Below are 72089 nucleotides of genomic sequence, written 5' to 3'. Positions count from 1 at the left end.
ATGCAAGTTGTATCCACACTTCATTCCCTGATATGATTCAATTTTCAGGCACCAACGTAACAGTTGGGATGGACGAGCCTGCGTCCAAGGCAGAGACAATTTCATGGGATCTCAACTGGTTGTGGCTGCTGCTGCTACTCCTGGGTCTGCTAGTCGTGGTCATCGCTATAGCTATGATCAGGAAGAAGAAAAAATGTATGTATGAGACCGAGTACACTTGGTAATATGGCATATATCAGCTGCGTTATATATGAATATTAAATATTGTCGAAATCCTAATGGTCATTGATATAGCTATGATCCGGAAGAAGAATAAACGTATGTATGAGACCGAGTACACTTGGGATTATGGCATATATCAGCTGCGTTATATTCAATATTAAATGTTGTCGAGATCATAATGGACATATTTATGACCAGCTGCGTTATATTTAAATAATAAAATTTGTCGAGATCATAATGAACATATTTATTTCCAGTGAAAGCCACCGTACAGCCGGCAACTGGCATAAACCGTCAATCGAGCGTCAACTCTTTATACGGATGTCATCCTGAAATAACAAGAGGACCAGCCAGCGCTCGAAACAACCAAAAGTTCCAAAACAACAGCTCTAACCGTACTAGTTTAAACAGCCTTTATCAACCCAAAAAGTTCCAAGACAATAGCTCTAGCCGTACTAGTATAAACAGCCTTTATCAACCAGCCGGAGGCAACAGTGTCGCCGCTTCTGTGAACAACGCTGGCAGTGAAAAGCACGTTCCTGGAGCTTGGATCAGCACAGCAAATGGCTCAGCATATTATAATGCGGATTTAGAGTTACAAGATTCCATTTACGAAAATTAGACTCATATTCACAGTAAATTTTCGAGAATCAGAATCATCATTCATAATCGAATTTAATCATCCTTACGGAGAAGTTTTGTCCTGTCTCGAGCTGTCTTCAATTGTCAAATCTTAAATGTTTAATTAAGTAAACGAAAGTATTGACTCCTAAAAATATGAGTAAAACTTAAAATTTTTGTTAAGCGTTAGTGTTAATTTTAAAGATAAACTCAAAATTAAGTCATATACATTTTTTTGTACCTCTTAATAAAAATTACTTATGCGAGATGAATTAAAACTCACCTCGTCTCGTAGAAAATTTATTGAAAATTTAGTCAAGAGATATATCTTTGCCATTATATACGTATATCTTTATACCTTTGCTGGTACTTCATTGTTCGCTCATGACGTCACTCGGTCCCAATTCCGTTCGCACACCACATGCGAACGGTTGATGAAGAAGGAATTATCAAAGAAAAATAACATGTGAGCAAAATTCACTTGGCAACCGCTCTTCAATCGCAAATGATGTATATATAATATATAATCTTTCTGCTGGTCGTCTGTTACACACACCTTTGCATTTAGTTGCTTGCCACTCCCACGCAGCAAGTCGCCTGCTACTAACTTATCACATAAACGAGTCGTCTGTCATACCTGCAGCCAGTCGCCTGTCATACCTGCAGCCAGTCGCCTGCCACACCTGCTGCCAGTCGCCTGCAAAATCTGCAGCCAGTCGCCTGTCACACCTGCAGCAAGTCGCCTGTCGCACCTGCAGCAAGTCGCCTGTCGCACCTGCAGCAAGTCGCCTGTCGCACCTGCAGCAAGTCGCCTGTCACACCTGCAGCCAGTCGCCTGTCACACCTGCAGCCAGTCGCCTGTCACACCTGCAGCCAGTCGCCTGTCACACCTGCAGCCAGTCGCCTGTCACATGTGTAGCCAGTCGCCTTTCACACCTGCAGCCAGTCGCCCGTTAAACCTGCAGTCAGTCGCCTGCTAAACCTGCTGCCAGTCGCCTGTTAAACCTGCAGCCAGTCGCCTGTCACAACTCACACCTGCAGCCAGTCGCCTGTCACACCTGCAGCCAGTCGCCTGTCACACCTGCAGCCAGTCGCCTGTCATGCCTGCAGTCAGTCGCCTGTTAAACCTGCAGTCATTCGCCTGCCGTACCTGTATCTACTCACACCACGGCAGTGGGAGCGCAGCCCTGCACCACAAATTTAGCTCGTAAACAAGCCCTGGCGCCAACGCCTACCCTATAATGCAATAACTTAACTCAGCTCACACCCAAGAAGCTGTACGTAACTGAGTCATCTCCCCACACCAACTTTAAGCAACACCTACCTCACTCCACAGCCTGCTGAATCAAATAGTCAATTGTCAACAGGTCCTACTCCACACGGCAGTCATAGCCCCGACATGACTGCCGGCCGCTAAATTCTATTAAGCCTGCAACGCAACTGTTGTGAACGCAACATATGTCTTAGGATACTAGCTTAATTCTGTGGTCTTGCGAATCCTTTTCGTTCATTCGTCATCTGTCGGCTGCAAAGTAAAGACCGAACTAAGATCAGGAACTAATTTTGGTGAGCCTAGTTTTCATGTTTGAACATTTATGTGCTGTTTATAGAAAGCCTTTATAATTACTTTGAATATTTTCGAATATTGGTTAAAAATTCAGTAACCTTTTTAACTCACTATTACTATTAATACAAAATTACTATTTTGCATTTGTACCGGTTTCTTTCCAAACACCGTGACTTCTGGGAACATAAAGCAAAAATTAACCCTGGATGCACGCGTATTGAATTAATCCTGCCATAGACAAAAGTTGCTCTGTAAAGCACTAAATAGCCCACAACACCAACTATTACTCACACGGGAATATTTAGATTATAAGGATTGGGATTAAAATACCAGCATTATCGTTTATATTAATCTCTAACAAGGGACACTGCATTCAATTCAATAGTTTGTGAGTAAGATTACCTTTAACGCTGCACTAACATCGTAAAATTGTACTTATACTCTGAAGGAAGGATATCTTTCAGATTATGCCACGTGAAGCTACAGTTATCGATGCTACGGTGATATCTGTAAACGCTATAATCGTCTGATGCAAGGAAGTCAAGGAATTCGTCGAGTTGGAAGGGTAAATCATGTATATCATTAAGAGGAAGCTAAGAAAAATTGTCCTTCACGAAGACTTTAGTGCATAAAACGATAGTTTTTTTTCTGCTACTCAGGGATTTGGAGCCTTTGGCCAAACACCAGATGTGATGAATGACTGTGATTCATCCTCAATTATTATCCAGACTCCAGCGCTGTGGGCAGTAATGAAATTAGTCGTTGTTCTAAACGAGTGGTTAAAAATACGCACCCCACTATAGACATGGCAAGTGAGGCGTGACTAAGAAATTCACAGATTTTATGTCCAAGTGCAAGTTTTCTTAATAGATCTTTATAGCTAGGGTACCTGGAAATGATAATTGGAAGCAGATCACAGCTGTGTCAGGAAAGCAGAACACAGCTGTGGGAAGTTAGACCGTAGATTTATTAGTCTCGCTGCATTCACGAAGTAAGGAGAGCGATGTTTGTGTTCATAGCTCCAATACGATGATTTTCATTCGTTCAAGTAGATACATGTGAATTACTGTCAAGTGTTAATACAATGTGAATTGTGGGGCTTGCCGTCATCACGACGGTGAAGCTAGGCCGAATAATTTGAAGTTGAGAGCGAGTTAGCAGACATGCTTCGAATTTGTATGCTGGGCGGGACTGCTCAACTTTTCACGTCTTGAGTTTAGACTTTAGCTCAAGGAAAGTTTCTACCTTCACTCTCACCCTGTCTTCCATCATCAGGATAATTATTTTCGATGTGATCTCGAAAATCATTAGCATCAAATGATACTGAGGAGAAGTGAATTGTTCTGTGTATCAATCGCGTTGCCATCAAGGCCAGCCAGGTTCACTCAATACTGCCAGGCACTTGCCAGGCACTATCCAACATTCTTCAATGCATTTCTTTCGAAGCATTCACACCAGCCATGCAAGGCCCCTACCATGTCCACGGTGTGAATGCTTCAATGGAAATGCATTAAATAATATTGGACTGAACCGTGACTTGCACGTGTCCGGTGGTAGTATGGTGAGAACCCGGCCTAAAGTTTCTGCGCGTTGTTGCTGGATACGTGCTGGTTTGTGGACTTGTGATTGATCATTTTCTCTGCAATGACTTTTCTGTCGCGTCTAAGAGGAACGCTGGCATCGAGGGAACACGAGATTTGACCACAATCTCTTCCTCGCGCCACATGGACATCGATTTCGACAAGAGGCTGGTTTAGACTACGCGCAAGATACCGTCAGCTGGCACGTCCAAGTCAGGATAAGATTCCAGGTTGAAAACAGTCCGCAGATTGGTAGAGGGTATAATGAACAGCTTGCTGCACGCTGGGCAGCGGAATAATGAACAGCTTGCAGTTTACTTGCCAGCGGCCCACGGACAGCACCACAATGCAGCAGAGCCGCTAGTACACACCATCGTAATTTAAGACTGATTTGCCATTCCATCAGACTGAACTTGGTGGTCTCGCTCACCTATTAAACCTATATATAAATATAGTTTTACCTATACATATAAAGTTCTCGCTCAATGAAAATTCATCAGTCAAAAGTTATGTATCAACCACAAGGGGCGGAAAGACTATGACCAGAGCGCTGAGAATTGCGACACGAAGAATGAACAGCTACTAGAAGGAAGACACTCGTACGTGAGGCCGCTCACACTGCCACCTCTCACAGGGTAGCCAAGAGCAAAGAATACTACCAACGTAACGACTGACGCCCGCATCTGAGACCTGCAGTTATTTTCCCGTAGCCAAAAAGAACTTATAATTTCAGGAGCTCCGTAAAACTTGGAAGCTCTAAAGGACATTCAGCACATATTGACTACCAAATCAGTCTTCATAATCAAGGCGATCTACGAAACGAGTTTGCATCGGAAAATAAAACACAATTGTGAAATACTTAAATATTTTGATACAGCGAATTCCAGCAAAATTTCGTCTCCACTTTACACAAAATTGTTGCTGAATTAGAAAACTAGACTTCTTCAATGTCAAGTTTAATATTATTTCCATCTTATCATAAAAAGAATTACGATTGCTGAAGCTATAAAATATTAGCAGTGACATGCATCTCGTCAAACTCGTCATGCTCCACGATACCTTCCTCCAAGTCTGACTGATCATCAGCCATGAGCTCTTCGACCACCTCGTACTCCTCCTCCTCTGCCTCCTGAAGCTTCCTCTTCCTTGCGCCGCTACCTATTGACTGTATCGCCACCATTCTATATGTTTCATTGAAATTCCTCAGCTGTTCTATTATCTTTGAATGATAATCACGCATTTCTTCGCGCATTTCGCGTTGTATTTGCAAGCTTTCCTCGAGCATGGCGGTGGTGCGGCGCATGAAGCTCTGCATGGACGAGCCCAGGGACGACGGTCCAGCGGTGCCGCTGTGTCGAGGTGACGAATGCTCCCCGTTCTCGTCTGGTGACGCGCCCTGAGAACATGGTCGTCAATAGGGTACTTAGATTATCGCTTATAATATGGTTGTCATTAGGGTACTTAGATTATCGCTTAGAACACGGTTGTCAATTGGGTACCTAGATTATCGCTTAGAACATGGTTGTCAATAGGCCTGAATAGGGTACTTAGATTATCACTTAGAACATGCTTGTCAATAGGGTACTTAGATTATCGCTTAGAACACGGTTGTCAATTGGGTACCTAGATTATCGCTTAGAACATGGTTGTCAATAGGCCTGAATAGGGTACTTAGATTATCACTTAGAACATGCTTGTCAATAGGGTACTTAGATTATCGCTTAGAACATGGTTGTCAATACGGTACTTAGATTATCGCTTAATTGCATTCTTCCTACTGAATATTTAGACAATTCACGAGAATAACTTACAACAAATTCAACGAATTTAAACAGAATCATCCAGAATGAAAGCAAGCACGATGTCAAGGCAACTTAGTACGTATATTTAAATTAAAATGTTTTGACAGGTAATGTAAAATCATCTCAGAAATCATTGTATCTTAGAATATTGCTTGTAAAACTTTGTCCACGCAAATGTACGTTGATGGCGCAGTTGAGAACGTACTTAATATATCTACATGCGTTAGTAATACAGGATGATTCGCGAAAACTTCCTGTTTTGAATGTTCAATAAAAAAGAGCTAGTAGATATATCATAACAATGTACATTATTGGAAAAATACATTACCTCAATTTTTGTATCACTCACTTTTAAAGATTACATAGGATAAATGACGGCCCCCACTGTCAATGCATTCATTTAATCCATATTTGAAGTTCCGATCTGAATGTGTTGATAATATATCTGAATATGCTCAATATATCTGAATGTGTAGATAATATATTTATATGGATCGATGGTAAATTTGAAATGCAATGATGATAAATACGAATGCGTTGATAATTTATATGAATACGTTGATAATGAATGTGAATGTATTGACAATATATTTGAAATGGTTGTTATGATAACTAATTGCATTGATAATATATCTAAATGTGTTGATAATATGTACGTATATCGAAATGCGTTGACAATATATCTAAATGAATTGACAATATATCTAAACGCGTTTTGCTAGAATATTCAAATGCGTTTCAAGGATGCCTACATAAATGTGTTCCTAGAATATTCAAATGCGTTTCAAGGATGCCTACATAAATGTGTTCCTAGATTATTCAAATGATGTTGATATGATACGTAGATGTGCGCAAGAATCTCTATCACATAACGGCTCAATTCTCCCCAGATTAATCAGCTGATCCAGCATCGATGATGGAATTAGAATTTAATGGAAGTAAGACAATCAAGGTTTTCATATTATCAGTCTGCTTATATCGCAAGTTCACAAGGAATTTAAAAGCAAAGAAAACACCAAGCAAATTCACCGTAGCGATATTGAAAAAGCTTTCAATATCGATATGGTGAATTTGCTTGGTGTTTTCTTTGCTTTTAAATTCCTTGTAATGACGGTTTTGAGGTATTATTGCTTTGAAGTTACTGAATTATTAGTAACACAATATCGGCTTAATGGCAGTCAGGATATGTTCACCACAATATACGAGTATTTGATAAATAAATTCATAATTTTCCACATAAAGATGTTCTGTGTTGCAGAGAACTGCATTGCACTCACGTGGTATTGCCGGATCTCTCGCCAGAAGACCGTCCTGATGAAGTCGTAGTAGAAAGGCTTGTCAACAAAAAGCTGTCCACGCGCAGCCTGCCGCTCGTACTTCCGCACTGCAGCGATCATCCTCTTCACCTTCACCTTCACTTGGTACATCGTCAACGGATTTGACTCGCACTGCAATTAGATTGGACTTTTACTCACTGGCTCCATCAGGGATCAAAGAAGAATTACTTACAACCTTAATGATGAACCTGCGTTAATAAGCCTCAAGATACTCGTATGCCTCTATTTAGAAAATGTATCAACACCTTCGAATGCTTTCGTTAAGAAAATGTACTCAGAAAGATTAAGAAAACAGAACGTCAAGAAAATATACTCAGACTTTCAAAAGCTTCCATTAAGAAAATTGGAGGGTAGGTATGTGTTAAGATAACCTTACAACTACAGAATTGGAACAAAAATATGAGAAAGAAAAATATATAATTACAAGTCCATATTAATAAAAATCATTTGCCATGTTTTAAGCAACGATAAGCGCGAATTCTAGTTGACGTCGGGGAAAATCTAAATAAAGATAACATTCCAACTCCAGAATTGGAACAAAAATATGAAAAAGAAAAATATATAATTTCAAGTCCATATTAAATGAAGTTCATTCGCTATATTTGAATCAGCAATAAACGCAAATTCTAGTTGACGTCATGGAAAATCTAAATCAATTGTTGAAAATTTATCCAACAAGATCGTGTATTAGGTCTCTTAAACCTAAAGCACGTTAAGAAACTAATTTAAAAAGGCACATTAAGAAACTAATTAAAAAAAGCACGTTAAGAAACTAATTAAAAAAAACACGTTAAGAAACTAATTAAAAAAGCACGTTAAGAAACTTAAAAGCACGTCAAGAAACTAATACATTATTAATAAAGAGTGACGAGTTTGTTGGCTCTATTAGTCACTTAAAAGCACGTCAAGAAACTAATACATTATTAATAAAGAGTGACAAGTTTCTTGGCTCTATTAGTCACTTAAAAGCACGTCAAGAAACTAATACATTATTAATAAAGAGTGACGAGTTAGTTGGCTCTATTAGTCACTTAAAAGCACGTTAGGAAACTAATACATTATAAATAAAGAGTGACGAGTTTCTTGGCTGAGCACAATCCCAGATCGACCTCCCCTGCAATACTACCAGCGGCGAGAAGCAAGCAACAGCATCGTGCATCAGGTGGCCCAAATGAGGGCGGATGAACGATAATCAGAGGCGGCGATCCATCGTGGCCTGGGACTGCTATGTCCCAAACAAATACTAAGGATACTAAGGATTAGGCTCTATTATTGACTGACGTGTTGACTGACGTGTATGTTGACGGCGCTTGTGATAAGCTTCCAAGCCTTGACTTTCTCAGCGCGGCTCCTGAGCATGTCGAGACACTCCTCCATGGCGTGCATGAGCGTCCTCGTCAGTGCCGGCGTCCATACGTCGTCCCTGCTCGCCACTGCACAAACAAGCTCATTAATTACTTACGTACAGGTTCAAATTAAAATAGTTTGTCAGGCATATTACAGAATACAGAGCAACAAAACAAGTCCATTAACTACTTACGTACAGGTTCAAATTAAACTAGCTTGTCAGGCATATTACAGAGCAACAAAACAAGCTCATTAATTACTTGTGTACAGGTTCAAATTAGGTTGTCAGGCATATTACAGAGCAACATTCTGAATTTAGTGAAATCAGTGCATTCGTAACGGAATAACGGGGACTTAACTTCCGTTCTTTCCTTCAAACATATGACTTCTTCTGAATTGTTACACTAGTACCTATGTTAGACAATGAGAAAATAATAATTTTGACGATCCTGAAAATAAAATTTCAAGATGATAGAAAACATAAAAATCAGTCAACATTATTCCTATTTGAGTTGCCGACTTGCATAGAAGCAAAAACTCTAGTTGGTTAACTCTCGTACCAAAATGCGACTATAATTGAACTACCTCATAACTCCAGCCAAACCTGCGCCTGACAATGGTTTCCAACAGGATCAGCCGGAAACGCCTGCCAAAACTGCGCCTGACAATAGTTGTGACTTTAATTGTACTAATTCATAACTCCAACCAAACCTGCGAGGCTGCGCCTAACAATAGTTTCCAACAGCATCAGCTAGAAACGCCTGCCAAGACTGTATCTGACAATAATTTCCAACAGCATCAGCTAGAAACGCCTGCCAAGGCACTGTACAAATCAAGAAGGGTTACCATGCTCATTTGTCGTGATGGTGGAGGGGCCGGCGCCAGAAGACGTGGTCATTGTGTAGTGGCGGTTCTCCAGAGTTGTGGCATCAAAGAATTCAGGCAACTCAACCGTGATGTGATTGGGTGAACCTCCGTCCAAGTCATCATTTTGCTGTGTAACCTTGTAACTCTGAAACAAATCCAAAGAAATAACACATCAACTTCAGTTTTTTCCAATCGGTACAAGAGACTTTTCTAATTTGAGCACAGAACTTTAGAGGTATACATGTATTTCAAACGTATGTTGCTCACTTGTCCAATGCATACTGGCAATTATTTCATTACGTTATTTTTTCTTATTACATTATTCGATAACTCCAAGTCTGGCTGATGATCAGTCAGACTTGGAGGAAGGTATTGTGGAGCATGAACTAGATTAGCAAAATTGAATTAAACCAATTCTGTTTGTCATGCCACCAATTCTGTTTGCCAAGTGAATTTAATATAGTGCTAGGTATATTTGGCTAAAATTATCGCGCAATACATCTCAGAATAAATGAAAATATTTCAACACAATAGTAAATGCTCACACTGATGTACTCCTCGCCTCGTATGGCGCCTGCAGCATTGTTCTCGGTGCCAAAAACCTTGCAGAGCATATCGTAGTAGCGTGGCTTCTTCTTGTAATCTCCTACAGACACGCTCTCCCAGTATCGCCTCAGGGTGTTCTGCAAGTTGATCATGCGTCCATACACTTGCATTGGCAGTAAATTCAGTCCTGGGATCTGTAAAACGAATCACAAAAAGTGTAAGAAAGTCAGTCTTCATGCAAATATTTTCATGAGGATGATCAAGTATGGTTGGAAAATAAACTTTTCCAAGTTTTCCATCAGTTTCTTTCATAGAATACAATTTTGACACCTGTAATATTGTTTATTATTGACAACTATCCAACTGCAAATTGCCAACTATCAACCCATACAAATTGCCAATATCAACCCATTTCATAAATATCAACCCAGTTATGAAATAAAATGATTAAATACACCATAATATAGATTAATGATGGCAGAGGTGAATGAAAGAATCCTACAATACTAGAGGATGTAATTCAGAGGAAAAAAGTGATTCTGAAAGCAAGGTATATATTCTCAGATCAAATCAACAGCAATGTTAAACAAACAAAATTATAGTAAAGAGAGCTCATTACAAATCTGATGCAATAATAAGGGTAACAAATGCTAAGTTATTAATCAAATGAATAAGAAGGTGACAAATTATCTGTAGAAAATGAATGTTAAGAGAAAATTTAAGAATAGTTTCCAAGGAAAGAATAATTTATGATTAGACATCAGAATTCTATTATTACAAACAGCTTCATTGAAGCCCACATTGCAGAAGCATTGAACAACTGCTGATGATCTTTTCAAGAAATGTTTTGCTCTGGTCACCTTAGCATTGATGGTGTCAGCAATTTCTGACACTACATTAAACAACTGCTGATGATCTCTTCAAGAAATGGTTTGCTCTGGTCACCTTAGCATTGATGGTGTCAGCAATTTCTGACACTACAGTCTGGGGCTTCTCAATGTGGTCTCTGATCTTGTAGTAATGCAGGCCCAGCTGCTCCAGCAGCACCTGCATTACAGGCTCTGTAAAAATGCGCTCACGGTGGCCACCATGACGAGCGCGAGAAACTTCTGCAATGAAGAGAAGTTAAACTCAGTAATAAAGAGTAAATAAAATGACTAAAATTAATTCACCATGGTCAGTCAAAAGATAGTGAAGTGTAGGTTTGTCAAGTGTGTGTTTGATATACACAGCATCAATGTGATGTGGTGGTCAAGACATGCAAGCAGTTTAATGGATAAACAACACTTAGGCAGCTTGTCATCACTTTTTATTCATTTTATTACTTAATAGCAAGCGTATCAAGGACCAGATTTCTAGACTTGGCTGGAAAGCTTCACAAGCTGAGGATCTTGGTACCATCTAGCATGCAGATGAGGCCAGCAATGAATGCTATGCATATAAATATTTTACAAAACTTACGTATTACAGGTTTTGTATCTTCCATTATGATCTCTATGACCATCCGTTGAAAGATGGACTCTTATTCTCAAGTTCACCAAAGCTTCCTGAAATGGAAAGAAGTGTAATGTCACAAAAAGCTACAACTTTTGAGGCTTTTTTAAAGAATATTCACATTATTTAAATACCCGAGTCTCACCTTGAACAATTGAAGACTACTAAGAAAGGCTATCATATAACCTGTATGTATATGAGAGAAAATTTTACTAATTTGCAAGCAGAGAAGAGAGAAGAGAAAATTTTACTAATTTCCTAAACAAGCACTACTTAGAACTGATTTTCTGATGGGAATGTCAGAATAGTAGGTATACAGTATACTTGAACCTTGAATATTGACCACAATTCCACAAGCAAACTACGTACCTATCTTGTTTTGGTTATTACCCAACATTTTTTGGAGCAATAAATCAGGTATATTTAAATATATATATATATATAGATGAAAGGCTAAAAAATTAGGTAACAACTTAAAATTTTTTAAATGACATAATCTAGGACTAACAGCTCAAAAATTTCAATCACAGCCCACAGGTAGGAAATTTCTTTACAGAAACAGAAATCAATGGTGCTAATCCTGGATATTAGGCAGAAGTTTAAAAAAAAATTACAGAAAATAAGATTTTTTACAGGTGATTTTGGCAAATCCAATGCGAAATGTATAATTTTTCCTGTTTTTTTTTATAAATGAGATCAACAGTGTCTTAAAAAGAGAGGAAATTGGATGCTTTCATGTTCATCTCATTCACAATCACAGATGGCCTCTGCCCATTTTTAGCGCATTTTTTCATTTATGGAAAAAATGCACTATTGTGCTCACCATGTCCGTCTGTCTGTCTGTCAATCCGTCTGTCCGTGGCCTCAAGTTTTCGTTGACGAGAAAATGCGCGCTCTGTCACTCACTGCAGTGAGTACTGAGTTATATTTTTCTCATTTGTCTTCATCAATAGAGGCTAGAGCATTAGCATGGTGGAAGGTGGAATGGTGGATGTATGTGATTATTATTGCAATAGAAATAGGATAGGAGTTCATGAACATGAATAATTTATGAATAAATACAAATTTAAAGGTATGAGGGCATGATTTGAAGGAGATTAAATTGGTGACACCAAGTTTTTTATCAACTCCTATGATCTTTGTTTCCAGTAATTCCTCCCATACTGCCATAGTAGCTATATTACAATTAAACTAAATTTGAAGTTTTGAACTAGATTAGCAAATTTTAAATGAACCAATAAAAAAAATTCCTCGTTTGCCATTGCCACTAGCACTAAGCCAATGCCGTGGTAGAAAATTGAACAGAAGCCACTCATGAATTGGAAAAATTCTTATGAATCTTGCCAATTTCATTTTTTTCCAATGACCTTCAAATTTCTTCAGTACCGTAAAATGGGGTTACTTTGACTCCTGGGGTAACTTTGACCACTTTTCATTTTTTAACAAAAACCCCCAAAACTCAAAAACTATTTGACATAGAAAAGTTTAGTCAATGGCCATTAAAGGCCTAATACTGAGGCTATGTAACACAATAGAAAGATTTAAAAAGTTTACATATCTAATAGGTTAAAAAATTTAAAATGTGACCCACAAAAAACGAGCTATTATTTAAAGCCTGTTGGAGTACCCCCTCCAATTTTTTTATTTGTTGGTAAAATAACTCCAGGTTTTGATGCATTGCAGTAAAACTCTTCTAGTTACATATGCAAATGACAAATTTTAGGAAAGTGTCATAGTTTGCAAATGGGGAGCACCACCCCCCAATGGGGGAACTTTGACCACCTAATGGCAGCTGTGATGGGGTAACATTGACCAGCTTGGAAATTAAGTTAGAATTAAGATAGGTACCTATATAACATATTTTATGTTTGATACACCTATTAATGTTTTTTCTTCCAGTTTCGGACTCTACAGAGTCTTATTACTCTTATATATGATAATTTTAACTTAATTTCCAAACCGGTCAATGATACCCCGTCACGGCTGCCATTAGGTGGTCACATTTCGCCCATTGGGGGGCAGTGCCCCCAATTTGCAAACTATGACACTTTCCTAAAATTTGTCATTTGCATATGTAACTAGAAGAGTTCTACTACAATGCACCAAAACCTGGAGTTATTTGAATTTGCAAACTATGACACTTCCCACAAATTTGTCATTTGCATATGTAACTAGAAGAGTTCTACTACAATGCACCAAAACCTGGAGTTATTTGGAGTTATTTTAACAAAAAATAAAATTGATTTTACCACCCAGTCAAAGAAACCCCAAGAGCTTGGGTAACAAAGACCATCACTTTATTTAAAATTACATCAAAACTAGCTATGAGAGGCAGGAGCCAGCAATTTATGGTGAGTGAAGCTAGAGTATAGACCCACTGTACAGTGAGTGGATGAATATTGCAAGATCTTTGGCGATGCTTCAGTAGCAAAATTTACGCCTTCAGAAGATCTTGCCGACACATTTAGATTGAAATTCTTGCATTTAATATATTTGTCAGTCTTTGGCCAACTATTTAAAAAAAATTAAGGTTTCCGATATGTTGGATGGATCAGGATGCAGTGAAGCTTGTCCGGAAATCAGTTGCGATGAGTTCCCGCCAAAAAATGTAAGCATCAAGCTTACAATTACGTAATTGCGGTCACATTACAGCGGTCAGACTGCATTATCACATCATCACATGTTCAGTTGACACTTGCTGATGCTGTACAATTGGACTGTTTTTAGGGTGAAATTAGTTATTTGGGGTAACACGTACAGTGGGGGGAAATAAATATTCGTACACTTGAAAAATTGTATTTTAATGTATGTAAGTACACAAACTTAACAGGAAAAGTGATTTAAATTATGTATAGAGACGCATAGTATTAAAAAATACTATCAAAAGAAATTAAATCTCAATTAATTTAAATCACTTTTCCTGTTAAGTTTGTGTACTTACATACATTAAAATACGATTTTTCAAGTGTACAAATATTTATTTCCCCCCACTGTACATGCAACCTTGTAAGTTTGTGGCTAGTAAATAGTTTTTCATTACTCAGCGTAAATGGCTTTTCATTAAAAATTACCCGGCAACGCATCTTGAAATTACCCAGCGACGCTTAGGGCTTAAAACCCCATATATTGGCTGCTGGCAACGCTGCATCCACCCTCTGCGCCCTGGGAATAGAACTGTATTTTACATGTTTCAATTTAAGTTCAACTTATCTAGTAAAAAATGGCATCACGTTGAAAAAAAAGTGGTCAAAGTTACCCCATTTTACGGTACCTAAATAAATAAAAAACAGCCTTTTTTATCTCAAATTTTTTAGAATCGCCTGTAAACAATGGTTTTTATCCGCAATCTCACAAAAGTTCTGCAACTTGAGCCAACTTCTAGGGTAAACGCGGTATATTCCGACACTTTAAGGACGCATGGAGAAATGAAAAACTATAAAAAAACCGTATGCGTTACGTAAGTTCTGTTGCCTTCACATGACTCTCAAAACACTTCACTACGCGTCAGTAACTGTCAAATTTGACACATTTTTCGATGATCTCACCACGTGGCATGCATTGTCTCTCTTTGGATCTCAATATTTTCCCGCTAGATGGCCAAAACCTAGTGTTTTTGCAGTATTTCCACACGCAAATGTATGACGTCACCATTTCAACCATCAATGAACACATGGAACTAAAACAAAGCTTAATATAAAGGAAAAACTAGAGAAGTGACGGAATTACCTTCGATGTCGGAATATACCGCGTTTACCCTATTCAATATTTTAGGCATAGCAAATCATAATCCACCTACCTATTGCTATCACTAATTACTATCAAGGAATTTAAAAGCAAAGAAAACGCCAAGAAAATTCACCATATTGATATTGAAAACGTTTCGGAGTCCAGCTTGGCGTTTTCTTTGCTTTTAAATTCCTTGTGAACTTGCGATATAAGCAGACTAATGATATAAGTACTTAATTACTATCAGTACCTAGGTACTATAGAATAAAATAGAAGTGTTGGCACTGAAGAAATAGGCCCATGGCGGCCATGGGCCTATGGGCAGGGGCGCAGGGCCAACAGCCATGGCATGGCCTGTTGCCGAACTATGTTATGGGGCAATTATGGGCAAAAGATGACCTTGATATTTTAGTTGCTATTATGAAATAAGGTAGGCCTAATTTAGGTAGGCACAAGGCAGACTAGCCTCAGTCTGGCCTTTGCCCCTTTAGGCTTTCCAGGCCTTGAGGCCAGGCAGTTGACATTTCATTTTCATTAACCAATTAGCTAAAGAAGAACATCAAAATGCAGGTAAAAAATAAAAAAAATGGGTTTTTGAACCAAATGGGTTATTCAGTCATTTATGTGGGGTATAAAACATAATAAACCTAATAAAAATAATTTTTATTTCTGGTTCTTACCTCTGGCATTTTAAATAGTTCACGTGAATTATATAGGGCCTAACTGCCTGTCTGGGAACTGGGGTGCAACCATAAACAATGAATTACATTTTGAGATGATAAAAATGTCTCCATGTTCAACCTAAAGCATGTGTTGCTTCATATCAAGACGTAGAAATCTTACATCAAATACAACCGGATGATTCAAGCAATGTGAAACTTGAGTGAGTAAAATTAGGTTTTGTCTTACCTTAATATTCCAATAAAGGAGATTAAGGCTTCACGGCTGACGAAAAGCTAGATTCCGTAAGGAATTCCAACTTTTTGTGGTTGACATTACGAGCGACTAAACAATTGTTTTCCGAGGTAGACTGATAGAAATTTGATGGCAGAAAGCCAGACACGAGTAATTACAATCATAAAAATCCTTGAACATTCTTATTTAAAAAAAATAAATATTTATTCGTTAGGAATATCTTTAAAAATATTATCAAATAAATAATTTGAAGGTTCGCTAGATTTTTACTTCCATCTCCTGGTGTTTATGAATGAATGCAGTCTCTCTCCCGAGGAAATAATTTTCTGTAAAAAGAAGGATTACATGATTTTAAAGTTCGTACTCATTTTTTGATAGTTATTGAGACTAACATATAAAAATTTCGTCAGTTGTCCCGTCTAAAAATTCAATCCAGAAGCTCTACGGTGGACAGCATGGAGTTTGTTCAAATATAAATGGCTGTTCAATACTTATGGTAACTAAAAAAAAATACCACGAAGATAAGGCTCCGGTGCTGATAAAACGATATCAAACAAGCGCTGAAGCTAGTGTTTGAAGCATGGCATGAGGAGCAATGCTAGTGCAATATATTGTGTCAACGATATTTCTCCATTTTCGCTTCATAAATGACTTTAAATCGAGCTAAATGTGATTATATTGTGTTTATTTTACTTCTAATGAATTTCAATCGAGCGGTTTGTTGTAGAGGTTACATGAAAAAAAAGTGAAGCCATGCTTTTACTGTGATGCTGTAGATTCTATATAAAGCATTCTATCAAAGTGACCCATTGTAAAAAGTGAAATTTTTAGAAAATTCATAATGGAGTATGATTCTATACCAATTCCCCGATCTACGCCCGAGACCACAACTCCAGGTGAGAAAAAAGTACATGAATAAAAGCATTAATTAAAAAAAAACACATCATCAGACAAGAGTTTTCTCAAACCTTCTAATCGTGCATATATAAGATATCGAATGAGCTATATCATATTTTATTACGTACAGTATGTGTGTTTTAAGCATAGTTTGGTATCACTCGAACCAACATCGTACCTAGAAGCCCTGTCTAGAAGCCAATATTGTCTCATCACGTTCAGAATTATGGCTTTGGCGTTGTAGAAAAGATTGATGGAACATTTTTGATTCTTTTCGTAAAACTTCTAATGTTTCGTATACATTCACATGCGTCTCCAACGTTTTTCATTCAGTTTCATATATGTTTCATTCAACATTCAAATTGTAAAGATTTTCAAGCATTTTTTGAGCATATATCAGCACTCAAGACTTTTAATCACATTTTGATTCTGGTTTTGCAAATTTCCTCGAATTTAAGATACATTTGTAAACCAAGTCCAATTATTTTCATTTTAGATTCCTTTTATTTGTTTTACTTTACATTTTTGTATACAACTCTATAACCTCAAGTTATTCCATTCGTTTCCCTCCTCCACGAGTGGTTGCATGGCCGGGGTTAAAATTGATATCAACACTCCAGCTGGACCACTCAGACAGACGCGCCAGTAGATAATGCAAGTGATATGAGAACTCCGCCCTAAAAAATCCCTGTACCTCAAATCCCTCTATCCAATAGCTCTGTACCGCGAATCCTGTCATTCAAAAGCCAAGTATCTCAATCTCGACATTCAAAAGCTCTGCTCTTTGAATCCCGACATCCAAATACCCTGTGCCTTATATCCAGCCATCCAAAAGCGCTGCACCCCAAATCATGTCATACAAAAGCACTGTACCTCGGATATTGCCATCCAAAAGCCCTGTAACTCAAATTATGTCATATAAAAGCCTTGTACCTCGTATCTTGCCACCTCAGAGCCCCTGTAAATTGAGTCCTGTCATCCGAAAGCCCTATGACATAAATCCGGTCAGTCAAAAACCCTGTATATTGAATCCCACTCTCCATAAACTCTGTACCTGGTGGGATCCTGCTACTAAAAAAACCAGTACTTCGACCTCTTAGAGAACTTCTAACTTGCGTCTGTGCCCGTCAGAAGTTCTATGGGATTTCGCGTCCCTAGGGGCATTGTTCCTGAGAGCGTCACCACTGAACTCGCATGGGAGTTCCATTAACTTCTAACTACATTTTTATGTAGGGAGGATTTCTTGCATGTCTCTTCTCTGTCTCTCTCGAGCGGGTGGCCGAGTTCTCGTGTAAGCGACCTCTTGCACGAATGTATTCATTTCTGTTGATTTTCACCTGTCCCTCCTTGTCACTTCGTCACTTTGAAATGCTAACGATGCTTCTTTCGAGCCAGCTTCAGAGGACTGGACACTCGAGACCTTCTGCCTCATGTGGGTAATGAATGATTGGAGAAAATTTCAATAATTGAGACCTTTAATTTGCTTGGCCGACAATGTTAATTATTGACATCCGATGCGAACCAGCTTGATAGCTGGAGCGCTAGCCAACCATCCTACTACATATATACTACTACCACTACCTGTACCTCGAATCCCGCCATTCAAAAGTACTCTAACTCAAGTCATGTCATCCGAAAGCCCTGTATTTTAAATCCTGCCATTCATAATCCCTGTACCTCGAATCCCGTCATCCAAATTTACTGTACCTCGAATTCCGCCATCCAAATGCCCTGCACATTAAATCACGCCAACTAAATGCCCTGGTACATCATACATGGTACCTTAAATCATGTCATTCAACGTCTCTCACTCTATCTAAAATCTCATTATGTCTCGAGCAACTCCGAAACAACCTGCTTTTATATATAAACGAGTTCACTTAGATGAGAACGAAGCAATGCTCTATGTTTGAAACGGTATTTTATAGTGACACAGCACGTAGCAGTGGTTGAGCATGTTTATCGTACAGTGTTCTACTTTAATGTATCGAAATTATATTAATCACACTAAACATGACCTGCCTTTAGTATACCATCAATAATAAGCGTAGGATTAAGGGAAATCTCGTTGCAGTGCAACGAATGCCATGTAGCTTCACATGAAGATTTCGATGGCCATTTGGACGCTCCGAGCATACGTTATCAGCAACTAAAACAAAAAACTAAATGAAGTCCATTGGAAAATATTTTCTCTCTTTTTTTCCCCACGGAGAATTACTGTATTTCTGGAATCAACCATCAACTATTGGAGATTTCACCACATGAACCCTCTACGAGGAGTAACGAAAAATATTTAGCAACAGGATGGCTTTACGTACATTCCAAAGCATGGAAAAGAACTAAAAGGAGCGACCATTTTTGAAAATTGTCTTACAGCGATAACTGATTATAACTGATTAACGCTGTGGCAACAAGTACCTTCAGCGTCGCTTGTTCGTTACGGGTTCAGAACGCGTTAAAGATAACACTACAAGGATGGAAAGATATGATTTATCTCTGCGGTGCTTGAATCATTGAAGTCCACTAGTTATTTGAAGTCATACATTGTACAACGCGCAATTTGGTAGCACAGAAGCCATTGCTCCGTAAAACGATTTTTTTACAATCGAATTCACACTGTGGGACCTGAGGCATAAGAAATTGATCGTAAGTTAGTCTTAGTGACCGCGAATTACAGTTACTATAAGTACACGGGACTGTACTAATGTACAGTACAGTTTACAAGAAATTAACCGTAAGTTACTTTACTAACGAAAAAGAGGTTCATTTAATTTCGATTTTTATTGTTTTGCTGAAGTCAGGAATATCCCGTGGCGCATTTACTAACGTAAATGAGCGTAGATTATGTTTTTGGTATATTTTGATGCATCGACTTGGCGATGATTGTCTCCCTCATCAGTTCCTAAACTGAGGAGCGCGCCCATAGTTGGTGCTGACACTTGGTTGAAGATTTCAGGAAAGTATATACAAGGATTGGAAAATATTGTGCGTTGAATCTGATGAGTGACGAACGAGGTCACAAAGATCGTTTATTTGTCGGATAATAAATATCGGATTTTCTAGCATGGATCATCGATACTTCCCGAATTTAAATTTTAATGGTAACACCCTGAAACATTGAAAGTGAGGTCAAAGTTTGATTTGGAATGAAAAGGTAATTTTTTGGAGTCCATTCAAACTAGCAATTCTGTAATGTTGTATGTAGGCTGCAAATTCACTACTTGTATTCAGACCATAGAGATTAAGTATACCGGCGCTGATGTAGGCAGAGGCTGGTAATGGTAGCTGTGTCAATTCCGGCTTGCGTGTTGGTGCCTCGCTTACAGGGGATTACCTGACCATCGCCTAGGTGAGCTGTATTTTGTGTTACTGTTGAATACCGTTACTGTGTTATGCGTTACCGTGTTTCGTGTTAATGTTACTGTGCCTTTGTGTGTGTTCACTTATAGGTGGCTTATATTGTAAATAATTAATCTGGCGTCATATAGGCCGTTGGTAGGGTAGTCATTAGGCGTATTAATTAACAGTGTACTTATTATGCTTATTTCTCTTCTAGGATCAAGAGCTTTGTCCCTCAGTTAGCTCGCTCTCTCTCTCCTCCGCGTCTTAGCTCCGTAGTAGGCTATTTGTTAAACTTCTTAGTTAATAAACCTTGAACTTGCATCTGTTATAACTTATAAATCCCGTCACGCCTTAAGCATTGCTTCGTAGCCAATTGGGTAGCTGTTAACCTCATCAGCTTCCGGTAATTGGTGGGTGAGACAACTATGGTCAATACGAACCGTTAAGTGAGGTTACCGGCGATTGGTGGTCGGAGGCCAGTTCATCACAAATTCAAAACAATAATCAAACTGTCGGTACACAATTATAACAAAACTATCGGTTCAGAACTATAACCAAACTATCGGGACAGAATTCTAATGTTGTTATGCTTGTCCTAGCCGAGTGTCGTGCATACCATCATCACCAAACATTTGATATGCGTTGTTATGCTTGTCCTAGCCGAGTGTCGTGCATACCATCATCACCAAACATTTGATATGCGTTGTTATGCTTGTCCTAGCCGAGTGTCGTGCATACCATCATCACCAAACATTTGATATGCGTTGTTATGCTTGTCTCAGCCAAGTGTCATGCATACCATCATCACCAAACATTTGATATGCGTTGTTATGCTTGTCTCAGCCAAGTGTCATGCATACCATCAATATCATCACCAAACATTTGATATGCGTTTTTATGCTTGTCCTAGCCGAGTGTTAGGCATACCATCATCGCCAAACACACAATGATGAGAAACACTCAATAATGATAAACATTCAATAACGATAAACGCTCAATAACGATAAACACTCAATAGTTTTGAAGTATCCCAAGTTAAAGCAATGTAGAGTTATCTCTCACCGCCGCTCGTGTCGTGCAGACGACTACAGCATGGACCACGCCAGTGCCCCCGTGGTGACGGTGGCAGTAGGTTGTGATGTTGTGCTCGTCACTACGTCGTCTGTGGTGACGGCCTCGTCTCGTCCCGAGGTAAGATGCTGCTCTTCAGGTAGAATTTTTTTCGTAATTATATCCGTTAGTGACTTAGCGTCTTAAACAAGAACTGAGCATTATAAGTCTGATATTACGCTGGAATTTTTTTTAATTATATCCGTGTGCCCTAAAAAAGAACGGAGCAATATATTGTAAGTCCCTTCATGATTGTAGATGAATAGGAGTATTCAAACTAGCGCGTTAGAAACGATCTATTTAAATAAAAACTATCGAAATTAGCTTCGACAAATTTTCCCATTTATACGGGACACTTAAAGGCACTGAACGGAGACTTAATTCTAAATTTCGGATTAAATTGTTTAGATTTTTACATCTTTCACGTATTTGGCCTAATTTTCTTCGCAGTTTTGACTGCCAAATTGGTAATTTTGTAGCATGAATGTTACTATAGCCTTTTCTTTCCCACTTTATAGAGATGATACATTTTCAAATCTTTATCAAATTACTAAACTATTTCGATAAATTTGTGAGCAGAGAATAAGAAACTTGTTTCCCACGTGATTTTTGGAATAATTCTAGTCTCTAAGCATAGCACCATCATGAACGGATCTTAAAGATCATTGTAGAGGAGCTCAGAAAATAGAAATTCTGCAAGACATTCGTGCTCTCCTTCTAGTATTATAGAAATTTTCATTTAGGGACTGGATATGAAAATTAGGTAAACAGAACTTGAAAACAGAAATTCTGTTGAACTTCGCTTACCAATTATCAGAAAAAATTGGTCGTCCTTATTTCCAAAAAATGTAACTCAGTACTCACTGCAGTGAGTGACAGAGAGCGCATTTTCTCGTCAACGAAAACGTAAAGTACGGACGGACGGACAGACAGACGGATGGACAGACGGACATGGCGAACACAATAGTGCATTTTTTCATAAATGAGAAAATGCGCTAAAAATACCTACGGCAGTTTCACTGTGCCAGGTTCATTTGCTTGCTTATAAAATCCAACATTAGCACCACCTTAGCAACTTCTTTGTCGGCATCACACTAGAGATTATGTCTATTGTGCCAGCACTAATCATTCTACTGCAGCCATTTAGTTGTATCAAGCACTATATTAACTAGTCCCAATTCTTCGCCCTGGCAGGTTATCAACTCGATTCAACCCTCCAGCGTCAGCAGATCTCCCAGCCCTGACAACCCTCACGCCGGTCCAGCATTTCCCTCGCAACCGACCTCACCAGCTGGAGATGTCAGACCGAGGGTATCTTGTGCGCAATCCTTCAATATAGGACCTGTGAGGTACCCTCTCAAGCACCACTCCCCGCCGTACCTGCGACACGCTCCGTTACCATCTAATGAGACCAGAACCATCATCTGTGAACCTCCCTTCAGCAGACACGCTCCGTTACCGTCTAATGAGACCAGAACCATCACTTGTGAACCTCCCTTCAGCAGACACGCTCCGTTACCGTCTAATGAGACCAGAACCATCACTTGTGAACCTCCCTTCAGCAGACACGCTCCGTTACCGTCTAATGAGACCAGAACCATCACTTGTGAACCTCCCTTCAGCAGACACGCTCCGTTACCGTCTAATGAGACCAGAACCATCACTTGTGAACCTCCCTTCAGCNTCGACTGACTGGCGTCATGCATACCGCCATCATCGACTGACTGGCGTCATGCATACCGCCATCATCGACTGACTGACACTACGCATACCGCCATTACTGACTGTCTGCAACAAATAACTCTACTAACTAAAAGAACTGGGATCTATGATCGTTTACTGTCTGTGACCACGGCAATCTGCAATCAAAATACTGGGACAGCTTCAGTGAGTAACCGTCAAGTCTCTGTTACCGTGGCAATAGAATAGAATAGAAATGTCGGCGCTGAAGAAATAGGCCCATGCAATGAAAAATCGTTGATTGGTATCAGGGTATTCAGTAATCGTCGACTGACTGAGATCACGGCTAGATTATTCGTCGATTGACTGGTGCCACGAAAATGAGTAATTGTCGACTGACTTCTAATATGGCTTAACGCCGCTGTGGCGTTGTAGATTAAATAAATAGCCCAAATAAAGTTAAGCACGTAGAGGTTGCCGACTCGGCTCAATAACACGTTGGTTCGACAGGTGAGGTCTCCAAACAGGCGTTAATTGGGTAGGTTAGCCTCTAATACTCATCGGTATGGCGGTTAGGGATCGTATTATCTGCAGAAAAATAATAAATACATCACCTCGACGCAAATTAACAGGCGCGTTCAAATAATTACCGCTAAGTTTAATTAAACAGAACAACCAGCAGCGTTTATCCATCCGAACTCCCGTACTGGTTGCACATTACCTCCAACATCACCAGTGCTCAACTCCAGCCTTAATCGCTCATGTTTAAACCGGCACCGAAGACGGAAATGAATTGATATTGACGTCCCAGACAGCACCGATGACGTTAATATATTTATAACGACGCGTCAGACAGCACCGATGACGTTAATATATTTATAACGACGCGTCAGACAGCACCGATGACGTAAATATATTGATGACGACGCGTCAGACAGCACCGATGACGTAAATATATTGATGACGACGCGTCAGACAGCACCGAGGACGTAAATATATTGATGACGACGCGTCAGACAGCACCGCTGACGTAAATATATTGATAGCAACGAGTCAGACAGCACCGATGACGTAAGTATACTGTCACAATGGAATCAGCTACCTCGTGTAACGACGGGAACTAAAAATCTTTCAACAATGTTCTGCTCCACAACCTCACCCCCGACTCAAACTCCCAGACCAAGTGCCAGATGCAGTCAAGATTGAGGCTACGTCTTTCCATCGTAAATTGCTTTTAATTGTAATTGACGCAGCTGTACGTTTTAAATTATTCAGTCTCCCCTATAATAATGTTTGTTATTTTAATCCGTGGGTTTTAACTCTACCTGTACAAATAGAACGGGATCTCGAGGTTAACCGAGTAATCATAGTTTAAATTACGTTTCTGGAGAAGCATGACCAAAGTGTAGACCACGCTACCCTGAATATACCACACATATTGGTCAACAACCATTTTTCTGTAACGCTAACTGTAATTCGTCACTTATTAAATTGTGCCACGACCTTAATTATTCATCGACTGACTGTACCATGACTGTAATTATTCATCGACTGACTGTACCACGACTGTGATTATTCATCGACTGACTGTGCCACGACCTTAATTATTCATCGACTGACTGTACCATGACTGTAATTATTCATCGACTGACTGTACCACGACTGTAATTATTCATCGAATGACTGTACCACGACTGTGATTATTCATCGACTGACTGTACCACGACTGTAATTATTCATCGACTGACTGTACCACGACTGTAATTATTCATCGACTGACTGTACCACGACTGTAATTATTCATCGACCTGCTGTACCACGACTGTTACTAATCATTTAATGATTAATAACAGATTACACAGATTTGATTTGATTAATAGTAGACAGACTGGTGCCACTGAAATCAGTAATCTTCAACTAACTGGTGCCACTGCAATCAGTGGTCGTCGAATGACTGGTGCCACTGCAATCAGTGGTCGTCGAATGACTGGTGCCACTGCAATCAGTGGTCGTCGACTGACTGGTCCCACTGCAATCAGTGGTCGTCGACTGACTGGTCCCACTGCAATCAGTGGTCGCCGACTGACTGGTACCACAGCGATCTCTACGCCTCAGTTTACTATGAGTCAACTGAATGTAAAGTGATTCATCTCACGACATTTAAGTTCCCGTAGACAAGGCGAGTCGTGCCGCTACCTCAATACTGTCATCATTTTACCCAATGTACTCGTATATAAAGCATTGAAGAGCGAAGGTTTGGTTCATTTACATAGTTTGGTTCGAATTCCACTCATCTAAGCAATCTTTTAAATTTAATTGATTAGAGGTTGAGATAATATTTTCTGCGGATGTATGTAAGTTGATAAATAATATGTGTTGATTATATATTTTACTCCGATACTAATATAATTGTTAAATTGGAAATATTAGGCAAATTGCAAATAAATTTATGCGTTCCAAATTTTTAACAGGACTTTAATTGGACCACTCACGAGTTTGAGTTTTCATTAAACAATCATTTACCACACCAAAATAAATCTCTGCTTGTACTATTGAAAATTCGATCAAATAAAACTACGCAATGAATGTGAGCTTCCCCAGTCCAACTGGTATAATTGGTCGTTACGTTATCATCTCCAGCTAAATATCAACCGAAATAACTCTTATTTTCTGTCCTGACCATGAATACTTCTCAGACGCAGAGAAGCCTACTCACGGGAGAAGACTTCACGCACAGAAAAGTGGTTTCTACAATTTCAATTACAGAAAAATTTACTGTTGCCTGCCCCCAGTTTATATTGAGTCTCCTAGAGACCATCGTGTTGAGGCCGCATACGCGAGACGTCGGCCACCACACGGTTGAATTAATAATATTACAATTATGATCATGGGCCACCATGCGGGACTTCTAATAAGCAAATGTGAGCCTCAGACGAGACTCGTAATGATTGAACTGGTATAAGGTTGACCTACGAGAAGCTCATTTTCGCGGATGGAGCATTTTACCCCTGTGACGTCACTGATCTCAGTGACGTCACGGGCATTAACTAATCACCGAAATGCAATCAAACCAGTCAACCAATCCATCATGGGAATTACGTGTTTGTTTACGTTTCTCGATCTACGTGACGTAACAAGAAAGCTGAACTGAAAGGGGGAACTTAGGTGGGTCAACCTTATATAGTTCAACCAAGAGACTCGTGGCAGGGAACACTCCAACAAGAAGATTGTGTATTGACGCAAGGTCAATAAGAAAAAAGACAGCATTTTGAATGCAACATTCATTATGGGACACAAAAATATAGTCATAATATTAACAACATTATATCACTTCAAGATGAACGGACATCAAATACAGTTTTCATGAATCTTCCTATAGTATATTTAAGCCACGTATGATTTGTGAGGTCTACAAGCTTGAAATTTCCCTGCAATGTGGACAAGGCATAGGAAATATGGCGTCTTGATTAAAAACATTGATTTGAACTTCTCCAGAGAGATAATTTTTTAATTTCAGTGTTGACACTGGATAATATCATTCACAAGGCCGGATTATATATTTTAAATGGCATGAACATTTTGAATATATTTAAAAATTTAACCGAGTCTGGCCAAACATCAATCGCCACCCGAAAACATTCGAAATATTTTAAAATTATTTGAGAGAAACTGCTATTTTCTATGAGTGTTGGCCCTTATAAAGTATAAAGATCACTTACTGATGACGGATAAATGGGAGTAAAAAATCGCATACTTAATAAGCGAGCATTAATATTACCAAGAGTACTGTTAATTGCCTTCTTCCATAGCTCATAGTTTAATTTTATTCCATATGAAATGCTGCTTCAGTAGTCAGTCAGGAATCGTTGCAGTAAATGAATCGGGCTCGCCAAGCTCCCGCGCGTATCCACGTTAGCCGCGTTGCTACGCCGCCATCTTTGTATCACACTATTCCGGCTCAGATAATAAATATTCCAGTTTCGATATAAACACGTACATTAAAACATCTAGAAATGTTGGTATCTTGAAAGCGTTTCAATACACTCACTTATTTAACCTTAATAGCGCCAGTTAAATCCTCTGGGATTAATACATATTCTCGGAGAACCTGTCACGCCTGTATATTATTTCATTTGTCACGTGAACATTTGTCATATTAGTAAGTTTTAATGGCATACAAATCAATTCTTCTAACGATGATAAATTTTCGAGACTTGGCTATAACTGGATAGGTACCACTTAATTATTTGTTGAAATAACGTTACGCAAATATGTTAGAGGTAAGATACAAATCGAAACTAACGTCGAATGCCATCACAACATAAAATACATTTAAAATTTAAACAAAACCCTCTAAAATCGCCACTCTGGCTTCCTCAAAGCAGAGGAATGAATTGATTAATGCTCTTGCATGTCAAGCTGGCCACAACATGTAGTAAGACAACGATTGAAACAAGGTATAAGCTCCTTATAGAATACCGTACGAACCAAGTCTGCTCCCACTACAGGACCCTATATCACGGTAGGAACTTTAACCAAGTAGTGATATAATCGGTAGCAAGCAATAGGTTATCCCTGCTTTGCATCTAACGAATCAGCCGTCCTCTGCTTCAGCTACCCATAATAAATCCCAGGTATTGTGCAACTTAGGACAAACGGGGCAGACATCGGCACATGGATGCACTTGGATTAGATTTAAATGGGACTCATGATCCCTTATAATTTAAGTTACTGCATGGGGGTGTCAAGTGGGTCCCATTTCATAATCAGGGCAGCTACTGAAGCGCTGAATGGAGCCCTAAATTTCATTAATTAGTGAAGTTCCTATGAGCCCCATACGACCATATCGATCATAATGCAGTTAGTACATAGGGAAGTGCATACACAATACTTTCGTTAAAGCACTATTTACCACAGCAAGAACAAAATATTTGAACTACACAAAAATTTGACTGGCCTAAATGACCAAGATATAAGGATAACTTGCAGGTCACACCGAGTTCCTCATACGGAACATGATGTTGATGACTTAAACGTTATCGTCTTTGACTGCAGGACTCTCTTCAGCCGTAAGCATGACTGCGTCGTCCGCTGTCGTGTCCAAGTCCGAGTAATTCTTCTTCGACTGTATGGACGAGGACAAGCTGGATACTTTCTTTGACACCTGTAGAAATGTATTAATAAGATCCATTGAATGAAGAGATTTGTTACAATTAATCTCATTCTATGTTTATGCGAACCAGTTCAGATTTGGCAGAATGCAAGGAGAGACATAAGTAATGAATCAGGATCAGTACTTATTTGTTTCAAAGCCCTTTATTTAGCAAAACAGCTGAGGGTCTAACACTGAACCCGAAAAGAGATGAAAATACTTCTGAGATAAAAGATTTGCCAGGAAACGACAATGGTGGCTAGACTTTTGAACGTGTTGCATCAATGACTATGGATATGATGGCTTTTGATGGATGAAGATGTGACTTCTTGCAGGCAAGCATTAGCTGCTTTAGCAACCCTACAGAAGATTGAAAAATTCAACTCATCATTGCGTACCAATGGCATTTGCAAAAATACTAATAATGCAGCCATCCTCAAGAGCATGAAGCAAATATACTGAAGAAAATGACTTCGCACCTCGAAACGGAAAATCCCTAAAGAGTCTGATGTTAAATTAGACGAGGTGTTAAGAGATCCCCCTAAAATAACCCAATCACTTACAGAGTACGTAAGAGCAGAAAATAAGCGCACATAAAAGAACAATTCGAGCACCTGAAACTACCATTCGATGCATTTAAAGATATATTCAAAGACATCGAATGACTCTTGATTGCCTATTCATACATGGGAAGAGGAGGCATCCAAGACGTACAGAAAATTAGAAAGCTTGGCATGAAGAGCACTTCGGTCCATTGGGAGCCACTGTATCTATCTTGCATTGGACATTGATTTGAAGGGCTACTTCGTTCCATCAGGAAACGAACGTACCCATCTTACAATAGACATTGTTATGAAAGGCCCTTTGTTCCTTCTGAATACAACTATTCCTTAACTAGGGGTTTAAGATTGACGTAATGGATGGAATCTTCACCTGACTCAGTGTGGACGCTAAAGTGTTCGCGAAAGATTTCTTTGAAGCGGGATCCACTTTCGATGACTTCATAGTAATGTCCGAAGCATCTGAAGAGGGTTTTGCAGCAGAAGGTCCCGCTTCCGCCGGCGATGCCGACGAAGGTGATGCTGAAGAGCCTGGATCTTGAGGTAGCAGAGTCGTGTAGCTGCTAAGAGGAGCCGTCTGCCGGGAGTGATGAATGCCGTAGCAGAAGTACAGCAGCAGGCCTGCGAAGCGTGGAAATTACCAGCGGTTTCATCAAACATTTGAAGCACACAGTTCAAAATAATAAAATAAAAAACGTTACAGGATATCATTTGCATCCTAAACAGACGACGTTCGAAAACAGACGCAAGAATTATTACAAAATTTGTTTAGTAGAATGCAAGCGGAAATACTGGATATCATTTGGAACCTAGACAGACGACGTTCGAAAACAGTAGTAATAATTATAACAAAATTGGTTTAGTAGAATGCAAGCGGAAAAATAAACCTGTACCTATTGTCATCCAGACGATGAAGCGGACCCAGGTCATGGGGTTGAGGTGCACAATGAAGGAAATGTTCACGAAGATGGACGTCAGAGGCAGCAGGGGCACAAAGGGCACTTTGAAGCTGAGGCGCAACGCGCTCTGTGTGTGCGCCATGATCACGCCTGCGCCTGATGCGTGTTTCAGGTCCCGTAAAAAGGATGATAAAAGTAAGCTGTCTCAGAACCTACCATTGAGTTTAATTTATAGTTAACTACGCAGTTATACATGTAGATAAACAACTTTCATAGGAGCGCACAAATTCCTCGATAACACACATATTGTCAGCAAAATATTGAAATGTTATTATTTACATAATATATATTATTAGATTATATTATTATATATTATTAGTGTATTATTTATATTTATATAATATAGAATATTATTTCCATTCCGACGAACAAGTGAGCAGCAGCACGCAGAAGAAGACGGCAAGGACGATGGCCCAGTCCGGCGTGGCCTGACCCCGCGACTTCATCAAACGCTCGTACAACATCGGGTACCTGCGGTGCCAGGGAAATATTTGCAGCATTTAATCTAATCCTAAATTTGGAATTTCGAATTTTATATTTTCGGAATAGGAAGATAAATTTTCAAGTCACTATTGGACACAGGGACGTTGCTCTGCTTGACGTGCCTATGAACAGAGACGGCGTGCCTCCTTCTTCAGAAGGATGCGGTAGTTCATTTCCTATTCGATAAATTCTTCCTTCACATTCCGTTACTCTAGAATGGAAGTTGCATGACGTCATAGTGACCGTTTTATATCTAGGTGCGTGCTGCGCCTAATTGGATCTAAAACAGGTAGACTGTTGAATATTGACACATAGAATATCTCTCTCCATTAAAGAACCAACCAATTTTAAGCATGATATGAAAAGTTAAATTTAAATTTTATCAATTTATGTCATGATAGCATCAAGACATTAAAATTGAAATTTGAAAGGTATTACATGAACAAAATTTTTAATTAATTAGACATTGAAAAGCGATATTTCAATTTGGTAACTACTTCAGTATGTCACGTAGACATGAAATCCTTTATTAACTCATCTCCGTGAGTGACGGACACTGATTTAGCGAAAAGCTTTGGCCTAAAAGATTGAATTCATATTGCACAGCATGGAAAGTAGAGCAAATACGAAAGCCGCGACATAATATTTAATGATTATATATAACACTCATCACGAAAAATAAACAATGGATATAAAGAAGCTGGTTCTGTAACCGGTAAACCTAGATTCTCTGGGAAACAGAAGTCCGGGAACTACCGTCAGATTTCAGAAAATTGCAATCGAAAATGAAAAACCTGTACATCAAAGCAATTATTTGGCTCATTTTGGGGTTAAGTCAAGCAAAGAATGTTCAGAAATGAGTGTAGTGGTCTCTCAATAATTGATAAACGGCTCGGACCCTTAAAACTCGTTGTCGGCCTTGTCAGTCGAGTCGATCAGTAAAACGTTCACTGCAGTAGCGCCTTGAACTATGAATTTCTTACTTTTATTATGTTAAAGCAGATTGGTTCTTCCGATGATTCGGTACGAGCAATGTTTTACTTTCATATTGCTGATTTCTATTTGACGCAAAGACAATGAAATTTGAATTTTTTTATAGTTACGTTCAAACTTGCAAATTCGTTATATTTACATTCTGTTGAAATGATCCACCAACGAACTTAATATTACTATACATTGCTGAGACGAAACATCTTTAAACCTTTACACCCTAATCTTTAAAAATCCTAAGGAAATTTGAACTTTTCTTAACAATGAGATTGATGCTTGAAAATCAGAAAAATGTCTGTGGCATTCAGGGAAAAGAATATAGACTTGAAACTTATTGAACAGGTGACCAGCCGAGCAAAGCACATAAAAATGTGTGAAAAGTCATGGAAAATCCAAACGAAAACGAAAATCCCTGCGTCGAATAAATGGAAATATGTACATAAAATGAATTTTTCGTGTTGCATCCAAAATCTTTATTTTCCTAGGGAATATATATTCTCCCTGTGCATATGCGATTGTCTATAATTTGTAAATACAGATTCAGTTATGCGCAATATGCATCATGCATAGCATAGGTATGACGTCATGTAACTTATTCCATTCTTGACTGGCGGAGTGTAAAGGGAAAATTTATCTACATCATATCCTTTTTTAGGGAGAATTTATCTACATCATATTCGGCTGGACGTATTCAGGGATGCACTATGAAGTCCCCGTGAACTAGGGAATTTTAAAATTCCTATATATTTTTCAACAGAAGTTATGTTCGAAAGATCCCTTTATTTTATTTAATATCTTAACTCATATCTAAGAAATTTTAATAGATTGGTTTGTTAATCAGCTCGTGATTATTTCCCGTTTCTACATCTTTTATTACTAAATTTTTAATTAAATTTCTGTTCAGTTAATTTCGGTTAAGCTGTTTCCATTCGAGGATTTTTGAGGTAATTATGGAGCTGAACTAGAAAACGATTCTATAAAGAAATGATGAATTTTATGAAATTTAATTTGATGTCAAATTCTTAGTTTGCAGCTGAAACGATCGAATGATAGTCATACGTTAATAAAATCTTACGCAAATTCACTTACGCATTCACTTCGCGAGCCGCTAAGAATCAAATATGATATTTACAAACAAACGAATATTTTCATATATCAACTCAATTGACAACTTTTTCAGCAAACTTAAAATTTCAAAGATAGAGATTTGCAATTCATAGTTAGATGGCCAGCAGAACATTAGGTTTGTCCACAATTATATAAACTAAACAGTAGAAGATCTCATATGGGTACTATAGGTAATAACGTACGTAGCATGAGAATGTTAAAATGAATCGAAAAATGTGAGAAATGGTCTTCCCACCTGAGTACAGCCTCTTGCAGTGTTTGGTTGTGCAGTAAAGTGTTGGCAGTCACGCTACCCATCCCGTACTGCATGAGCAAGCACAGCCCTGCCGACACTGCCGTGAACGCCACCACAGCATAGCTCACAACCACCCCAGGCTCCCGCTGGCCTAACACCAACGCAACCCAATAGCACTTCGGCTTCAGGCGTCCACCCATGCTGCCCTCGCCCTCCGCCCGCCCCGGCTTTGTGACAACAGAGACGTGGAATCAAATTAATTAGTGGAACTAATTAATTAATAGAATTAAAACATCAATAAGTGGAATCCACTGAAAATAAGTATACACGCAGTGGAAGATTTCTGGTCCAGGATTAAGGACACGATTTCAGAAACAAAATTAAGGAACAATATCGAGAGCAATGCTCTTTTCAATTATTCCTAATAAAATTAGAATACTTCAAGTGCACATACATGAGGATGTTGGCGGAACACAGTCGCCATTACGGAACTATCCGATCGAGTCTACATCTGTTTTCATGATTTTAAAATGCCTTTATCTACTGAAAATCCTACCGATTGCCAAGTAAGTCCGTTCTTCTGGGCTCAAGGCTTCACATCAGTTGACATTCATCGCCAAATCAGTGAAGTGTATGGTGAAACAGTATGAATGATGGAATGGGGCGGAAATGAGATTTGGGCCTTTAAAGATGGCCGCACAAACATTTATTATGAGGAACGAACTGGTCGACCTTCAGACATTACAGATGATCTTATCAAAAGGTGTACTGCAAAATGGAAGAAAGCATACGGTGCTTGGCAGTATTTACTTACGTAAATACACGCCCCATATTATTATAATCTTAATATTATTGATAGTATAGTTATAGTACAAACTAATGTAAATAGTTTTGTTATGAGGACACTCCGAAACATCATTGTGATCGTCACCTCGATGTCGGCAGGTGCAGCAGGGGTGGCTGGAGTGGGCGGCACGTCAACTGCAGCGTCCACGTCTGTCTTGCTGCTCCAGCTTGTCGTGCAATATTCAAGGCACGATAATATATATTTAATTAATTAGGTGTGTGCTGCTGATTGTAATATTCAAGGCAAGATAATATTAGAAAAAACGATAGCCATCATGAAGCCACACGATCATTCAGTTAGTAAGAAGTTTGTAATAAGAATGTTATTTAAATTTTATTTTAAGCAGCGTTCCTCTCTTAGTCTACGTCTGATTGAACTTAACTGCACAATAACTTTCCAATTATTTATAATCAAGTCATAGATATATTTTTGCATAAACCACGTAATTTTACATATTTTTGTTTTTTTCTTGCGATAAACATCAACCGACTGAATTTTTATTTAATATGTAAAAGAATTGTATTTTTTTAACAATATTGTAGGAGGTGTGAAAAATCTAATATAATGAAATAACTGCAAAATACTACGATTGACAAGCTGCAGTCTGTCATGAACAGTCTTAATTAATTAAACAGGTCATCTGCCGTCTTAATTTTAACTTCAAAAGTCATCACAAACTTCGTGAACAAAAATTCGTTTTTTTAGAGAAAAATAAAACAAATTTGCAATTCATTTTTTCAAGAGACAAATAAAACTAATTTGCTGCGAAATGGTAAGCAGAAGAGCTAATTTAAACTCCAGAAGTCATCACACACAGAAAAAATAATGGGTCATATTTTCCAATTAGTGACACACTTTCTGCACGTAGCACAGATACCGTACGCCTTTATTGCCTGGGCAAACTGGGTCGGAGTGATCCACTTAAGGCCAAAAAGTGCATCGTTATTTGGACAATGTTTTTTATTTTTCTGAGTGCACAAACTCCGTGAGCAAAAATTCGTTTTTTTTTATGAGACAAATAAACTGAATTTTCTGAGAAAGCGCAAGCAGAAGAGCAAACCTGTGTTCGGGCTGGTAGCGCAGTATGATGACGGAGGCGCTGACGATGGTGTAGGCCATCAGTATTCCGATGCTCATAAACTCCACGAGCTTCTCGAGGTCAAAAATAAGAGCCGTGAATGCCGTCAACAGCCCACACACCACCACGTTCAGCATGGGTAACTGTAAACAAGAATTTTACTGCCTATTTCATCATGAATCAAATTTGTTGGGCAAATTGCCGTTCTGACACAAATAATATATCAATTTTGAGTAAGTTGATGAGACAATTGATCCGTCAGTTAAAATGTATGCATCGGAAAGATTGAGTACGTTAACGAATTCGTAAAAGATGAAAGAAAAATATAACGTTATCGGATTCAGTTTCAATTGACTGACAAGAAATAATGAGCAAGATGTTTTTAAACATCACTGGTTTTGGTTGTTCTCATAAAAACCGTTCGATATTTACTGACCTTAGTCTTCTCAGATACGACGGCGAACTGTGAGAAGATTAGCCCATCCGAGGCCATGGCGTACACACATCGGGGCAGCGAGAACAGGTTACCCAGTAGAGACGTGGTCATGCCACACAGAGCCCCGATACTCACAACATATTTGGCCCACATGATGTTGTTAACTGCAAAGGCGTCGGGAAGAGCTGAACCAACGTGAATTTCCCTGTAGGGAACCATTAAAGTCAGCGTGGCTCCCACCAATATATAGGCGCATGTCACGATGCCCATGGAAAGCATCGTCGCGATGGGGATTGACCGAGATGGATTTTTGGCCTCTTCCCCCGCCGTGGCGATGCCGTCGAAGCCTGCGTAAGCGAAGAAGCAAGTTGCAGCTCCGGCCACCACTCCCGTGACGCCGTAGGGAGCGAAACCTCCAGGACCCTGCCAGTTTTTGATATCCGCGAACCACAACCCGAAGACAATTACGAAAATGGCGACAGCCATATTTACGCACGTCAGGGCAGAGTTGATGTTCGTGGAACTTTTTACTCCTATAGTGAGAAATAAACAAAAGACCAACGTAATGCCGAAAGCAAGGGGATCTACATAGGGAGCCAGGTATTGTGAGTGCATTGTGCCGAAGGTAGCAATGGTGCCATTTTGGACAGCTCCGTTGAAGAGTGAGTCCACGTAACTCGACCAGGCGCGGGCTACTGAGGCGCCGCCTGTAGCACATGTGCATTAATCAATAGTCAGTCAATTATGGAAAATAAAATGTTCAACTTGTTACTCTCAAATGCTAATTTTTCATATCAGAGAATCGAGTATAAATGAGCCAATTTAATTAAGCGCCTAAAAAAATGAATAATCATACTTCAAAAGTCGAAGTGTAAACTGTTTTCCTCGTAACAAGTATGGTTGCCAGGAAAAATGTTATACCTCACCTATCAGGTATTCTAAAACGATGTTCCATCCAATAACGAATGCCCAGAATTCTCCTATAGTGACGTATGTGTAGACGTAAGCAGATCCCGCTTTAGGAACGCGGGCACCGAATTCTGCATAGCAAATTGCAGACAAAAGCGAAGCGAAACCGGCGAGCAGGAACGAGAGGATGATGGCCGGTCCAGCGGTGTCGCGGGCCACTGTTCCGGTCAGCACGTAGATTCCTGCCCCGAACATGTGCCCGATGCCTGGTAAAAAGAGCCCGAAGTGCAAATACTTAGGAATAAGTGTTTATGATAATAAGAATCAATTCTTAACTGAAAGGTGTTCATGAAAGTCAGCAAAATTTTATGATTTGAAGGTGCTCTATGAACTGTCAGGCTGCAAAAATAAAATCGGTTTCGTCGAGTGTCTCAATGAATCAACTCTAAAGACCTCTGTCCGGAAAATAACGTTAATCTTAATTTATGCATTCCTACTCATTTTATCTGACAATAATTTGGCACTACGTTTAAGCAGAAGTGAGTTATTAGCCATCAACAATATTGACATTGGTATAATCATCAGCCTTACAAGTAGGAACTTACCTAAGAGGGTAATGTCAGCGGTGGTGAGGCATCTGCTAAGTTCCGTTTGCATGACGTTAGAGTCGAGCTTTTTAACGCGGCCCATCCGCATCGCCACGTTGCTGCACATCCTACCTATGTCACCGAACATTGTACCGCTGCTCTTGACCCTTTTATTCCTAAAATTATATTAATACGTGCGCACGGCCAGCGTTTACCGTTGCGCCTTTTCAAACTGATCTCATTGTTGCTGGTATACTTTTGCCAGCACCTCACGTTTAATGCTATAACATTAAAAGGGAAAAAGTAATGAACGCGGTTGTACCTCTTTATCAATGACCCTTCGATGAATAGTTTCATAATTGTGGCAGTTTTGCATGTAAATATCACAACGGTTAAACCTTTGACAAATCACTTGCTTGACTTTTCGATCGCTAAAAATATGAAGAACACCAAACAACATTTCCTCATTTACTTCGCTTACTGGATGTTATTCACGCAATACTTGGATTTTGACTTTGCTCTTCTGGCTGTTAGAATTAACCGAATGCATAGAAAAGTCCGCATTTGATTCTAGTGATGTAAACCAGCAAGGAACCACAATGACTAGAAACAATGCCCACGAGAGACAAATGTCGACTGCTGCACGACCTTCACATGTTGCACCAGAGAACACTTGCACCGTGGCCAGCTGTGTGCTGTCGACATGGATGCTATGAAAATAACAATCATCGATGGTGTGAGAAAATCTAGAATCTCTGGGTTAGACCTCGGATTTCTGTAAATATTACTTCGAATAATAATATCTCTCACAGACCGGTGTTAGATGGATGGATTTATAACATAAGAATTTATCCTGATTTTTTAGCTATGGAACGTCGAACACTAGACAAGTTGCTTTGATAAATGAAATTTCCTTATGAAACCCAATTATTTCATTTCCAACGTATAGCATAGTATACCGCTTAGAAACTTGGAAAAATAATTATGCTAAAATAATAAAGAACCAATGTTCTCAGGGTCTAATCGTTCATGTCCAAATGAACAAAAGTTTTCAACTTTTACTTCCCGAGATATTGTTTGGAAAAAGAAGCAGCAATTTTGGATGAGGTGTATAACGGCCTGCCCCTTGCTCTCTCTGAACTAGGTATCAGGTCTCATATATTTTATGTTTATTTCTAAGAAGAATGAAAAAACGAATAGATGATGAAAGAATATTGTGCTAGGAACGCAAGCAGGTTTAGAAAAATTTTGTCCGGCATCGGAAGCGATAGTGAAAAACTCGATGAAAAGTTCGTGTTATGCAAGTACGCCTTTGTACTTTAGTTATACACTTATACTTTACACTTTGTTTATAAAGTACTCCTTTGCCTGCAGTTTCATGATTCTCCAGATTATAAATAGTTTCCTGATAATTTTAACGATCGCAAATAAAATATTTATGGATGAAATAGATAACGATAAAGAACAATGGAAGTAACTACGCAGCTATCACAGAAAGGGAAGACACAAAACACACGTCAGGAATTATAAAGACAATGATGAGGCCGAAGCACAACACCTGGTGACGTCACTCACTGATCAGCAGGTGGTTCATGTCTGTAGCGGGTTACTTAAACCATCCGTGGGAAGATTCTTGTAAACTATGGTGACATCCATCATAAAATTGACTTGCCATGCAGGCTCGAACTCGACTCGTCAGTTATGGAAAGATCGGGTTCCAAAGGCCGGATCCCTTGTGAATCAAGTCACGAAAAGTTCAAGAATCGGCAACAGGCCATGGGCCTATTTCTTCAACGCCGACACTTCTATTCTATTCTATTCTATTCTATTCTATCCATCATCCTATTGACATGCCCTGACCATGAGTTGCATGGAGAAGCTGCGGTCACCGTAGGACTTATCACCTCAGAACATACGAATATAGTCGAAATTGCTATGTTTATTTGGCGATCGTTCATCGAGTCTTTCGTTGGCTACAAGTCATTCACAAGGAGTCCCACGATGATACTAGTCTTTCATTGACTATAATTCTTACAAGCAGATAACTCATGGTCACGGCAAGGGAAGAGCATGGCAGTAGAACGAAGGATGTCGCCATAGTTTATAAGAATCTGCCTACAGATGGTTTAATTAACCCGTCACAGACACGAACCTCCTGCCGACCAGTGTTGTGCCGACACAACAGCACGAGGTGTTGTGCTTTGGCCTTCATTATTGTCTTTATAATTCCTGCCGTTTGCATTATTTCGTTTCTATCGTAATATCTGCTTAATAAATTCCCTTATTCTTTATTTTCCTAATCAATTTCGTTCATTGTTGTCCTCCTTCAATTATATGTGATAGATCAACTATCAAGAATTATTTTAGATTAAATAACAATCTTGAAATAACTGTAGATAGAGCGCCGCATATCGTGGCAAGTCACTTCACGGGGTTGGAGCGCTATAGCGTGGGAGTCTTGACTTGCCATGCAGGCTCGAACTCGACTCGGTCCAGCGCTCAGCAGCTGGCGACGCGACACGACTCTTCAAACTCACTCTTGACTTCTCACAGTTCACTGTAATTTCTCACAGTACACTGTAATTTCTCACAGTACACTGTAATTTCTCACAGTACACAGTGATGAACTTAACACTTATATCGATCAAATATCATCAGGCAACTGAAGTAGGGATATGCCGCAGCTCCCGAAGTGACAAAAGTACACAACAGTTGCATCACCAGTCTCTTGCTCACCCAAGCGAGTCACTTCTTTCACAAATGACCGTCGTAAACAATCTTACTTAATAAATTCGAACTTTCTCAGGAATAAACACACTTCACAAAAAGCCAGAGCAGCTTTTGAGGCAGCAGAGCGAGCGCAGCAGATGTTCTGCCATTGATCGCAGCAACGCAGCGCTGCCGCCCACGCACGCCGGGAACTGCACGGGAGAGTGGCGGCCACACGCCCTCGAGTCCAGCGCCATCCGGGGGAGAGGAGAGGATGAGGGGACAGGGTGAGGAAGAGAGAAGCTGGAAGAGGGGACAGGGCGAGGAAGAGAGAAGCTGGAAGAGGGGACAGGGCGAGGAAGAGAGTAGCTGGAAGAGGGGACAGGGCGAGGAAGAGAGTAGCTGGAAGAGGGTGAGTGACGGGAGAGAGAGGAAGAGTGGACAGGGCGAGGAAGAGAGGACAGGAGAGAGAACATGGTGAGGAAGAGAGTAGCTGGAAGATGGTGCGAGTCAGGAAGAGGAAGAGAGGTCAGGGGCGAGGAAGAGAGTGTCGGAGAGAGGGTGAAATGAGAGCCAATTTAAAGAGAACCGAGTGAGTGCAGATGAGGGGTAACTGTTGGAGAAGAGGATCGGGCAAGTTAGGAAGAGAAGTGCAGACCGTTTGGGGGAGCGATGAGAGCCTCTGAATGGAGAGAAAATTGCGTGGGTGGAAAGAGGAGTGTAGGACAAACAGCGTAGCTAGCGACATGTCCACGAGTAGGCTTCCTGCAATACAATGCGAGTAATTAAACAAAAATTTGCATTTCCTTTGAAAGCGGGCATGTGAAGGGAAGTAACAGTATTGTCAGGTTTTAATACAAAGACAATACAATAGTTGAACTTTTATTTTCGAACTTGATTCAAATCCTCGAAACCTTTAGTTGATGAATAACATAGAGGAAATGTCTGAGATGACGATTAAAGTTAAAAAACTGGGCTTGGTAGCGGAACGAATACAGATTTGTCGTGATGTGAACCCGGACCCGTTAGTCGGACCCTGACAAAAATAATATCAAAATTTGGTAACGCTGTATTATTCGTCAAAACCTCAGTAATTGACAATAAATTTCAATTTGATCAAGTAGGAAATTTAACCACCCTTGAAAACAAGAATAACTCGGAAGCCAAAAATTAGGTGCCGGTTAAGACTCCCGAGCAAATGGCCGCTGTGTCCCAACAGATGAGACTTTATCCTATAGACACCAACAAAAGGAATGTATGTCAAATAGATAGAGATAAAATTATAACCTAGATGCACCTAAAGTTTTGTTTCACTGTCGAAGCTTCGTCGCACTGCACCCACCAATCTTTCACTAAAGCCGTATATTTTAATTAGGAGGCCAGGTAAATGGAAATAACTGAAGTAGAAGGAAGCGTGGACGTCAAAATAAATCAGTTACTAAGCATAGGTTAGAACAAAGAATTCCAATAAGGTTTGGAACAAATTTACGTTACCTAATTTAGAAGTCAAAGCTCAGAAGTCATAAGCTCGAGCAGAAAAAGTAAATGCCCAAAATTTCCACAGTAATAGGACCTCTTTGGATTAAATGATTAGATAACTTGCACTTTAAACGGATATAAATAAAACTACAAGCATAGAGTGATCAATCAAATGCCAAAATAGATATTAGGAAGGAATAGCTTCAAATACTTCTGCCCGAGCAGCAATTGAACGGCAGTTTACACCTCCTTACATTACTGCTCCTTGTCCATCGATGCTTATGCAACAGAGAGCGCCCAAATTTTACAAACCAAAGAAATTAGGTAATCATCAACAATAACACGGCATAGAGCTTTAATGATGCGTTGCTGAACGAACTAAAGAGAGGTAGCACGAATAAAACGCGTAAGAGAGAACAAAGCGTCCGTTAATGAGAGCTCTCAACATTATAAACTAAAGAATCTTATATCGTCATACTTGCAAATCCCTAACGCGTGTGCTCACTACGTCACTATGAAGTTGCAGTTTGCTTAGGTATAATAACCACACATAATGTGACACGAGTTAAATAATCATTTTCACCTTCAACTCGCTTTACCGTTACTCGCAGCGCCCTAAACAAGCGTCAGCACATAATTACGCTGCCGATTGATCTCCGTTAAGACTCGATCGTTCTTCACTGTCACCTCTTTCTCAGATGAGATTCGAAGTCATTCATCGCTATTAGAGTCGTAGAATTGATGATGAATTTTTTATGTTCGTACATTCTCGGCGCACGTCAGGTTATCCCGATTTTTATACATATGCATGCTAGGTGCATGTCAGGTATTGCTGAATTTAGTACATGTTCGGTCCACACCGCTGATCGAGTGAATAACATATGCCAGTAATGGAGGGAACACACAAACCAATAACGCGTGGCGAGCCAGTCACCTGGGGCCATACTTTTAAAAAAAGTTACGATATCGTAAGTTCATTGGCTTATCGTTGACGGCTTTTCAAGCAAAATCCACCTATCGTAGACAAGAAAATAAGGCGTAAGTACTTACGTTAACTTACCGAGTTTTGAAAGTATGGCCCCAGAACACGACCTGATACTGAAGGATTGCTGATTATTATTATTATTATTATTATCGGAGAAGTTGCGGGGAACTAATCTTCGAAAATTAGTACTATTAATAATGCCACAAACAACGTAAGGATGATAATAATATGAACATTAGGAAAAAATTTAATCTAGAATTCAAGCGAACAAATGAACGATTAATTAGGTAACATTTGTAAAAAATATTTATTCTAACATCAGAGTTAAACAACACAAATTCATCTTAAAGTCAACATGTAGAATTGCTTCAAATCAGAACACAACTTAACTAGCGAAACTGAGAAAAAATCTCACACTCAGTCCAATGCTATCAAATATTAGAATACGATATCAAAGTGCATGATTGCTGGAGTGTGCCATATTGGTTCCATCTCGTATTTCTTTACAAATTTACAGTAGTTGTTTGACCTTGTACAAAACCTATTGCTCTACTTCAAGTTATTCGCATAGACCTGCGCCATCAAGTTTCGGGAGCGGCAATATTACATGAATATTTCTCGAGAAGCGGCAAGCAATTTGCGTTCAGAGTTTGCTGCGGTGGAAAAAATGTGTGGGATGTCGAAGTTTGGCTCGAGCCTGTGGAGTTGTTCCTGGAAGGTGGAGGCGTTTCTAAACCAGCAATGTTGATGTCAGGTCCATCTGACGCTTCTTGAGCGTTGAATTCTTTTTCTCGGTACGTGTAATCACTGCAAGCCGTGAGGTTCAGGTCTTTGACATCGAGCGTGTCGTCTGTTTCGTGATCTGGCATCTCATTGGCCTCCCACGGTAATATTTTTGGATATTGATTGCGCAAGGATTGCTTATATTCATTGATTTGTGATGCACTGACGGAACCAACAGGAAAATATTCTGGCATCGAACTGGACTTATTTAAGGATCCGGGAACACTGGTCGGCCGTATCATAGATGAATGATTTTGGATCCGTGAATTAACACTGCATCCAGGATCATCTGTCGTAGATTGTGCAACGCGAGCTTCGTCGTTAGAAGTAGAGAGTGAATCCGGCCCATTTCTTCTGATGCCACTTAATCTAGTATTCATCAGAGAAGTATCGGGCAAAAAGCTAGGGTCAAGCGTTGCATGCTTCATGGCATGTGCATTGAGTTCATCTTTGTCACACAGGTTCGGTTCACTGATGTGCAGCCGTATTTTTAAGGCGAGATCTTCAATGGAGGTGGTAACAAGTGGCTGATGCTGCTCAGGCTTTGAAGCTTGCATAAGTTGATCAGGATTGTATTGCGATCGTCTCATATCTTCGTACTCGCAATTCTGGTCGTCATTAGGCGTCGTGGAACCGTCGGGTGGATTGCAAGTTTCCACTACACAGGATTCCAATTCAGGCAAAATCGTGTCAGTATTGTCGACCAAGGATGGGTTTCTATTCCGCTCGTTTCCTCCGTAGAGGATTCGACAAATATTGAGATACGTCGCTTTGAAGGACTTGTGTGCGGGCTTAACGCTCTCAATAATCTTATCAAAAGAACTTCCACCAGGTTCTCTCCCCCTAATTTCATTAGTTGGTGCAGGATCATCGGGGCTGAGGAGCGTCGACACAGTTGAGGCGGGTGACTGCAACATGTCTGAAGTCGGCCATGCATTGCAGCCATACGTTTCGTTGTGAACTGGCCCAACCAAAGACAACTCAGTAGGTCGAGTTCGAGGCTCGTGGTCTAGAACTACTTCGCCATCGGTTACGATGTCGTGATGTCTTCTTAAGAACACGGTCGTTGCTCGTGGAGCAAGAGGCAGCGGGGGTAAAGGTTTCCGAGGAGCCTTCGGGATGGAGGTGCAACATCCCTTACTTGGTGACGGTACATCAATCTCTTGCTCGTGATAAAACGACTTCCGCCTGTAAAGTGATACAAATGAATTACATAAAACTCATTTTTTGTCCTCAAAAATCCACTATAAATGTACTGAAATAATGAAGGCGTTCCTGACATAATGAGCCACTGCTAGTAAATATATAACATAAACATGTCGCTAACAGTCCGACCATTATGATCAGTGACAGTGAAAATAAACTATATAATATATTTAATAATATAATCAAATTATGGTGTATGATAAAATTGAATATAAGGCCATGTCTGGCCTGTCATTGGTTCTAGATATTCCACAATGTTCACAACTGAGGCTCGAGCCCAAAACCTGCTGGTAGATTTTGCTCACTAAACCATCCAGCCGTCAAACCAATTTCAAATAGAATTTTCACAGAGCCGACACTTTAACCCGTTACTCCCAAGGCCCAAATTTTGTGAACTTAAAAATTCTTAGACACATCCTCCGTATTAAAAAAAACACAAAAAGAAAACAAAGTTTATCCAATATTTTTGCAGTCGTGAATCTCACTTGAACTCTTTCAGGAAGGCTTGTTCTGCCCCGTCCATTTGCTGCACCAGGAAAGCAACGATGGCCGAGAAATTTGGCCGCTCGTCGGGCGAGAAGCGCCAGCACGATCGAAGGAGGCCGACCATGGGCGGCGGACAGGAGGGAGGGACGGTCTCCAACAGAGTCTGTCCGCCGATTATATGGGGCTTGATCTGTGTGTCCTTCAGGTGCTGAACATTGGATAAATATAAAAATTTTGTTAGCAGTCCTTCAGGTCAAAAAAATATATACCGTATATATTTATAAAATAGATAAAAAGCGTAAGCGATTGCATAAATTTGCAAATAAATTTAAAATCTACCCGTAAATTCTCAATGTTCACGATTGAAAATATGGAAATAACAAGCAAAGCTCATTTGTATAACTGGACTATAATACCATAGATTCAACTTGGAAACTTATGGCCTAAAGAGAAAACAGCCGTAACCGCTGTACGCGTGGTTTGAAAATACTTGCCATTTTAATAAACAAGACGCTTCAATTTAAATGAATGTGACAGTCTGTCGTAATTTATGCCTGAAATTATGCAAACAGCCCCAGTGATTGTTGTTGATTTTTAAAATAAAAAGTATTTTATCGACTATTGGCGTCAGATGAACTCATATTGTACAAGCCATCTCTTATTTGCACTATGTTTTTAGGTTTATATATTCGAGATTGCAGTGACCTTATAAGGGATGTTGCCGGCCGTGAGCACCTCCCACAGCAACACCCCGTAGCTCCACACGTCAGACTCGTAGCCGTACTTGCCGGACTGGAAAAATTCCGGAGGCATTGACCGCACCGGAATCCTGCGAGTTCCGTCTGCGTGCAGGAAACAATAGAAACAGACTGACAACTTCTATGCTTTCGAGTGAATTTACCAAAAAAAGTAGTGACTAAATATTCATCATAAAAATGTCCACTAATTTATTAAAAATAATCGTATTATAAAATTTAATAATTTTCTATTCATTAGGCATGTATACGTTTGCAGCTGGCAATTCATGCATGTTAAGACAATTCGAGTTTCCCAATATACATATTTTGTATGATCATATTAGATAAGATGTAAGAGATGTAAAATATTATTTTTAGTAATGAAAATACGAGGCACTCTAGCATGGGGGCAAGGAAATGGATAAGGATACGAGACATGAATAAAATGTACACTTCAGTGGAGAGACACCACAGACGGCACCACAACACAGACGGCACCACAACACAGACGGCACCACAACACAGACGGCACCACAACACAGACGGCACCACAACACAGACGGCACCACAACATAGAAGACACCGTGAAATAGCTTTCGTTCGACCAGCGAGCGTCGTGACATCTTGTCAAGAAAACAGTTCTACCACTCGGAGCAGCAGTTGGTATTTTAATATAATAATAAAACGGCGTACGCATTGAAGGAAATGTGTGTCACCGATTTTGGCCATCGCGGAATATCAACAGCCATCTGTAGGTTTCAAACCCAAAACTCGTTGCTCTGATCTTGCTGATGTTGTCCACTCGGCCAACATCAGATAATCGATAAATAAACAAATTTTAGCATTCACAGCATTTGTTGACTTAGGAAACTCAGTCAGGGACCGAGAATAATTCGTTAAATAACTGACCTAGAACTTGATAATATTCACTGCCACCAGCGGCCAAGGGACGTGACAAGCCGAAGTCTGATATTTTGACGCAGTGGTTGTGGTCGATGAGGCAGTTCCGTGCAGCCAGGTCGCGGTGCACGATCTTGTTGTGGCGCAGATAGAGCATCCCGTCCGCGACTTGCATCGCTATGCTCACAACTTTCTGCAGAAGAAAAAATATTTAAATTTCATATAAGTAATGGGATACTACAAGGAGTTAATAGGACTGCGAGGCATCCTTTCCAGCAAAGCAACACCTGTTGATCTAGGACAGATTTAAAAAAATATAACTCAGTACTCACAGCAGTGAGTGACAGAGAGGGCATTTTCTCATCGACGAAAATTTGAGGTCACGGACAGACGGACGGACAGACGGACGGACAGACTGACGGACGGACATGGCGAGCACAATAGTGCATTTTTTCCATGAATGAGAAAATGCGCTAAAAATGGGCATAAGTCATTGTGAAACATAAGGCCTTTAACTCGATTTACCGTGACCGGTTTGGCAAAAAAACCAGCAAAGGATATCTCCGGTGATACGGCCCCGAAGATAGGGAATTATACGCTATATCCAAGTCATCAGAAATTAAGAAACAAACACAGTTTCCATCAGCAAGTCAAAAATATAAATGTGATGTATTGTATGTATGTATTGTATGGAAATGTGTGATGTATTCCGCTGAAATCTTTGGAGTCTAGGCACGGGATTTGCTGAACACGCAGCATATCCCGAATATCATAAATGGAAAGATTTGAAAGAGATCTATTTCACTTAGAAACATGTAACCAGTTCCAAATTAAAGTACAAAGAAATCGAGTGCTAGACTAACGAAAGTTCTATAACTCGAGTGAACAAACCTCGTACGACAGTCTGCTCAGAACATCGCCGTTGAGAGCGACCAGACTGAGCAGAAAGTCTTGCAAGTTGCCGCGCTCCATGAGCTCCAGCACCAGCAGCAGCGACGACCGCCTCACCACCACACCGTACGCCCGCACCACGTGACTGCAGCGCAGCGACCTGACACATGTAGGTTATACTTTACTTCTATACTCCTCTACCTTTTATCCGTCTTTACCCTTTATCCGTCTTTACCCTTTACTCTTTGTACGTATTTACCCTTTACCCTTTATACGCCTTTACCCTTTATACGCCTTTACCCTTTACCCTTTATACGTCCTTACCCTTTACCCTTTATGCGTCTTTACCCTCTATCCGTCTTCACCCTATACCTTTTATTCGTCTTTACCCTTTATCCGTCTTTAACCTTTATCCGTCTTTACCCTTTACCCTTTATCCGTCTTTACCCTTTATCCATCTTTACCCTTTACACTTTATCCGTCTTTACCCTTTAAACTTTATCCGTCCTTTACCCTTTATCCGTCTTTACCCTTTATCAGTCTGTACCCTTTACACCTTATCCGTCTTTACCCTTTACCCTTTACCCGTCTTTACCCTTTATCCGTGTTTTACTTTTATACTCCTCCTGACCACCACCCCGTACGCCCGTACCACATGACTGCAGCACAGCGAGCTGTCACGTGTACAGGGTTATACTTTACTGTTGTTACGTCATATTGGTGTGTCAAGAACGTGCTCTTGTCAAGCCAAGACGGTCGTTCTCTTGTCGTGACAAGACTGTCGTCTTCTTGTCAAGCCTCCTACTGCTGTCGTCCTGCAGTCGTACTATCGTTACAAGACAGTCTCTTTAATTTGTCAAGAAAGGTCTTTAACTTGTCAAGAAAGGTCTGTAACTTGTCAAGAAGGTCTTTAACTTGTCAAGAAAATGTCTTCAACTTGTCAAGAAAGTGTCTTTAACTTGTCAAGAGAGTCTCTTTAACTTGTCAAGACAGTCTCTTTAACTTGTCAAGACAGTCTCTTTAACTTGTCAAGACAGTCTTTTCAACTTTTCAAGACAGTCTCTTTAACTTGTCAAGACAGTCTTTTCAACTTGTCAAGACAGTCTTTTCAACTTGTCAAAACAGTCTCTTAAACTTGTCGAGACAGTCTCTTAAACTTGTCGAGACAGTCTCTTAAACTTGTCGAGACAGTCTCTTTAACTTGTCGAGACAGTCTCTTTAACTTGTCAAGACAGTCTCTTTAACTTGTCAAGACAGTCTCTTTAACTTGTCAAGACAGTCTCTTTAACTTGTCATGACAGTCTCTTTAACTTGTTAAGACAGTCTCTTTAACTTGTCAAGACTTTCATTTTCTCGTGTCTGAACAGTACAGTGGTCGTGTCAAGACATTCATGTTATCGCATTCAAAGCTAATGTCTTATGTTATGGCGAAAACGCTAATGTTATGATAGGCTAATGTTATGGCGAAAACGCAATAAAATTGCGATACCGTAACTGTTGATACAAATGTATTAAGCTATTTGAAGACTAAGTTTCTCCTACTACATTCAAATATTAGGCACAGAGAACTGCAGTAATATACATGAATTTGAAACAAGAACCAACACCAGGGGCCACGGCTATAAACTAAAAAAATTGCGCTGCAACTTCTCCACGCGACAAAATTTCTTCGCGCTTCGAATCACCGACATGTGGAACCGCCTTCCCGATGACATCGTTGGCGCTCCAAGTATGAACGCGTTCAAGAACAGACTAGATAAAGCTATGGAAAAATATACGTTCAGATTTGAAATGCCTAGCACCATATCGAACCCGGTGGAAGTCTAGTGGCTATTTCAAACTATCGTCAGTCATGAAAAGATCCGGTCAAATGACACGATTTTAGATCTTCTGTGAACAAGGCACGAAAGGGAAAAGAATCGGCGACAGGCCACATCAGGCCTACGCTTCAGCGCCGAGATCACTATGTTATGTTATGTAATAGGTCTCAAAACTAGCTACGCACAGCCCAAGCTGGCATCTGACAGGCGCCTGAGGAGTTCTTCGTCTCAGCAAAAACAGTGTCGGTGGAAAGACTACTACCCACAATACCGTTTAGAGAATAAGAAAAATGTTTAGCAAGATGCATGTCTTGCAAGATGAATGTCTTGCAAGATAATGGTCTTGAAAGATGTATATTTTGCAATAAAAATGTCCTGCAAGAGACATTTTTATTTTGCAATAAAAATGTCCTGCAAAATGTCCTGCAAGATGATCGTCTTGCATGACGAATGTCTTGCAAGATAAAAGTCATACGAGATAAATATCATGCAAGATAATCGTCTTGAAAGTTAATCGTCTAGCAAGATGTATATTTTGCACTAAAAATTTCCTGCAAGATAATCGTCTTGCATGACGAATGTCTTGCAAGATTAAAGTCCTAGGAGATAAATATCATGCAAGATAATCGTCTTGAAAGTTAATCGTCTAGCAAGATGTATATTTTGCAATAAAAAACGTTCTGTAATAATAAATGTTTGAAGAATGAAACTATCAAAGACTCTTGACGTACAGCATGATCTTAGCCTCCCGCAGTATGGCAGGGTCGTCGAGGCTGGCGTTCCTGAGTTGCTTGGTGGCGACGTTGACGACAGCACCACAGGGCAGCTCCAGCTCCCCACGGGACACCACACCGAAGTTTCCTCTCCCGATGTGCGTGTCTTCCAGACGAAGGTGGCGTGCGTCGTGGATGAAGACTGGGTCTATGCCCTGCAGCCACGTCGGTGAGGAACCTGAGAGATGTAGAGAGGCTAATGTCAAGTGGTACAAATAATACGCGTGTTATTTGATGCAAAATCTACCACTATACATCAGAACCTGAGGGCCGGCGTGGCAATAAGAGGCTAATGTCAAGCGGTAGAAATAATAGTTAGTTAGTTTAGTTTAGTGGCCAAATGTTTACTAGCGCTCCAGCTATTTAGCTATCGCGCACCGAAAGTCAAGATGAACATCACCATAGAGGTGGAAGGTCTCAATTATTCACTACGCGCGTAATTTAATATAAACATTTTTCGTTTTGAGTTGATAGTAAACACGTGCGAGAAATATGTGAAAAATTCGAGGTGATGTATTGGTGTCTACTATAACTACGGACCGTTATTTTGCTCTTTACCATGACTTGTTTAGCTGTGGAAGGATCTACGATACCTATGGCACCGTTATTTTGATCCGTTACTTTTTCGTTACTCGTTCCTCTTACTTTTGGCACCGTTACTCTACGCACCGTTATTTTGCTCTTTACCATGACTTGTTTAGCTGTGGAAGGATCTACAATACCTATGGCATGATATTTATATGTGAAATTAATAGGGAGTAGAACATGCATGATATCTACCAGTGGATTGAACAATGGGAAGAATATGTATGATACGCAGCAGTGGATCAAAAATAAAAGTATGAATGTACAATATATACCATATGGAACTATTTTGCATGATATGTAAACGGTATTCAACAGAAGAAACGTTATGCACGGTAGTTGATGTATGAGCATAATGTGCACGACATAATCAAGATTATGAACGGTATAACTAACCAGCATGTCATTTACCAGTGGACTGACTGATGCCACTTATGTTATGTTATGTTTGCCAGCATGCAATTCATCGTTGGACTTACAAGAAGAATACACGGTGCGTAGAACGTCGCTACGAGCGCTCAGCTTTTTTAATTTGGTATTTTTTCGTTGACGACAGCGGAGGAAGAGACACACCAGCAGCACGGCCACGATCACGGCCCCTGCCACGGCTGCGGTGATGAGGGCAGTTGCCAGCAGCCCGTGGGGTCTGGGAGTCTCCTTAATAAGAGAAATATAACTCAGTACTCACTTCAGTGAGTGACATTTTCAGTGAGTGAGAGCGCATTTTCTCGTCGACGAAAACGTGGTCACGGACGGACGGACAGACGGATGGACGGACGGACGGACGGAAGGACAGACGGACGGACGGAAGGACAGACGGACGGAAGGACAGACGGACGGAAGGAAGGACAGACGGACGGAAGGACAGACGGACGGAAGGACAGACGGACGGACAGACGGACGGAAGGACAGACGGACATGGCGAGCACAATAGTGCATTTTTTTCATAAATGAGAAAATGCGGTAAAAATAATAAGTTCTATTAACATCTGAAAAAAATTAATGGATGTGTTTTATAATTTCTAAGCATTTTAGACTAGTCAGGAAATTCCTTAATTGAAGAAAGATATAGGCAGGGGGAACACTTACAGAATTTCTGTTCTAAAATTTATCATTCGGCTGGCGAGTTGGAGATGGTCGGTGAACGAACAAGATTTTCAGGAGCTCAGCTCGACAACAAAGAAAGAAAATATTACCTGCATTCCAAATCAATGGTCTATACTAATATAAAAAATATAGATAGAGAAAAATGAGAAATTCGAGATTAGCGGCCGGTATCACGACAAATTTCAGGATAGCTCGGTTGTGACGGCAGAATCAAGACATCTGTGAGAAAAAAGACCCCAACAAATTATACAGGCGTGCGCGACTCTGCATTAGTGCCGTCTAGGACTCGATGAGCACGTAAATCAGCTTCTGATTCCGCTCGCTAGCTCGGTATGACTCCGACTCGGCCAACCCTTCTCATACTCTAAGCGACCATAAAGTCGGAAAGGAGATTCTAACCAGATGCTGATTTCGATCGGGTGGCCAAGCGGACCCAGAATAACTTTGCGCCGAGTGTAGTGACTATTCGGCCGATGCCTAGGCGGTCTCCGAATTTTCATAGGGGAAGGCTATAAACATCTTATTTAAGCAGTAAAAAAGTTAGCGAACATTGACTACTAAGCCCTACTTTAGTGAGCAGTTGGCTTGTAATATGAAAAACTCGAATTTGCTTGGCTATCAAATCCTAAGGAAAAATACAAGAGACTAATGACTATGATACTGCGAATAATAACTCATCCAAAAGAAAACTTTTAAGAAAAGCGGAGAATTTAAAGAAAATCGATGGCCAGCGAGACAGGCAACCTCACGTTAACCAAGAAGGACACGGTGACGGCCGAGGTGCTGGCGGCCGCTGGAGTGTGGGTGGTGACTTGCAGCTGATGGCGGCCGGCGGACAGATGGACGGAGGCCACGAGGCTGGTGTCCTCTGGCCGCACGCACCAGCGCTGCAGACAACAGTAGCAAAGGGCGTTATAAATGAAGTTCATTTCGAAAATATCGTAAAAAAACGCTAGGAAATTCATTAAAACTCTATTATATAACTTAAAATCTAGTCAAAGAACAGCAAACAGAGTGAAATAATAATTAAATTCATGTTAAGAATTAGCTGCATAGAGAAAATGCAGCACTCATGATATTTTGACACAGATTAAATACAACAAATGTTCGACGAATAATATAGTAGTTACCTAAGAATGATTAGGTCCAACACTCATCAAACAGATTAAACAGATATGACAATTGGCATTCATTCATGGGCAAACCTGAGCGTGATGGATAAATAAATATTACGCACCTAGATAAAAATGCATTAGCTAGCATGTATGTGATATAGATCGTTTCATTGTGGTAAAATTTTGAAAACTATTGACGACTTGTCGAAAGTAACCCGGACATATTTATGACACTTGTCAATGAATTTTACCAATTTAATGAAGTCAATTGATTTTACTGACATTGAGACGTAATGCAGGTCTCAATGACGAATAAACAAATTTTGTTCATCGTTCGAACGCATTTCTTGAATTAGGAACTCAGCAAGACGAATGATTTAGACTCTACGGTTTTTGACGACAGGTTTTAAGTATCTTTAATGTATAGTCCGATTAATGTGATCATGAATACGTTCGTAATATTCAATTCCAGTCATGACTCGTATACTCAATACGCATTATATTATATCGACTAGCGTTAAATTAATTATCCCTCATAACATTATTAAAGACCACCTTTCTTTTATTCGCAACAGCGATCCGATATATTGCCCTAAGGTTGTTTGTTCATGATACCAGCTTTCATTTTGTTTGTTCATAACCAGTTTGTTCACCAGCTTTCATAAGTCATTGATCACACTACGTAAATATAACAGCCCATCTAGCACTACGGCTTCTCCCAGGTCTGAGACAGGTTAGTGGAGAGTGAGTGTGATGGTGTAGATCTGAGACAGGTTAGTGGAGAGTGAGTGTGATGGTGTAGATCTGAGACAGGTTAGTGGAGAGTGAGTGTGATGATGTAGATCTGAGACAGGTTTGTGGAGAGTGAGTGTAACGGTATTTATGTATCAGTCTTCTATAAACTAGGATTGAGTCAGTCTCTAGCAAGACTGACGTGGGTGTTGAGGTCGTCGCGGCGGAGCAGCACCGTGTAGCCGAGCACCGCGCCGTTGGCAGCAGCGGGGGCGGTCCACGAGACCTGCAGTTTGCCGTCCTCAACTTCAACCTTCACGTCCCGCACCACGTCAGCGCCGTCTGTGCAACAACAGATATAAGACAGTGTATAAAGTGTAGGAAAATAAAATCTCATCATTTCTGTGCAATGCAAACTTAATATTTATCCGAACGCACGGTAGGGAGCTCGGTTGGTTATGCAATTTTCTTCTTATGGAATTTTTTCGGAGATGCCATACGATATCCCTAGCAAATGGCCTCTAAATTAGTCGTAACTCGTTCATGAAATGTTTCATGGTAAGAAGTTATTAAGAAAAAACGCTGAAACCGTCCCTCAATTATTGCCCCGTTTGCAGGTATATGAAACTTTATGTCTTGCACAGAGTGAATACAGAATGCAGGGATTGGGCTAAGTAGCGATCAACATGGGAAATTTCCAAGATATTTCCTAGGCTATGTCACGATAGAAGTTTCAAGGTCGGAATCAATTACAAACTACGTGTCATTGGCTAAAATGATTAACGACGACGTAGTTATTCATTGGACTTTGGAATGGCAACTCAAATGCAAATAATTGCATTTATTGCAAATGCAAACAATTTGCAAATAATTTCCCCATTATTCAACGCCGAGAAACGCACTATGAATGTTGATACATAAATTTAAATCTTGCCATAAACTCTTAATTCCAATTTAAATTCAAATCTACACAATACACGCTTGTAGGCAACATCAAGAAAAAAAAACATTAGAAGCAAATGAGATGTGCGTCATTTCGGGGTAAAAATAAATTATAAATTGCATTTCCGGCATATAGCTAATGCAGAAAATTTATTAAGGTATATGCAGAAATACCTTATATGAACATACCTCCAAATTGTTATCAAACGTGTACCTCTGGCACGAGTGTAGAAAATTTAAGTACATGCAGAAATTAAAGTATATGCAGAAATTAAAGTATATGTAGAAATTAAAGTATATGTAGAAATTAAAGTATATGCAGAAATTAAAGTATATGCAGAAATTAAAGTATATGCAGAAATTAAAGTATATGCAGAAATTAAAGTATATGCAGAAATTAAAGTATATGTAGAAATTAAAGTATATGTAGAAATACCTTATATTAAGATAACCTCAAAACACGTACCTCTGGCCCGAGTGTAGAAAATTCGTGTGGCAGGAGCTAGAGAGCAGCGATAGAGGCACCTCGCTGCTGCAGCAGCTGAGTCCAGGTCCAGTGCGCCGTCCAGCCGTCCACTCGCTCGCAGGGCTTCGATTGTGCAGTTTCCGTGCAGAAAATTACAAGCTCGCACCTGCACAAAATATCTAAATAATAATGAAAGAGACTCCGTGCTTTCTAAGTAAAGAACTTCTTATGAAACTTCACAGCAAAATTTGACAATTCTTCGATTGATTTTATATCAGGGCCTATACTTCCAAAAAATTAAGTGATCGTAAATTCATCAACCAATCATTGACGGCTTTCAAGCAAAATCCACCAATCATAGACAAGAAAATAGAGCGTAAGTACTTACGTTCACTTAGCGAGTTTTAAAGTTAAGCACTCAATTAACAATCACTCGAGTAAACAGCTTAACAATCAAAGCGTTAAGCACTCGAATAATAAAAATGAATTAATAAAATATTATCCTTCCAGACGACTTACTTACCTGAATGACGTATGGAGTGAAAGGCAGCAAACCAGGCACAAGAAGGGAGCGCGATAAACTGAATAATGTTGTCTGCCTCGATGTCATTTTTTCTATCGAGTCATCGTGAACCTTCGCTTCAAAATGAACATCATTTATTTTTGGACGATCAGCTTGGAGTGAAGGCTCACTTTTAATACGTTCTTTATTCGCTGCACCGTCAATATTGGTCATAGATACAAGTGTGTGGAGGGTTCCTCCGGAAACAGGTGATGTAAGAGGTGCTTCGTTGATGTTACGTCGGACTCTGACGTCCGTAGATGAGCTCAACGACGACGATGCCAGAAAACAGGCGGTAGTCTTGGCAGCGTCTGCTTGGTAACCTGGCCTGGCAATGAATAACGAACGATCAGTTTCGTATACTTGTAACAATTTTAATCTAAATCCCCACCATTGAAATCAAATACTCTCGTACTGAATTAAGGTTAAATAATAACATTGGCCTGTATAATGAATAACGGGAGAACACTTTCACAATTGAAACTTTGTTAATTTAAATCCCCAGTGAAATTCCAAATACTCTCGTGCTGAATTAAGGTTGAATAATACCATAACTGTATTACTGTGTAAGAATTGTACGAATCTACATTTAATAATGATCAACAGTAACTACTTCATATCGTAAGATAAGATCAAAAATTATCAATAAAAAAAATATTTTCACGCTCAGATTCGTCTCGGAAATGATAGCGTTTGAAATTGCTTTCTAATACTTTAATTTGGTAGATACCTTGAAAATCTTCATCATTTCTACATGATTATTCAACCATAATCGTGAGATTTTTTGCTAAGTGCCGAGTCGCTTATAGACAGGTTTTTACTAATTTTTCACTTTGAATCAAGTTTCGAAGACTTATCGAGTTCCCTTCATATGCACTAAAAATAACTAAAAACTAAAATATGCAGTTGTATCTGCTGGGTTCTTTACGAGCCACTAGGTAGACCTCTGTTCAAGATAATTGAAGTAATCATCCAAATAACGTCAAATAAGCGTAAGTAAGTGTGTTAGCGAGTGTTTCTTACCTGTACAAATAATTATTCACTTCCGCAACTGTTGCAGCCACACTAAGGAATCAATCGTCATCTATAGTTAAGTTACTGCTGCTTGCTTCCCAATAACGTCAAATAATCAAGTGCTTAAGCAATTATTTCTTACCTGTACAAATAATTATACACTTCGGCAACAGTTGCAGCAACACTAAAGCGTGGAGGCGCATCGTAGCGGCTTCCCAAGCCCTGAACTTCTTCCGCTCCGTAGTCGGGCTCGATCGTTCCCATGTTTTGCTCGATCGTTCCCATGTTTTGCTCGATCGATCCCATGGATTGCTCGATTGCTGGCCAGCCCAAGACCGGCCGATGAGCAGACTGCTCGTGTGTTGGCTTCGTGGAAGACAGAATTTCTGTTTTCAATGCTGGGTTTCCTGTAAGTTTTTCTGTACGGTGGAAATCGTTCTGAACGTTGTTAAGATTTGCAGCGAATTCATTTGGTAAAACTGAAGATTCATTGAAAGTTGTAACAGTTCTCTCGGTATTTACGTCCACATTGTCATTTGTTTCGTAGACTGATTTCAAATTTCCAAACGAGTCAACATCTTCGTCGTCGGGTTCACTAGTCTCATCAACAAAGTCATTTCTGTCCTTAGGTTCATCACAGAAATGTTCGTATGTGTGCACAGGGAAATGTTGTATTTGCTGGTACGACAACTGGTAGAAGTCGAGTCTGCCGTTGGTCAGCGACGGCGGCTGCCAGACCACGAGCAGTGAGGAAGCTTCGCGTCCTGCCAGACGTATGCCTGTGACTGCGCTCGGTGCTGCCACATTAATCAGATACATTATTTTAACAGCACTTTTCAGCGAGAAAAAATTCTAATGCGAAAATGTCCTTCAATATTTTATAAAGAAATAGATCGCAGTACTATATATCATGGTAAACATGTATGATATTCCTCAGCTCAATGTTCAATCACATTAGTACGAATATGAAAGATCCGAATGACTATATTAAAGATTTTGAAATTTACACCGACTAAGACCAAATAGCATTCTTCATACGAAGCAGGAAGTTTGTAGAGCGAGCATAAGTGCATACCGGCAGCCAGAGACTGGTTGCAGACGACGCGCGACTGTAAGGAGGCCGCCGTGGTGCTGAAGGTCTGCACGTAGAAGGCGTAGCGCGCGTAGGGCTTCAGACCCGCCGCTACCGTGTAGTGCATGCGGTGCCCACTTACCACGCCCGCCGTCCGTGACAGGTACAGCGATCTCCACGACCTGTTATACATGTGTGGTGGAGACAAATTTGTTGCTTTAATTCTATTGTTTTTGTCTGTTGTATTGTGTGGAATAAATTACGTGGAGATCGCGACAGGTACAGCGATCTCCACGCCCTGGTGAAATACATTTTGTTATACGCATATGTACCACTTCGGAGTCAACGTGTTAAGTTGTAATCCAAAATCCAAACACTCACGATGCAGGCATGACAACTTGACAGTCGCTGTTTTCAGGGATCGTCCGTAAATGAAGGAAAAATCCCTTGACTGGAGAATTCGGATCGAATTTCCAAGAAATGTTGACTTCTCCTCCCTCCAGAGGTGTGACCTGCAGCTCAACGATGCTCGAAGAACCTGGAGAGTGTGGGGAGGTGGTTGGTGGAGGAAGGTTGTGGAATTGAGAACCATGACAAGAAAAAATAACTCAGTACTCACTGCAGTGAGTGACAGAGAGCGCATTTTCTCGTCGACGAAAACTTGAGGTCACGGACGGAAAGACGGACAGACGGACGGACGGGGAGGTGGTTAGTGGAGGAAGGTTGTGGAATTGAGAACCCAACAAGAAAATATAACTCAGTACTCACTGCAGTGAGTGACAGAGAGCGCATTTTCTCGTCGACGAAAACTTGAGGTCACGGACGGACGGACGGACAGACAGACAGACAGACGGACATGGCGAGCACAATAGTGCATTATTTCCATAAATGAGAAAATGCGCTAAAAAATGATTATAATCTGCTGGCTGGTTAGCCTGGCGTTGTCCGGGATCGCTAATCCATGAAATTTATAATCTTTAATAACAAAAAATGTATGTTGATTGAAGAGAGATGAATTTAAACCCACATTTTACAAAAAAACATAGATTTTCAATCGAATGTCAGTTTCGTTTACAAATGTTTTAAAAATATATATGCGTACTTTATAGTAAATTTATATTGAATGACTATACTAAAAATTCGTATATTAATTAAAATTTTGAACTTCTGAACCAATAATATTCTTCCAAAAGGGAACTTTTGGAAGAATAACTTTGGAACTTTTCAGTCCAGGTGATAAGGTACGAAGATACGCGTAAAATTCAGCTCCTATGTATTTACAACGCCAGGCTACAAACACAAACTTTGGTAAATATATCTAATATTATAAGTTTGTGTAAGTTGACTTTTTGTCCGAGTGAATTGAGCTTTCCAAGGTAAATATATGCTTATTCTGTTACGTATTCATAATTTTTTCGTGACGAGATACACTACCTGGGCGTGAAATTCTACTTGTGACTGTGCGAAGCTGACACATCATGAAAATAAGTAGTAAATTATTTATTTAGATAAACAAGCTCTCTAAATTCTCCTCCTACATCGATCTCCTCCTTGACAAGACTCACATATCCTGGCATATCCATTGAGATCCTCCAGGACGTCGGCAGGCAGGGCGGAGGAGGCTCGTGTCCTGTTGGTGAGCGCGTACACGGAGCTCGGGCACAGGCGAGGGTTCCTGTACAGCAGCACCGAGCCCTGAGAAGAGGAGGGTTAAACGTTTGGCAACTAGTGATGGGGCAAACGTTTGGTAACTAGTGATGACATTATCTGGTGATGACATTAGAGGGGGATCGAGGTAAACGTTTGGTTCAACTTGTTATGACTTTAGAAGAGGGGAGTAAACGTTTGGTAACTAGTGATGGGGCAAACGTTTGGTTCAACTAGTGATGACATTAGAGGGGGGGGGGGCAAACGTTTGGTTAACTAGCGATGGGGCAAACGTTTGGTTCAACTGGTGATGACATTAGAGGGGGATCGAGGTAAACGTTTGGTTCAACTTGTTATGACTTTAGAGGTGCGGGCAAACGTTTGGTTAACTAGTGATGGGGCAAACGTTTGGTTCAACTAGTGATGACTTTAGAGGGGGCAAACGTTTGGTTAACTAGTGAAGACAGATAGGGGGTAAACGTTTTGTTCAAATAGTGATGACTTTAGATTAGGGTCTCCTTAAGTAATTTTCTCACACGTGTGAAAAATCGAAAATTTCCCAGTAAAAATATGCACCTACTTAATAGGCGTCCACTTTGTTGTCGCTCGACTCCAATTTTGTAATATTAGGAACATATTTTCTTTATTCCCGGCATTAATTAGTGTAATACTAATAAAATAATAAGTGGTCCTTATTCTCGAAATCAATTACTGTAACACCAATAAAATGTTGCTTACTCTGGAAATGTTGATGTCTCGTCCGGCAGGCCAGAGGTCCTCCAGAGCGTCGTTGTCGTACACCAGCAATGCGTACCTATAAACCATTAATAGTTCAATGGAAGAAACATATTAGGAACGATCTGGCAGCCTATACAATCAGGGAACTGAGTGAGACTATGTCAACATAATGATACATTTTTGCTCTGGACATTTTAATTTTTTCGATTTCGTTGGCCGGTAAAAATTTATGATAAGGGCATTTCCTTATTAAATTTTAAAAAATGTGAATGTAAGAAAGAAAAATGGAATTTTTCACTTCGGAACCTACAAATATACTAGTATATATTGATGCGTTTCAGGCCTTTTCTGCCTTTTTTGTCCGCGGACTTGGCCGTTTTTTAGGCCATCTGGCAACCCTGCCAGGTTCGGCTCGTGAAAAGAGCGGATCACCGCTACATGCAGGAAGTGCATTTGGACAATAATTAAGACCAATCCATTTATTTGAGTTCAGTGGACACCATGGACGTCATGCACAGAAAAATCATCTGGATCGATATACAAAAAGCTGATGCTACAAATAACCCATTTATGATCATTTTTGATGAAAAAAGTCCTCATTCACAACGTGATTATCATATGAAAATTTTAACAAAGTTACTAGCACATGTAAATCTTCGTAATGGGATTAGCACATTAAAACTTCCGCCAATGATAAGGAGATGAAAAACTATGAAAATATTCGACTAGTTGGAATATCGAGCATTAGACATTTTATTTGCTGCATATGAAACGTTTAAGAAGAGTTAAAGTGAAATGTCTGGGAAAATTTGTAAGAAACCGTCAGGTGGTTTTACAAGCGAAAATTAAAATATTTTAGAAGAGACGTCAGTGGCTGATGTACGGCAGCCTCAAGAGAATATTTTTGTAACGATATAATAAAATTACCTAGGAGCGTCAGAAGATTTTGGGAAAAGATGCTTCAATACTTAAACTTTACGACCGTAAAACATTTACAACAAAAAACGTGGATATTTTGATGCAAAGGAGACGTCAGTGTTGATTTAAAGAAGTAAATAAAAATATAACCCAAGAAGACCAGCAAATGGAAAACTCACTTGCCGCGATAGAGCTTTTCTCCACTCCAGCTATTGTTTTCAGCCTCGGGAAGACTTCAAGGGACATGGATATTTTTATATAAAACTTGAATATTTTGATACAAAAAAGGCGACGACGTTGATAAAAAGAAGGAAATGAAACAATAGCTTAAGAACACAAGCAAATGGATGACTCACTTGCCGCGATAGAGCTTTTCTCCAGCAATTATTTCCAGCCTCGTGAAGACCTTAAGAGACGTGAGCGCGGGGGTTGAGAACACTGCCAAGAAGTCGCGTACGTACGACAACATGGACAACGCGGCCTCCAACTGTACCGTGATGTTGTAAGTGTGGGACAGGCTAGGACCAAAGAAAACAATTTGATAATGAATAATGATAATGATAATATTTCGAGTTTATTTCATTCTGATAATGAAATAAACTCGAAAAAGAAACAAACTTTGCATATGGTTTGGCATTATATATCAATTAGAAACATACGTCTAGGACACGAGAAAATTATTCAATGTGATGAAGAAATAAACTCGAAATAGAAACATACTTTACATGTGGTTTGGCATTCCATATCAATTTTACTGGGCACAAAATACAAATGGATAATACTGGGCACACACTGAATCCCTGCTGATCATTTCTTGCTACTCGTTACGTCGGCAGTGGATGAATAGAATGAAGATATTACCCTTTATTTCATGTTTAGAATATAAGAACCATATCGCGCACTACCGGTATAATATATTTAATATCAACCGCAATGAGTCAATAATAAGATGTGTAAGCAATACCTGAGCATCAAGAAACCATCGACATGCGTACAGCCTCGGAAACTCTGCAGGGCCGCCAAGCTACTCAGCACCCTTCCCGGGCAGCGCTTCTCGCACAAACCTGTACATGAAATCAATCAACAATACGCAAAACTGGCAGAATAGCCAATACTTGTTTAAATTATAAGGTATTTGTAATTTTTTTTCATGAAGAAGCAGGTTGAACATTTTTCAATGGTAATTCGCGGACACAAAATGTAAGAAATATCAGAGCGTTTGCTGCAGAGGACAAAGCGTGAGGGGTGACCACGAGGCAGAGGACATAGCGTGAGGGGTGACTGAGGCAGAGGACATAACGTGAGGGGTTACCACGAGGTAGAGGACATAGCGTGAGGGGTGACCAAGAGGCAGAGGACATAGCGTGAGGGGAGACCACGAGGCAGAGGACATAACGTGAGGGGTGACAACGAGGCAGAGGACACAGCGTGAGGGGAGACCACGAGACAGAGGACATAGCGTGAGGGGTGACCACGAGGCAGAGGACATAGCGTGAGGGGTGACCACGAGGCAGAGGACATAACGTGAGGGGTGACAACGAGGCAGAGGACACAGCGTGAGGGGTGACCACGAGACAGAGGACATAGCGTGAGGGGAGACCACGAGGCAGAGGACATAGCGTGAGGGGTGACCACGAGGCAGAGGACATAGCGTGAGGGGTGACCACGAGGCAGAGGACAAAGCGTGAGGGGAGACCACGAGGCAGAGGACATAGCGTGAGGAGTGACCACGAGGCAGAGGACAAAGCGTGAGGGGTGACCGCGAGGCAGAGGACATAGCGTGAGGGGTGACCACGAGGCAGAGGACACAGCGTGAGGGGTGACCACGAGACAGAGGACATAGCGTGAGGAGTGACCACGAGACAGAGGACATAGCGTGAGGGGTGACCACGAGACAGAGGACATAGCGTGAGGGGTGACCGCGAGGCAGAGGACATAGCGTGAGGGGTGACCACGAGGCAAAGGACATAGCGTGAGGGGTGACCACGAGGCAGAGTACATAGCGTGAGGGGTGACCACGAGGCAGAGGACATAACGTGAGGGGAGACCACGAGGCAGAGGACATAGCGTGAGGGGTGACAACGAGGCAGAGGACATAGCGTAAGGGGTGACCACGAGGCAGAGGACATAGCGTGAGGGGAGATCACGCGGCAGAGGACAGCATGATGAACTACCAGGATATTCGCTGCAGTTGACACAGCGTGAGGGATGCTGGTGATGTTGGTAGCCGATGGGGCAGTCTGGAGCACACAGACGTGTGCCGTTCACCGTAACCAGCTTGAGTCCGAGTTGCTCTACACACGTCGCGTTACTGACGCAGAACAAGTTGTCGTACTGCGTAAGAGATTGATTTGTTTTGTTAAAATGCTTGAAAATGTCAAGGAAGATAGATATATTAGTATATGTACTTCAAAAGAATTAAATATCAACAAAATTTCAATAATTCCAAATAAACACTGAGATGAATTTATGTAGATTCGAAATTTTCACAATTTCATCCATGCAAATAAACTTTTTGTTGTTGCGGTGTTACTAGGAAATAGTTCAAATAAACTCAAATGACCCAATGGAGAAGAAATACGCAAATAATATACAATACCCACCTCATAATATCCAAATGGACAAACGTTCACACAATGACCGCCCATGAGGAACTTTTTGCAGGCGTTACAGTGAACTGCGCCGCCGTCCACGCGACAACCACCGGCGCACTGATCGGGGCAGCACGCGCCAGGTTGCGGGACGGGGCGCTGCAGAGTCTGAGATGTACGCGACGCTGAGGGATTATTCTGCTGGTCACGGAGCTGTGACGTCACGCAGCCAGAAGTGCAGTTGTGACACACTGCACGGTGTGGGGAAGAGGTTAGGTACTGGTACGATGAGAGGGCGGGACTGGGGGTGAGATACTGCGACGCTGAGAGGGCGGGACTGGGAGTGAGATACTGCGACGCTGAGAGGGCGGGACTAAAGGGTGAGATACTGCGACGACGAGAAAGCGGGACTGGGGGTGAGATACTGCGACGCTGAGAGGGCGGGACTGGGGGTGAGATACTGCGACATGGGGAAGTAAGTACATGACAAACTATTGAACCGTTAGTTGCAACATACTAACCAGCTCTAATATTTTCAGAGGACTAAAAAGACATTTTTACTAATGTGACTGCCGTTTATCATAGCGGTAATGGTAGTTTTTGGGTGCTTACTTTTCTGTTACAATTTCCCTTTCCACCGAATGCAATAAAAAATCGAATAAAAAATAATCATATTTATCAAGAGATTACTAACGAAATAATTTTTGGATCTTGAGCCCTACACAAGACGGTCACTTCCTAAATGCTCATAACGCTTCGTCTAAACGCTAAGAGTTGATTTGACCAGCAACGTGCGAGTTCAAAGCCAGCTCGCTCAGCAGCAATCGTGGCTCCGGTGTGCAATATTTCGTAATGCCTTTCTTCTCCCGGTTTGCGGTGTTAACTGAAGATACAGCTAACTTATAAAATGTAGTTATGTTCCAAAGATAACACATTTTTACGAAGGTTCGTTCAGACACCCTAGTGAAATTAATGCGAAAAAATTGGCTGCTCCACAAGCATTAAGGCATCAGCTCTGGATCAATCGCAGGCTGGTCTGTGAGGAAGGTGAGCGCTTTGGGTAACTCACGGTGGGGCAGGGGGGACACAAATATGAACTCTTCTCCGACCCACCTTAGTGCGCCAGCGGTAAACTGACAATAAGGTTACTACGACAGCTCAGCTCCAAAAACATGCTTCTCGCATTCACAAAACCAAATTTTACTCGTGCAAAAAATGACATCGAAAGTGAACCATTTCTATCGTTCACACTAATTTGATTTTTTTCGTTTCGTTTACTCTGGTTAAACAAAGTTGATGTGTACAGCAGAGGCTAAGGTTCAGTTGAAGAAAATAAGACGTATTTAGTTAAAGCAACTGAAGGAGCAACCGAATTCTTAATATATACTGCTACGTGGCAGTTTAAAGAATTGTACAGTTATATTAATTTGATTCTTCTCGTTTCGTTTGCTCTGGTTGAACAAAGTTTACGTGTGCAGCAGAGGCAGCGGGCACGCACCGATCTGGCAGTGACGCCGCGACCAGCAATGCGATGCGCCGTCGGGGCCGCGGGGACACGCGTCGCTGCACGCGCCGCCGCTGCTAGGGCGCTAGGGGACGACGATGTTAGGTTGGTTAAGCCTGAAGAAAACATTCCTAGCATTGATACCGCAAGAGAGAATGTAATACCGTGGTAATGACTATCATTGCCGCCAGAGTCAGTTTAGATCAGGCGGTAGTGGAAGAATCATTACCGCGGTCAGTTTCAACAACACTGCTACAGTACAAGTATCAAAGCTCCGACAATGTTGAGTATCAACGCTCCGACAATATTATGTATAAACGCTTCAACCATATCAACTATCGATACTATCTATCCATTGATCTCTTGATTGTACGCACTAAATGCCATGTTTGGGATTTCAACCGCTAAGGACACAATAGGCGCACATTGTAGCCTTCCTTTCCCACCTGGATCCAGTCGCGGGTAGCGGCAGCAGGATCAAGCTGGTGCAGGGACGCTGTGTCCAGCCCGTCCATCGAGGACAAATTGCCGTTGCCAGACACGTACACTGAACCGCGACCCAGACTTTGTAGGCTCCACAGATCTACGCTCTGCGAGTCCAGTACTGGGATTACTTCACCAGCAACTGATTCGTGATTATTGTGACATGATTCGTGACAGCCATTTATTGATTGATTATTGATTCGTGACAGCAATTTATTGATTGATTATTGATTCGTGACAGCCATTTATTGATTGATTATTGATTCGTGACAGCCATTTATTGATTGATTATTGATTCGTGACAGCAATTTATTGGGATGCCCAATCTGTCCTTAAAAGATAGTAGGAATCTATCCGATTTCCTTCTGATCCACAGCTGTGAGGAATCGTCGAACCTCAGAGGAATTTTCAGAAGGGAGATAACAAATTACACTACAGAGCATGGCGGAAAGGTAGAATGATACCGTATACGATGCATTGTGGGATTTTTATATTTCCCATTCAATTAAAATTACGGAAAGACTCGTTTCATAGCTAATTTTACTAGCGAAAATGGCCACCTGGAGTCCTGTATATGCGATGACGAGCGAGTGGTCCCCTAGCAGCTGTCGTCCTCGGATGAAGGCGAGGGAGGGTAAAAGTGTCGACAGGGACGGAAGCCTAACTACTGAGTAGATGAACACAAATCCCGTTACTTCCCGCAGCCGGGGAAGGGAAAACTGCGTCCAGTTCTCCGCTTCATTCTGTAGACATTTATTATGAAAATTTAAAATGTTCATGAGCTCTCGTTCTGTATACATTAATTAAGTTTAAAAATGTTCAAGAGCTTTCAGGGTTAACATATAAGATGGTAAAGTTAGGTAGTCATTGATGGTTCTCACTCTACATTTTTTAACAAGTCGGCAAAACCAGCATCCACTCGCTTTAATAGCTTAATTAGGACTCAAAATACCTATGATTGAACTGAACATTTCAAGAACATTACTCACATATCCGAAGAACGCAATCACGAGGTTGCCGTGAATGATATCACATTGCGCCAAGGTCTTCAGCACGTCCATGATCCGCTCTTCATCCTTAACAATCATGCCAGGGCAGACTGAACAAATTTCAATACTGAACTTAGTAAGGCCTCTTACAAGACAGTATAAATTAATTGCACTAATATGCTTTACAGCGGTAAAAAGTCCAGTTATAATATCACGAGTATCAATTCAGCCGTTTCTAAATAGGAATTAGTATTGATAACACCTGAAATTTAACTCAATAGTTCTCGCCTATCTAGAAATTTATTCTAGATAGGTGGTCCCTAGCAGCTACTCTATACAGTAACCGATACTAAATATGATAAGAAACATTATTCATTATTAGGTTCGCACTACAAGTGAGGGATGATGGGTCAAATAATTCAAAATCAAATAAACCAGATCGGCAAGTTTAATAACCACGCATAAAGTTTAAACGTTGATATCGACCAACTAAAAAAAAAGGTCTCAATGAATAAAAATCAACAGTCGAAAAACGTAGCATTATTAATGCTGAACGTTATAAGGAACCAACATTGACTAATACAATACAAGAGTTTTTAAAAATGAGGATTAACTTGAAGGTTTTACATTAACAACTTCGATTAGTTGTCTTACAACGATATGAACATCGGATAATTAAAACAAAAATTTCAATTGAGACTGTTGGTCACACGAAAAATATGAAGTCGTTGCCAAAATTTTTGTCACATGGTCATATTTATTTCGAAAATTTACTGAAAACTGAACTGGTGAAATTTGCTCTATTTATTGTATTTATTAAAATTTCAGACATTTTGTAATTGTAAATCAGATATATTGAGCTTTAACTTATAAATTTGTTGTAGCGTACACTCAAGTCTGAAATATATAAAATTTGCATTTCCAGCACGATGGAGTCTTAGAGCTGCTATCAAAAAGCTCCGCAAAGATTTTGGCATTGAAGAATTGACGCCAGTAATTCTCCAGATTTGAACTCCATCGAAAGTTTATGCGCCATTTACAAACAGAGGGTAAACACAAGTCAACCAACTTCTACAAAGGACTTTCAGGACTGGATCCGCATAAACTGAAATCTATTGATGCAAACATTAGGATTTTGATGTCTACTACCACGCCTATATAAGAGAATAGGAGAGGTTCTTTGTAACAGCTAGGGGTCTGCACTTCATAAATTAAAACCTTGCCATATTTCGAATTTTTTCATGGAAAATTTGCCATACTTCTAATTTTTCGTGCCGGATTTCGTTCTTGTTATGGTTTTATTTTGTATTCAAGTTGAAAATAAATATTTGCCTTTTCCGATTTTACTTTAGACCTCGTAATTAAATAATCCAAAAAATATCGCTTGCGACAAAAGTTTTGGCCACGACTGTATTTCAAAAACGTAGTCAATTATGCTTCCATTTTCCATAGGTCTCCTGTAAAATAATGAGGTATTTCTAGACAAAGTAGACTGTGTTACGAGATTGAACCAATTTTAGATTCTTAATAAGTTTGGCTTTGCTATTGTAATCGTTACAAGTTCAGCAACGTTTATTCAACTCGAATCAAGTAATAGTGAACACCTGACCAACGACACTTACTTGTTTTGCCCCTTCGATCTCCAGTCGAGAACCAAATCCGTCTCGCCGAACAATTATCGTCATGCGAGTCCGCGACCGCGGTGTTGGCGCTGGACTTTGGGTCGGAAGCCCAAGCAGTAGCGGCAGCGAGGCTAAATAAAACGCTTGCAATGAGCATTGCTGCATCGCACCTCCAAGTGATGAGCAACATGATGGAGAAATATCACATTTCCTGTCTGAAATACAATGGAATTATTAGGTTACAAGTGCGAACGGAGAAGAAAATACAAGGAAAACTCAATAATTATACGAATCCTCACATTTTTAATTTCAAGATGTAAATAAAGCTATGCAAATTCTAATGTAAACGTTGCAGAGGCCAAGCTTTTCTTCAGTGTTGGTACGACGTAAAGCAGCTTCTATACTAGAATGGCTCGCACATAAAGGCACCCAATCATCATACTGAAACCTTATCTGGTCAACTCAAATCATTCTAATGAGCGCATTCACGCTAAACATATCAACACCCTGTGAACGATGAAACTATTTACAACAAGCCTAGTTTGAATACCGCTTTTGCTCTAATTCGTTTGAATTTATCAAGAGATATGGTTTTTTCTTTCATTCATTACCAGCTAACCTTTCATTCACTATTTCACTTATGCTCCAATTCTGGAGTGATTCTTTATCATACTGATATAATTCAAATACTTTTTTCAAAGATGACGAGGTTTATCTTCGAAAGTGTTTTACTTCAATGGAGAATATGTTTATGACAGTTTCATTCCTGTTAGATTCTTTGATGATTTGCGATATGAGCTGTCACGCGATCTTGATACTAGAAGCAAGCACTGTTGTGGAGAGCTTCAAATTATGTATTTGTCATCACTGAATAAATGCCTAGCGATATCAAAGCAGTAATTCTGCACTTGCTGCTGCATGAATCTAAGTATAGATGAATAAAGAATACCTCGGGACCAGTAAACGTAGCCGCAAATGCAAACACCCCAACCCTCCCGCCACGACGACAAAATCCTGGAACAATGCGTTATTGTAGCTGCTATTTGAAGGACTAATTAAGGAAGCCAAAAATTACATGACAATTTCAGTAACCTAATATGCTGACCGACGTTAAATAGAACGAATGCATGATGAGAAGTATAAAATGTATTACAGGTCACCCGCGGGAATCCTGGGGAAGAAATACCAGCAGACTGCGCTGCTACAGCTTGAGCAACGAAAGTCGAATACATTCTGGTAATGCTTCTATAGAAATAAGTATTATTTCGAGTATTATTCATGTCGTGTGGGTTCGCATAGAGAAATTCTACGTTCTGGAACAGTTCAACGGCTAGTTATAACATCTCACGATTTATATTTCAGATCAGGTAATGTATTTTTAGCTCATTTACATCATATCGACAAGTAAATCATTAGTCGCACGACTTTAAACTCTCGAATACAACGCTACGTCGCAAACAACATGCTTGCCAGTAGCACCTAGAGACTAGCATTACATCTTAACGATTTCAATCCTAAACATTAGGCGAATACATATTGCGACTGATAATTCATACGCGGGAGATTTGAGAACTATATTGGCCCAAAAACATGTTAGAATGGATATATATCAAACCATCGTCACCGCTAAGTATTATAGCAGAGCCAGAACTGCTCAGGGGGCTGATCGCGGCAAAGGTCTCGTTCCAGGGAGGAAGGAACGCGTCAAAAGCTGAGGTTGCACGTAAACAACTCGATTAAACTGAGCCAGTGTTCCCTCTTCGCCCGATTATGGATATACGTTTGTTTTCCAGCGACCCTCTGATTAATGGAAGCCCGACCGGGAGGACATGCAAGGGGTTATGGAGTTCAATCCCCCCATCGTGCACTCCCCGTCTTCCACTTAGGCAGAATTAACGCCAGTCGGCAGCCTCGCTGCGCGTACAAAGCTGTCGGCTCTAACGCTGCGCGTACAAAACTGTCGCCTCCAACGCTGCGCGTACAAAGCTGTCGCCTCCAACGCTGCGCGTACAAATTAAGCTGTCGCCTCCAACGCTGCGCGTACAAAGCTGTCGGCTCCAACGCTGCGCGTACAAAGCTGTCGGCTCCAACGCTGCGCGTACAAAGCTGTCGGCTCCAACGCTGCGCGTACAAAGCTGTCGCCTCCAACGCTGCGCGTACAAAGCTGTCGCCTCCAACGCTGCGCGTACAAAGCTGTCGGCTCCAACGCTGCGCGTACGAAGCTGTCGCCTGCAACGCTGCGCGTTCAAAGCTGCCGGCTCCAACGCTGCGCGTTCAAAGCTTTTGGCTCAATCGCTGCGCGTTCTAACGCCGGCTCAGTCGCTGCGCGTTCTAACGTCGGCTCAATCGCTGCGCGTTCTAACGTCGGCTCAATCGCTGCGCGTTCTAACGTCGGCTCAATCGCTGCGCGTTCTAACGTCGGCTCAATCGCTGCGCGTTCAAAGCTGTCTGCTACAGCGTTGCGCGTAAAAAGCTGACGGCTATGGTGTGAAAAACTTTGAAAGTATAGGAGTTTAGTGCTGTATTCACCAAGAAGCTTACAGGTAACGTGCTTTATTCTTCTATTTCATGATGTATCAAGCAATGCTTTGCAATGACTTACAACACAGGTAGGGAATAATATGAATAGTCTTGTATAATTGAAAGAACTTCCCGGCGAGCTCATCAGAGTAGTGCCTGTAGGCCAGCTGTGGATGGAGCCGTTGTTTTGACAGGCTGGAAGAGGCTGGCATCAGTAATGCATTACGGCCTTGATGGATCAGTAGCTGAGGCCCGATCGGGATCAGGAAGTTTATTTTCAGAAACTTACGACCACATCTTAATAAATCATAATGATAGAAAGTAATCGATGCATACCGGCTAGTTAGGATAAGTCGGCATTACGTATATGGTTCTCGGCAGAGCGGTAGGGGTATTTTTCAATAATTTTATTAGTTTCAAAACTGGAGGGAGTCTGAACTAGGTAGGATGGTTAGGAACATACATGCGCGAACCAACGAGTCGGTCAGGATTATGACCTGCAACCACGATACGTACCAAGATTCTCGTTCGTCACACCAACATGCAGGTTTGATTCTTGAAAGCAACTTCCAAAGTCGTGATTACTTGCCAAGAATCCAATTTGGATTATTAAAGTGCTGTAAAATGATCTTGAGTTCTTAAGAGCACGGTGATTGACGAAAGTCTTGATTAATTTGCTATCTTGCAGAAGAAAACAATCCTATGGAGGCACCGAACCACATTACGAGATTTCCAAACTTTGGTAGTCGGCGGGAACCTTCTTATAGACACAATTCTTCGCTAGACTTACAGGCGGGTTATCGACGTTAGATGGCCGTTGGCTGCCGGTGCGGAGGCGACTAAAACATTCAATGAGAGTTCCCCATTAGCGTTCGATGCTTCACTGTTAGTGATGGAATCGTCTCTTTATCTCCGCTATATTCAGTACAGGTCAAGTTATCTTATATAAATTTAAAATAAAATAAAAACATCCATTTAAGTATATTAATGACGGAGTGATTCTTGAATTATAGTCAACGACGTTAAGAAGACTAATTTCCATCATTCCAAAGATAATTTTTCTTATCATTGCGTAACAGTAGTTTTCCATGAATATACAAGACAAGATAGAGGGCAGGACAAAAGTTTCACTACACCAGGACATTATAGAGCACGCTATAAAAGTGCAATTATTCTAATCCAATTTAATTTTATTAACTCTGAACTTACCGCACGAACTTGAAGAATAATTTGCACGTGTCACACAGCGGGTTGCGGCAGCTATTGAAGCATTATTGTGTGGCCACGCGAAGAACAGGATTAATGATCAAAACGGGGTAACCCTTGCTAGTGAGGGCTTCGTTGCATCAATGATACAGATAAAGCATCAAATATGACATGGGGCGTAGCAAGTGATTTCGATATATCAGCAAACGAAACGTTACGATCATTATTGGGCTTACGATCACCAAGAGAATTTCAAAGAGAGTGACAGGTTTGTGAGATGTGAAACTTTTATACGCACCTTAACTGCCATTCTCAGGACTGCAGGACTAATAATATGCGTTTAAAAATAACTTTTTAAAGGTAACACTTCCTAAGAATCCAGTGTCTCCGATGTTACACATGTACAATCAATTTCAAATGTTATTTCCAAATATTAAAAAATTAGTTTAATTTTTTAATATATAAAAAATTAAATTTCAAAATTATTTATTCTATCAATTGATTCATGCATTGTGTCCAACATTACGCAAGTGTGCAAAATTTCAGATCGATTGGAGAGGTAGAAGTGTGTTAAATATCGATTACCCGGGTATAAGATTTGTAGCAGACAAACAAACAACAAAAAGTTAAGTTAACGAGAAGTGTTGTAAAAATTAAGCCAAAATCTGCGATGAGACACCACGTACATCACAGAGCAGACCACGTCAAAATTGAGCGTCTCAGAGCAGATTATTTAACCCGAAGTTTCAAGTATGACCAGTTAGAACAGAAATACCGCACGGCAGACAATGTCCCGCTGGATTATTCTAGATCACAGCACGTACTACGGCTGCAGTATTACAAATCACTCCATGTCAGATTGGACCCATTATTAAAACATAACATTAGGAAAATTATAACCGTCCAAAAGTACCCCTTTTGACATTGACACAGTGAATCGCTGGACACTCCAGGAGTTTTTCTCAAAGCTTAGTATAAATGAAATTTGCCATTCATTACAATTCCGAATATCAAATAAATGCATCTTAGACTTTAAATAAATTTCAACATTTTCATTAAAATCATAGACGTTTGATTGGTCGTCGATAGA

General features: G+C 40.3%; 6 protein-coding genes across 9 annotated transcripts in view; 2 read left to right on the top strand and 4 right to left on the bottom strand.

The window, feature by feature from the left end:
- LOC108676990 overlaps positions 1 to 1047 on the top strand; it is a 2777-nt gene extending 1730 nt beyond the window's left edge. The window contains exons 2-3 of the mRNA XM_018165134.2: positions 49 to 195; positions 480 to 1047. Coding sequence (XP_018020623.2) covers positions 49 to 195; positions 480 to 844 — 512 coding nt within the window. The 3' untranslated portion in view covers positions 845 to 1047. The remainder of the gene's footprint in view (positions 1 to 48; positions 196 to 479) is intronic.
- Positions 1048 to 4881: 3834 nt separating this feature from the next.
- LOC108676986 lies at positions 4882 to 16226 on the bottom strand. Of its 4 annotated transcripts, none has more exons than XM_018165130.2 (8): positions 16019 to 16226; positions 11351 to 11436; positions 10835 to 10998; positions 9889 to 10083; positions 9323 to 9488; positions 8423 to 8562; positions 7070 to 7240; positions 4882 to 5386 (listed from the first exon to the last, which is right to left on the bottom strand). In XM_018165130.2, exons 2-8 carry the CDS (start codon positions 11391 to 11393, stop codon positions 4994 to 4996), a joined length of 1272 nt encoding a protein of 423 aa, XP_018020619.1. In that variant the 5' UTR covers positions 11394 to 11436; positions 16019 to 16226; the 3' UTR covers positions 4882 to 4993. The 4 variants fall into 4 exon arrangements, with proteins under 4 accessions (XP_018020619.1, XP_018020616.1, XP_018020617.1 ...); XM_018165127.2 differs by having other exon boundaries at positions 8411 to 8562; positions 16019 to 16225; XM_018165128.2 differs by having other exon boundaries at positions 8411 to 8562; positions 11351 to 11440; positions 16020 to 16225.
- A 368-nt stretch (positions 16227 to 16594) lies between these two features.
- LOC125178225 lies at positions 16595 to 23065 on the top strand. Its single transcript, XM_047881478.1, has 3 exons — positions 16595 to 16920; positions 21345 to 21454; positions 22568 to 23065. Exons 1-3 carry the CDS (start codon positions 16866 to 16868, stop codon positions 23063 to 23065), a joined length of 663 nt encoding a protein of 220 aa, XP_047737434.1. The 5' UTR covers positions 16595 to 16865.
- A 3251-nt stretch (positions 23066 to 26316) lies between these two features.
- On the bottom strand, positions 26317 to 37063 carry LOC108676993 (cationic amino acid transporter 4). The gene is made up of 10 exons (XM_018165137.2): positions 36436 to 37063; positions 35848 to 36096; positions 34922 to 35628; positions 34468 to 34628; positions 33492 to 33573; positions 32561 to 32787; positions 30095 to 30195; positions 29659 to 29820; positions 29139 to 29386; positions 26317 to 28217 (listed from the first exon to the last, which is right to left on the bottom strand). The coding sequence occupies exons 1-10, from the start codon at positions 36563 to 36565 to the stop codon at positions 28083 to 28085; spliced, it is 2202 nt and encodes a 733-aa protein (XP_018020626.1). The 5' UTR covers positions 36566 to 37063; the 3' UTR covers positions 26317 to 28082.
- Positions 37064 to 41821: 4758 nt separating this feature from the next.
- Positions 41822 to 64242, bottom strand: LOC108676984 (insulin receptor-related protein). Its single transcript, XM_047881479.1, has 22 exons — positions 64174 to 64242; positions 62688 to 62926; positions 62259 to 62418; positions 61049 to 61148; positions 60441 to 60602; positions 59167 to 59242; positions 58347 to 58476; positions 57163 to 57319; positions 56785 to 56963; positions 56045 to 56506; positions 55852 to 56005; positions 54657 to 55023; positions 54134 to 54299; positions 52928 to 53067; positions 51628 to 51765; positions 50251 to 50428; positions 49145 to 49364; positions 46594 to 46753; positions 45712 to 45895; positions 44771 to 44907; positions 44065 to 44273; positions 41822 to 43561 (listed from the first exon to the last, which is right to left on the bottom strand). Exons 2-22 carry the CDS (start codon positions 62730 to 62732, stop codon positions 42172 to 42174), a joined length of 4914 nt encoding a protein of 1637 aa, XP_047737435.1. The 5' UTR covers positions 62733 to 62926; positions 64174 to 64242; the 3' UTR covers positions 41822 to 42171.
- A 30-nt stretch (positions 64243 to 64272) lies between these two features.
- Positions 64273 to 67491, bottom strand: LOC125178226 (putative molluscan insulin-related peptide(s) receptor). The gene is made up of 5 exons (XM_047881480.1): positions 67274 to 67491; positions 65652 to 65761; positions 65223 to 65405; positions 64626 to 64769; positions 64273 to 64295 (listed from the first exon to the last, which is right to left on the bottom strand). Exons 1-5 carry the CDS (start codon positions 67461 to 67463, stop codon positions 64290 to 64292), a joined length of 633 nt encoding a protein of 210 aa, XP_047737436.1. The 5' UTR covers positions 67464 to 67491; the 3' UTR covers positions 64273 to 64289.
- Between the last annotated feature and the right edge of the window lie 4598 nt (positions 67492 to 72089).

This window comes from Hyalella azteca, unplaced genomic scaffold, assembly GCF_000764305.2.
Source record: "Hyalella azteca isolate HAZT.00-mixed unplaced genomic scaffold, Hazt_2.0.2 contig8071, whole genome shotgun sequence".
In the NCBI taxonomy this organism is placed as follows: Eukaryota; Metazoa; Arthropoda; class Malacostraca; order Amphipoda; family Hyalellidae; genus Hyalella; species Hyalella azteca.
The sequence above is the reverse complement of the archived record's forward strand: the minus strand, read 5'-3'. Positions and strand labels throughout refer to the sequence as shown.

Coding starts and splice junctions, on each gene's coding strand:
- LOC108676986 (XM_018165127.2), bottom strand. CDS start 11,393: ATGGTCATAGAGATCATAATGGAAGATACAAAACCTGTAATAC. Junction 10,999..11,350: donor AGATACAAAACCTGTAATAC/GTAAGTTTTGTA, acceptor TCTTCATTGCAG/AAGTTTCTCGCGCTCGTCAT. Junction 7,241..8,410: donor ACATACACGTCAGTCAACAC/GTCAGTCAATAA, acceptor ATCTAATTGCAG/TGCGAGTCAAATCCGTTGAC.
- LOC108676984 (XM_047881479.1), bottom strand. CDS start 62,732: ATGGGCGGTCATTGTGTGAACGTTTGTCCATTTGGATATTATGAG. Junction 58,477..59,166: donor GAGACATCAACATTTCCAGA/GTAAGCAACATT, acceptor TCCTCTTCTCAG/GGCTCGGTGCTGCTGTACAG. Junction 54,300..54,656: donor TCACTCCATACGTCATTCAG/GTAAGTAAGTCG, acceptor TATTTTGTGCAG/GTGCGAGCTTGTAATTTTCT.
- LOC125178226 (XM_047881480.1), bottom strand. CDS start 67,463: ATGTTGCTCATCACTTGGAGGTGCGATGCAGCAATGCTCATTGCAAGC. Junction 65,762..67,273: donor AGATCGAAGGGGCAAAACAA/GTAAGTGTCGTT, acceptor AAATTTGTTCAG/TCTGCCCTGGCATGATTGTT. Junction 65,406..65,651: donor TGATTGCGTTCTTCGGATAT/GTGAGTAATGTT, acceptor AAATGTCTACAG/AATGAAGCGGAGAACTGGAC.
- LOC108676993 (XM_018165137.2), bottom strand. CDS start 36,565: ATGTTCGGTGACATAGGTAGGATGTGCAGCAACGTGGCGATGCGGATG. Junction 29,821..30,094: donor CTGCGTGCTGCTGCTCACTT/GTTCGTCGGAAT, acceptor AACACGCATCAG/GCGCAGGCGTGATCATGGCG. Junction 28,218..29,138: donor TAGCGTCCACACTGAGTCAG/GTGAAGATTCCA, acceptor ACATTTCTACAG/GTGTCAAAGAAAGTATCCAG.